This window comes from Hyalella azteca, unplaced genomic scaffold, assembly GCF_000764305.2.
Source record: "Hyalella azteca isolate HAZT.00-mixed unplaced genomic scaffold, Hazt_2.0.2 contig3745, whole genome shotgun sequence".
Taxonomy (NCBI): Eukaryota; Metazoa; Arthropoda; class Malacostraca; order Amphipoda; family Hyalellidae; genus Hyalella; species Hyalella azteca.
Window position 1 is genome coordinate 1 of NW_025933983.1, and position 66492 is coordinate 66492.

The window sequence follows — 66492 nt, forward strand, 5'->3', positions numbered from 1 at the left end:
GAGGCCGTATTATCTTAAATAGTAACTTTATAAAATATTTAAGTTTCTAACAACATCAGCCAATCACTGACGGCTTTTCAAGCGAGACCCACCAGGCACCAATCACAGACGAGAAATCGGCCGCTAAGTGAACTTAAGTAAGTTTCAGCAGACTCAACAGTGCGGAGTCAGTTATAGTCGCAAAGTTGCAATGCCTCCTATCAATGTGAATAATAAAATCAGATAAGTAGAAAAACATTTAAAGAGCATATAGGGATAAGTAGACGATTTAAAAAATAAAATTTACCTTACGCAAAACTTTCTGAGAATGATTAAAGGAGAGATAAAGAGCAACAGTTTACATGGAAAAATAGTAGTAGTAGTAGAATGGTTTACTAGCGCTTCAGCCATCAAGCTATTTCGCGCCGGAGGTCATAATATAACATCGCCAGCGAGGCGGAAGGTCTCAATTGTCCAGCCCTCTGAATCTGGCTAGAAACAAGCAGCGTTGTAACCCCTGAGGGGATACATGGTCAAAAACATCAACAGAAATCGACAGCAAAGAATAAAATGCTTCTAAAAAAGCTGTATTGGGGAACGTGAGAGACATTTTCCTGCAAAAATGCAAATAATGAATAAAATATGATAATACCATGAAGCGCAGCTAGCGCAACCAAACCTGCAGATCTGAGGCCCTGAAGAACTAGGTACTCCTGCACACATATTTAATTTCGTTAGATGTAGTCGTCGCGCGTCTTCTACCTCATACCTACGGTAAAGAATACGAATTTTTTTGACCAATTTCTACTAAATATCAATTTTCAAACAGGCACATATTATAAAAAATTATATTTTATCTTCCTTAGTTTCATCATTCAAAATGAATTCTCATAACAAGTTACTGCCGTAGAACCTTATTAATTTACACAGCCAGGGTCACGAGAAATAGATAAATTGAACGAACGTGAAATTGAGTTTCTTACAAATTTGATCACATCGCTAACCAGTAACAATGAAATGTGATACAAAGCAATGCAGTCCCTATTATTAGTGATTAATTCACTAATAATACGGAGTGTTAAAAAATAATAATTTATTCATATGGTTATTTCCACCGTTTTTATCTAATAATTAACAGCAGAATATCATTCATACACTCAATATTGGCGGGTGTAACAGTACAGACGACATAAATGTTAAAGGAATTAATGAAGATTACAAAAATTGTAGTGGCGCCAGTTCCTTACGCATTAAAATATACGATAATAATACAGTATCAGACAGCGAGGTCTTATTAAGAGTTACTAAAGATTAATTCAAGGAATTTTATCTTCAATAAAACACTGAGTCAAAGTCTATTACACGACCTCTAATTTAATTGAGTTAATCATGCGCAGATCATGTTAACTAATAACATTTAGCAGCAAGTTATAGAACAATTCAATTGAAAGTCAATTAGGATGGGCTGTTCCTGAGGCGAATACAATTTAATTAAAATATTAAAACAGAAAACATAACACAACAAACAAAACATTATCGTAACAAGTACAATTAAGGATTATTTAAATGCATTCATAACAAGTCCACAATATAACAATAAATTGCACATTCATCGAAAAAAGTAGTAGCTCAATTGTGACGTCATCGCAATGTTTAACTGGATTGTACTTATAAATTATCATTCAGCGAGTCAAAAACTATTACTAAGTGGAATGCTACAAAGGATTCCAACAACAGAACAAGTGGTAGTTACCCGTCTAATTTCAAACACTTTCACATTTTTTTCAGAATTTGAAAAGTAAATATCCTTCCCATGAAAAATTTTTTCAATAAATTTCTGGTCAATTTTTAATTAAAGTAAATCGAAGTCATCTTAATTGATAAGTAACTTAATAAACTAAAACAAATAAATCAAAAACTCGTACTAAGTGCAGTGTAAAAAGAGTTAATTCTTTCGTAAAGAACGGAGCTGCCATTGAGAGATTTTCCAGGTTCTTGGAACTTTTTCACTAACATAAGAACATAAATTCTTCTTCGTACCAAGTTGCTCTTTATAAATATTTAGTATAATTTTCTATCATCCGATTTTAGGTGCTTTATCAACTGTTATAATTTTACTATCAGGACATTTGGATAGGAACATTTCACGTAACATGAAGAGTAGTCGTAATATGAATTGTTAAGATGAATACCGGTAGCCGAGAGGGAAAGTTGGAATGTTGTTCCAGAGTTGAAATGAGGCAAGGACAGTCATGAGAACGTTAATGAAAGTGGAAAGTTACGAACCATTGGCCAATATTATGCGAGTTTGGTTAGTGTCGGCTTCAGTAGCCAGACCTTGAAGGCTAATAGTTCTAATGGAATATTAACATCGATATAATGTTTAGGACATTGCTATTTTTAGCGCATTATCTTATTTATGAAAAAAATGCCCTGTTGCGCTCGTCATATCCGTCTGTCTGTACGTCCGTCCGTCTGTCCGTCTGTGACTTCACCTTTATGTCGACGAGAAAATGCGCTCTCTGTCACTTACTGCAGTGAGTACTGAGTTATATTTTTTACAGATTGCAGCGCTTGTTATAATAAGAAAACTTTGCACTGCAACAAAACTAGATTTAAAAATGCCATTATTTTTAAATTTTATGTATCGGAGAGCTAAAAAAATTACGCGATAATTATAACTTTATGAAGCATTGGACGCAAGGACCATGTAGGGGCTTATAAGTAAAAAATATAACTCAGTACTCACTGCAATGGTGACAGAGAGCGCTTTTTCTCGTTGGCGGAAACGTGAAGTCACGGACGGACAGAGGGACAGACGGACGGACGGACATGACGAGCACAATAGCGCCTATTTTCATAAATGATAAAATGCGTTAAAAATATGACTTCGGACGTTCATTAAATAAAGCGAACTCTCGACGTCAAAGTAAATAAATCTGCCTAAATTTATCCTACGGTATCATAGTAACGCACTGATTTTCCAACAATTAATTGCTGAATTGCCAATTATTTGGAACCCTGTATACCGTCGAACAAATATTCTTTATCATCTTTTTAGGGACCTGTCTAATTCACTTATATTGACGGTTAACGGATAATTTTCACTGTGCAATAAATTGTGGAAACCAATATTTTCCACTTGACATTGATTCTCCACTAGGCGGAAAACCATAATTTTCCAAAAAGTGCTAAATTTTCCATTATTGCATTCCAGGTTCGAAACGTTTTTCAAACATTAATATTAATTCCTTATATTTGACTTACAGTGGACCTGTACAACGCTATATATTATACCTACATGCGAACTGAAACGAGTGATGAGAGGCAAGATGGGAGGTTTTCTTCAACTTTTCAAATGTAACAAATTTTCAAAAAATATAAACTTTCAAATTCAAATAATAATTTAAGCTCCTAATATTTATATGAGCTTAAAGCTCATTTTAACTCAATCTAAACGAGAAAATACAAAATGCTTGACTTTAGTGCGCAATCAATATTTTGCTTGCGTTACTTTGGACGTACGGAAAAGAAACAGCTCCACCGAAATTATTCTAGGAATTATACGAGAAAATAATTTCATAGCTACGACTAAATGAAGTATTTACCATTGATTAAGTCTACTCAAATATCACTTCAGACTCAGTAGCGCTCTTATCGAGACTATGGTAAATTGTATATCATGTGCACGGTTTAGGCAGTATTTTTGATCCAATAAATACCGTTGGTCGGAAGATAAATATACGTATAAAGCGAATTTTCAAAAATCAAATCCAGGTGACGGATGCACTCATCAAGAAGCAGACAACTTTCTTTCTGAAAACGAGAAACGAGCATCGCGAAAACTTGATCATTTATTTAAATTATGAAGTAACTCTAATGAAATTCTCTCTAATAAAACTCTAAACTGATGTCATTCGCTAATGTGAAAAAGCTTTACTTATTCAACAAGAGGGGATCATATACGACAGAAAAACATTCTAAAAGATTAAAAAATTTTATTTCAGACTTTTGGTCTTCGTCCTTTAGATAGTTTAAGTTTGAGGTACGTTGTTGCAGGTTAAGGTAGCTTCACAGCTCTTGACATCTCTCACATATTAGTTCAGTATAAACTAGTACGTTTTATTACAAAGCAAGATTATTGGACACTGAGCCCTGGTACTATAAAGGCTACTATCCGTTTAAGAGAATCTCAAATAGCTAAATATAGCAGTGCTATGTTTTCATTTTGATAAATCGCGTGAAAAATGAAATCATAAAGGTCATTGAAATAAGTCAATGTATCAAGAATCTAAGTTCTTCAAGATTTTTATCATGAAGATGGTGAATGAAGGATGCATATGAATGAAAAATGAGTGTTAAGTTGGCTACGAGTGAAGGATAGAACCTATTTAAAATTTGGGAATGATTCATAGAAAATCTGAAGAGTGCAAGTTTTCTAATAGGTACTAATGATCGCATTTAAAAATATATTTAACAACATAAATATATATAAATATATATTTATGTTGGAATGATGCGAACTCTAAATAAGAAAAAAAACTTACTTGATTTTGAAGGCTTAGCTTGTTGATTTTTCTTTATATCACTTTTTGTAGTTATAAAACGGCACGAATGAACTAGCAAATAAATAGACAGTATCCGATTAACAAAACGATATCAGAGCAGCTGAGAGATGCGACCAGTGTTCACGCTGAAGCAGACTAAACTTTATGATTGTTTGCGGGCCTTTTTATACCCAAATTAGGGGAGGGTAAATAGGGAGGGGGGAGGGTTTTTAGGCCTCCAGAATAAGGTGTACGCTAAGTTATATAAAATAAGTAAGTTTCATACGGTGGGTAAATTTTCTCTTATTACGTTTGGTAGAAAGGAAACGTAAATGAAGCGAATAGTTTAAATCTTTGTTTAGTGGCTAGATGCTCTACTGAAAATTTTTAGTTAAAAACCTGTGTATGAGGCAGCTCCATATGAAACCATACATATTTCCGAAGTTTATATATACGGTATTTATTCATATATATTTGCCTGTGATCATACTTTAAACACAACCAATTTAAACACTTATATTCTAAAATTCTACGTTAAATTATGCACAATATGAGGCCACATATACACGCGCTCTGACAGCGGCCGGGCAGCAGCGCGTGCCTCTGTAGGCCTAGGGGCGGCGCATCAATGTTCTCAAAAAGAAAACAATAAAAATAAGATAAAATATATAGGGATGTTGTTTTATCGATATTATCAGGCATATAATAACAACAACGATAATGATAATAATAATTATAGAAGTACAATCTCAAGAAATTTTTGTTTCGCGGGGACAATATTTTAAACAGAAATAATGGGAAGATTTAAGAGCTCACAAAATTAGATTAATAAGATAATAAACGTAATTAATGTTAGATAGGTGATTATATATGGCTACCTCGTGTTCAAACCGTAATATTCTGTCTTTAAATTGTCATCATGAACTTCATAAATTTTTAGCGCTTGTATATTGTGTTACACAACACTACACTACACTAAAGGTTCGAGTGTGACCAGCCGTGGTTTGCTGCCTTCCAACCTTTCTACACAATAACAATAAATTTTACAGCGATACGTGATAACTTTGACTAATGTTATCATCAAGTTTGTACATCACAATATATTGATTAATTTTCAGAAGAAACCCTGAAAACCCATAAACATTGATAAATTATCTTAGTATGGGTTGTTACTGAAATTCTTTATTAATCATTTAGTTTAGTGGTTCCAAAACTTTTGCAGGCTGGCGCCTCCTTGGCTCCCCAGTGAATTCCTAGGCCCACCCTACAGACACATGGAAACAAGCACCTCTGTCTTGACATTTGGTACGCTGCAAAATGAAGAGAGAAAGGTTAAACACAAATGTGGATTTCACAAATAAAACCCAACTTAGTAAAGCAATATATTTTTAGCAGTTTTAACTGTTAAAGTACCAGAAACCCAGGACGTCTCGGACAAATTTACGCCAGTCTCGCGGCCGGTTTCACGGCCAATCTCCGAATTCAATGATCAAAGAATATCTCCCAAACTAATGAACGCAGCTTGATGAAACTTGGTATGCGTGTTCATTAGGACCTAACGGTGATGCATAGCTCGTGAAAAACTGTTTAATTTCACCTTCATTCCTGAGTTATATAGTGATAGGGCCGAAATTCGCAGTGATCAAGGAATTTCTTCCATACTACTGAACAGATTTGAGGCAAATTTTGTATATACATTCCTAACTACCGAATGGTGATTTATAGCTCATAAAAAATTTTGTCGATTTTGCCTTCGCTTGCAATTATTTTCCATTTCACCGTCATTCGTGATTTAACAGCAATACGTGCTTAAATTCGGAGTGATCCAGATATTTCTTTTAAATTACTAACTGAACAGATTTGATCGAAACTTTTTATATAAATACCTAACTTCAGCAACGGTGATGTTTAGCTCGTGACAATTTTTTTTATTTTGCGTTCGTTTGCGAGTTATCCGGCTATACGTATGTCTTGGCCAGTGCAAATATAATAATATACGTTTAAAAATTACTTTTTAAAGACAACACTTCTAGAGAATCCAGTGTCTCCAATGTTAATGATGTACAATGAATTTCTCATTTTATTTTCGATTATTAGGAAAATTAATTTTTCAAATTTTTTAATATATAATTTTCATGAGAGAGACGCTTCGCTTCATTCCAATAACCTATTTTTTGATGAATTTGTAAGACATTTTGACCCTACAATTGTTCCAATTATTGTACAGCCGGTATAGCAAACTACAAAGAACTTAAATGCCTAAATTCAGGTTCATTTATAAAACGAATTATATTTTTTTACAAAAAGGGGCAAATTCAATATATTGTTGCTTGAATATGTTGAAAATGCTGTAAATATGCAGCACTACCTGTGGTTGTTTTTGTGTCGTACGAAAGATGTTGAAAAATTACGTTAATTTATCATAAAGTCTACGGAAGATGGACGCCCTGTTCGTCTTTCCATCGATGTGAAAAAATTCACATGAAATCAGGGTAATTCACGGGCTATGCATGCATTAGTTGTGCTCCAGGCTTTTTTAATAAGTAAGGATTTTTTATACAATATTTTACAGTATTCACAGAAAATTCAAAAGCAAAGAAAAGAAAGTTCTTGACAACATTATAGAAAACGTACATACAACCTAATTATTTTTTTAATATCGACTTGACTTACAAGATTATGCTTCGTCATTGGAAGTGTTACCAACAATACATAGAAAGCATTTTTGCAGAACCGCTGGATTGAGTTATTTAAGGATTCCAAAATTTAACGACTTTTCCAGAATACTCACAATTTGGCTTGCGAACATGTTTTGTTTAACTTTATTAAATATATGATGAAAATTAAAATAAGATACGACAAAATTTAATGAAAATCATACAACTATACACTGACGGTGATTATTTACTGCCCATACAGGTAAATTATTTGACGTTGATATAACACAGACGTTAAATCAGTCTTCATAAATTGTCCTAATTAAGGAATTTGTGATTGCGCCAAGCCAGGTTTTGAGGAGCCTAAACATTTTCAATCAGTTGTTAGTTTGACATGACACTGTTAGGTGCATTTCTGTATTGCGTTCGGCAGCGACAAGTGGTTGCTGAACTTTGTTATGTGATGTAAATTAAAATAAGATAATGACAAAACATCATGAAAATCATACAACTATACACTGACCGGGATTAATTAACGATGTTTGCTTTATGTGACTTGCAAAACACCGTACTACGCGCCAGCAATGATGAAACGTCACAAAATGTTGCCATATTTATTTAAAAGCCTTTAGAATGCAAACCTACCAAATCCCTATATTCCAACACTGTGTGTGGCAATATTCGGCACATGGTGAGGCGTATTCCATCCGCGCTTCAAATTCTACTGATACGTAATGCCGTCATCCACGTGTTTGAATTCCGTTCGCTGTGTGAGCTGTATTGGAATAAAACACGGCTTTGAATTAGAACACTAATGAATATTGAACACTACTTAATTATGCTTTTAATTAACTATTAAGATTTTAATTAAGCAAATTTTAATTTTTGTACATAGCTTGGAACGATCTGTGTGTGTCCAATTCAAGTTGTGATTGTGACGGAATTAGTTTTCATGTGTCTAAATCCATTTCTCAACTTAATCATCTATTAATTTATTTACCACTTGAAATCAGCAAATACAAGTATACTTAAAGGATTCCTAATGTATTCACAGATGTATTTAAAAGTCTCAAACCATAATATTCTTCCTATACAAACAGTTATTCACTATTTGGTAGAGCAAGGTCAACTGTCAAATTTGACACATTATTCGATGATCTCACTGGGTAGCGTGCATTGTCTCTCTTTGGATCTCAATATTGAATATTTTCCCGCTAGATGGCCAAGACCTAGTGTTTTGGCAGTAGTTCAAACGGTTCAACGCGCAAATGTATGACATCACCATGACACCATTTCAACCATCAACGAACGCATGGAACTAAAAGTCTAAGACAAAGCTTAATATGAAGGAAAAACTAGAGAGGTGACGGAATTACCCACAATGTCAGTTGTCGGAATATACCGCGTTTACCCTACCTATGTCCTTAATGTGTCGGAATAGGTATGGTGTGTTTACTCTACATCTAAATTTACAGTCAATTTCACCCATTTTAAAGGGATTATGGCCCTTACCTCATTTGGGGTTGGGGAACAACACATTTTTAGTCCATGATTTTGAAAGATTGCTTATAATATGTTTCTACTTAGGACTATAATATGGAATAATTCTGCCCAATATTTCATATTGGTGAGTTAGGAGATCATGCATACTCTTGATCTTTAGCTCAATGTTAGTAGTTTGAAATTTGAATTACAGATATTTCAATGTCAAAAGTTCTAACTATAGGTATGTGCCCAAAGTACGCACAAATGTAAACAATGCAGGCAAAATGGCGGACAGCCACTTTCCGCATCGGCACGCGTAAGGTATTTAAGTTCCAGCCAAATGTTTGCTTAATTTGATTGACTTGTGTTTGGAAACGAACTAAAAAAAACTTGAACTATGACGACACCATTTTTTTTCGAGAAATGTCTATCAAGTACCTGCTTAGGTGGGGTGTGCAAGGGGTAACATTTGTGATAGACATAAACATTGATATCGTATTTTGAAATTAATGAAAGATAATTTGAAATCAAGATTATAGTTTTTAGAGCATACTCTCAAAATTTCAGAGCTCTGCAGCCATTCTGACAGTTTTTCTACCATGTCCTGTCGCGCAGTTTACGTTCAGTTCAGTCATGAGCCAGTGAGGTACGCTGGTCCTGAACTACTGCCGAGACTGAGACATGAGATGAGACATGAGAGGGGACATGAGATGATGCATGAGACAAGCTACGAGACGAGACACGAGACGAGATGTGAGATGAGACATGAGACGAGACATGAGATTGGACATGAGACGAGGAGATGAGACATGAGACGAGACTTGAGATTGGACATGATACGAGGCATGAGACGAGATGTGAGATGAGATGCGAGAGGAGACATGAGACAACTTAACAAGGCATGAGACGAGGAGATAAGCATGAGATGAGACGTGAGACGAGAAATGAGATTGAACATGAGATGAGACACGAGACGAGGCATGAGACAAAATACGAGACGAGACACAAGATGAGACACGAGACGAGGCACAAGACAAGATGAGACAAGGCACGAGACGAGATGAGACGAGGCATGAGACGAGATGAGACGAGGCACGAGACGAGGTGAGACAAGGCACGAGACAAGATGAGACGAGGCACGAGACGAGGAGATAAGCATGAGATGAGACGTGAGACGAGAAATGAGATTGAACATGAGATGAGACACGAGACGAGGCATGAGACAAAATACGAGATTAATGTTAAGGACCATTGCTATATTTTTACAGATTGCAGCGCTTTGTTATGATAAGACAATTTTGCACTATGTCATTAATAAATTTAAAAATACCGGTATTTCTAAGTTATGTGTATTGGAGAGCTAAAAAAGTTAAGTTTTATCGAAGTCTTCTTCTGACAAAATGAGTAACGAAATCTTCTCCTGACCAAATGAATAACAAAAATAGAATTGAAAATGCAGGTATTTTAAAATTATATTTATCAGAGAGCTAAAAATTACGCGATAATTATAACTTTATGAAGCACTGGTCGAAAGAACATGTAAGGGCTTAGAAGTAAAGAAATAAATCTGACTTCAGAGCGTTAATTAAATAGAGCGACGTCAAATTACATAAATCTGACTAAATTCATCATACAGCATCAGAGTAATGCACTGATTTTCCAATAGTTGCTTGCTGAATTGCCAATTATTCGGAACCCTGTATACGGTCGAACGAATATTCTTTATCATATTTTTAGGGACCTGTCTTATTCACCTATATTAACGGATAATTTTCACTGTGCAATAAATTGTGGAAACCAATATTTTCCACGTGGTTTTGGTTCTCCACTAGGCGGAAAACCAATATTTTCCAAAAAGTACTAAATTTCAAATTATTACAATCCAGGTTCGAAACGTTTTTCAACCATTAATATTAATTCCTTATATTTGGCTTACAGTGGACCTGTACAACGCTATATATTATACCTACATGCGAACTGAAACTACTGATGAGAGGCAAGATGGGAGGTTTTCTTCAACCTTTCAAATGTAACAATTTTTCAAAATAATAAACATTTTCAATTTCAAATTAAATTAATAATAATTTAAGTTCCTAATATTATTATGAGCTTAAAGCTGATTTTAAATCAATCTCAACGAGAAAATACAAAATGCTTGACTTTAGTGCGCAATCAATATTTTGCTTGCGTTACTTTGGACGTACGGAAAAGAAACAGCTTCACCGAAATTATTCTAGGAATTATCCGAGAAAATAATTTCGCAGTTCCGACGATTTGAAGTATTTACTATTGATTTAATATACTTAAATATAATTTCAGACTCAGTAGCGCTCCTATCGAAACTATTGTAAATTGTATATCATGTGCACGGTTTAAGCGACATTTTTGATCCACTTAATACTATAACCATTGGTTATAAGATAAATGTACGTTTAAAGCGAATTTTCAAAAATCAAATCGAGTTGAAAACTTTGTGAGAAATTTCATCGTCGCAGTGTTATTTTCCGTATGTTCCTGAACTTTCGATCATTTATTTAAATTCTGAAGTAACTTTAATACAACTTTTTCTACAAAAATTCTAAACTGATGTCATTCGCTGTTGTGAAAAAGCTTTACTTATTCAACAAGAGGGGATCATAAACGAGAGAAAAATATTACAAAAAATTTTAAAAAGTTTATTTCAGACTTCAGGTCTTCGTTCTTTAGATAGTTTAAGTTTGAGGTACGTTGTTGCAGGTTAAGGTAGCTTCACAGCTCTTGACATCTCTTGATATTTCTTAATTTTTCTTCTCATCCTTCACGTTGCCATTGATGAACTACGTTGTTGCAGGTTAAGGTAGCTTCACAGCTCTTGACATCTCTTGATATTTCTTAATTTTTCTTCTCATCCTTCACGTTGCCATTGATGAACTACGTTGTTGCAGGTTAAGGTAGCTTCACAGCTCTTGACATCTCTTGATATTTCTTAATTTTTCTTCNTTTTCTTATGTTTTTTATCATTGCCACAATGCAGATCACTGCGGTGATGATAACAATAATGTTCTCTTTGCAGACACTAACGTTTAATTCGTACGACTTGTCACCCATACGGCGCAAGATACATTTTAAGTCTTCTATCAAGTCAGAAGCAAGGAACACGGACGGTTGTTTCGTTGCTTTATCTAACGTTTTTTTCAGCCTCAACATGCACACTCTGCTGCCAGCTATCCAAGTGGCGTAAACAGTCTCAGGCCCCTGTAGAATTTAGAAAATAACAATACAGTTAATTAACTTGTACACTGAAATATATCATCAAGTTATTACTTTCGTACGCAAGGTAACTGTACGCAATCAAAGCTCCATGAAATTAATGATATATCAGCTCTGTTAAATCTTCATCTATTAAGACAAAAAAATCTCTGACCAAGACTACTACAAACACAAAAAAACTTGGTGCGCGAAAAGGCTGATGATCTATATACGTACAATTGATCTATACGTTTTTAAAGTGCTAGTTTACTGCAGCGTATTGCGTTGGCCTAATTAACTTAATTCGATATGAATTGTCACTTTCGATTAACATTCCTGATCAATAAAGAAATAATAAATATTTAATTTTATCGAGACTTACAGCATAAAGAAAGATGGAAATAGACATGAAAGTAATTTTTTATTGCGAAATTTCGCGTTTCAGATTATTTTATCAGGCTTAAAAATCATTAAGGGATTCAACCACAAATTTTTTTGGCAAGCATCGTTAGTATCAATTTGGTACCTACACATCATACACTGATATATGTAAAAAGTAACCATAATCTCATGACTTACCACCTTCATAAGGTCGGAATAGCAGGACAAATTTCCGCCCGTGAGGCGTACGATGCTTTCAGTGATGTCCAGTGCAAGAGTGGATGCCATTGTGGTGGTAATGGACTTAAAACCAAGCTTCGGTCCGGGACTTTACAAGATCTGCACAGGAATAAAGTTGTTCGTAGTCGAACAATCACATGTAAATGAGCAATTTTTACACGGAGACAAATAAAGCTATGCAGTGACATCTTCATGCGGTGCTCCAAGCAACACTATCATAGGCAAACCAAAATCTCCATTTGAAACGTTTTAAAACCTTCATTTTGCTTATTATTGAGAAATTCTGATTCAAACGGCGTAAAATTACAATAAAATTATCCATATCAAGATTATAAGGAAAATTTCGAATCATACAAAGAGTCGAATACGCTAAATAGATGAAAATAAATATAATAATGTTGATGTAATTATCCATAGGCTTCCAAGAAAACTCTCTTTTAAGATATATAATCTTACTAGCAGGTTAGCCCGGTGTAGTCTGGGCGCGACGATTACGGCAATTTTTGAATCCTGCAATCCCAAATCCCGTCATTCCCGTAATCCATAGTCCCGTTAATAAAAATTAAGCTTATATATTGCACTTAAGTGTAAACGAAGAAAACAGACAAATCTCCTCTGAACAAATAGGTTCTCTACAACTTCAAGTTGATCAATCAGTGTCAGGTGGGATTCAACCAATTTGCAAAATTTATGAGTTAGCGAAAAGAAGAAAAAATCATTCCAATGTCAAGACAAGACAATCATATTATGTTAATTAAGAGCAGAGATGCACTTTACCTGTCGGACTTTGTGTGTGTTGTTTAGCCTTGCGCCAAGAATGTTATATTACTTGGAAATCAAAATTTATTTATAGTAGGAGATAAGGAAAGAAATTGTAAAAATGGGAGGGAAAGATTGGAGGAAAAATTGGAAGGTAATAATATGCAAGTTGGTACATATTATTTTAATTTAAAAGCCGCTACATAGCGTTATCAATATTTTTAGGCGAGAACTAAATGGGAGTTTTAGGTTCTATGAGAAATTTGTCTTTGATAGCTCTGTCTATTATTAGCGAATTATCATTGTATTATCATGAATGCATTTCGGCATGCTGGAATTATAAAATGGCAAGAATTATCGATCCCAGCGACGCCGGGCTAACCAGCTAGTTTAATATACTTCATAGATATCAATTAAGTCAGACACAGAGAAACGTAATTAAAATATTTAATGGACTGATCGATATTATTATATGTTGTTGAAATCAAAAATAAATAGAGCTAGATTGTTGTGGAGATATCTATATAAAACGAGCACATATTAGTTCAGTATAAACTAGTACGTTTCATTACAAAGCAAGATTATTGGACACTGAGCCCTGGTACTATAAAGGCTACTATCCGTTTAAGAGAATCTCAAATAGCTAAATATAGCGGTGCTTTGTTTTTTATTTTGATGAATCGTGTGACAAATGAAATCATAAAGGTCATTGATATAATTCAATGAATCAAGTTCTTCAATATTTTTATCATGAAGATGGTGAATGAAGGATGCATGTGAATGAAAAATGAGTGTTAATGTTGGCTACGAGTGAAGGTTAGAACCTATTTAAGATTTGGGAATGATTCATAGAAATTCTGAAGAGTGCAAGTTTTCTAATATGTACTAATGATCGCATTTAAAAATATATTTATGTTGGAATGATGGGAACTTTAAATTGAAAAAAAAACTTACTTGATTTTGAAGGCTTAGCTTGTTGATTTTTCTTTATATCATTTTTTGCAATTATGAAACGGCACGAATGAACTAGCAAATAAATAGACAGTATCCGATTAACGAAACGATATCAGAGCAGCTGAGAGATGCGACCAGTGTTCACGCTGAAGCAGACTAAACTTTATGATTGTTTGCGGGCCCTTTTATACCCAAATTGGGGGAGGCAAAATAGGGAGGGGGAGGGTTTTTAGGCCTTCAGAAGAAGGTGTACGCTAAGTTATATAAAATAAGTAAGTTTCATACGGTGGGTAAATTTTCTCTTGTTATGTTTGGTAGAAAGGAAACGTAAATGAAGCGAATAGTTTAAATCTTTAATTAGTAGCTAGATGCTCTACTGAAATTTTTTAGTTAAAAGCCTGTGCATGAGGCAGCTCCAAATGAAACCATACATATTTCCGAAGTTTATATATACGGTATTTATTCATATATATTTGCCTGTGATCATACTTTAAACACAACCAATTTAAACACTTATATTCTAAAATTATACGTTAAATTATGCACAATATGAGGCCACATATACATGAGACCGGCTGCGAGACCGGCCGTAAATTTGTCGGAGAAGTAAACCCAGGAGAGGCTAAAAAAACACAGTTCTGGGTTGAAAAACCCATCGCTGGGAGCCGTGCAGGTGCACGTGTTGTGTACAAATCGTCAAACAAGCGTTAAAACTTCTGACTTCGACTTCGGACTGCCACCCTCCTACCGCCCCCTTCTTCTTCACCGCCCCCCCGGGGGGCGGTATCGCCCACTTTGGGAACCACTGATTTAGTTCATCCGCCCTATACAGCATGCAGAGGTAACCTTAGCGGCGGTCGAAGTTGTGGGTTTCGCTTGCTATTCAGTGAATATTCCATTTGTATATAATTTTGTAATAAGTTTTTATTCAAGTATAATATATTATATACGTTATAAATAATGACATTCATGTATAATCTTTACAACGATTGTACTAGACTTGTACTAGTGTGAGTTACTAATAATTTAAGAGCAACTTAAGCGCCTGATGAATTCAAGATTTTTAAATTAAAAATATTTTCGATAAAGATGTGGTGAATTTATTTGATGCTTGCTTTGTTAAATTCTTTACTATTAACTTAGTTCAGCAAACCTAAAACGAACTACGCAGAAGAAGCATGCGTGCGACCGAGTCTGGATATCTAAAAATATTGTGATTTTTCCTGACATTTTCTTGCAAATGATTTTTCTGCGACATGAACAATCAAATTCATATTTTATTTTTATCATGCTTTTTCCTTATTGTTTATTACCGTATTTTGATGTGCGATCTGTTAATGATTAATTAAGCAGATGCCCGCCTGATTACCACTTACTCAAGCAAGCTGTCGGTCACATCTCCGGGCATGTCAGGTGGCATCCACTTGCTCTTTGAACAAAGAAACGACGAAAATATTCCCTCCAAATGTTGGTAATTGTTCCTGTTAATTTTTTCATGTACTAGACAGATAAGAAGCCAAAAAACTTCGGGATATTGAACAAAAGAGGAAGCATTTTTTTACCCACGGTCAAGTTCAAATGGCAGGAACGCTAATGCGTCGCATGCTCTGGCTAACCTTGTTAAATACCGGCTAACCTCTAGCTAGCTTATGAAGAAAATGATATCACCATATGAATTGCAAATACTGTACAATTATAAAATTTTGCTTAAATAAAAAACTCACCAAATATATTGTACATGGTGCCGAAATTCTACCATGCATGCGAAACAAAATGAAGTGATCCAAAGGCAAACACAATGTATTCACAGTGTTCCGCCTTTGTTACAGTCCACCTTCAGGGACCTGAAATAATCAAAGACGGCTGGTCTAAATTTTTTTAAATGCTTTGTTTGTATTCTGGAATTTCATAGGCTGGAAATTCACGTGACTCGCCCACGCGCGCGTGTGAGGATAAACAAGTGTAGGATTGAGAGGTCAGTTCTGGCGAGGCTTGATCTTCCCACTGTAAAGAAATGTCGATTATGGAAAATAAATTTTAAGCTTAGCACTATAGAATTAAGCTGCAACATTTTTCATGGACTTTAACGCTCCCATGAGGCCATGAGCAAGACGCTTCGCTTGATTCCATTAACCTCTTTTTGATGAATTTTTAAGACATTTTGACACTACAATTGTTCCAATTATTGGACAGCCGGAGAAGCAAACTACAAGGAACTTTTGAACAAAAATGCGTCATTAGGCCTATTTTTGGGGAGCACAAGCCCCCTTAAAATATTCTTAATCCCCCTGATTAAATTTAGGTTCTTTTATAAAACTAATTATATTTTTTTACAAAAAGGGGATAAATTTAATATATTGTGGCTTGAATATGTTGAAAATGTTGTTAATATACAGTACTTCCTGTCCTTGTTTTCGTGTCGTACGAAAGATGTTGAAAATTTACGTCAATAATATTATTGTTGAATATTTCGCTATTTATGAAATTTAATGTTCGCTCACATCCAGATAAAACTCCGTCAATTTATTAACACTAACAAAAATCAATTTATAACCACTAAACAGAAATTATATTCCTTATGATTCATCATTCTTCACTCGGTATATTTGGTTGTAACTTATTAATCATAAAGTCTACGGAAGATGGACGTCCTGTTCGTCTTTCTATTGATGTGAAAAAATTCACATGAAATCAGGGTAATTCAGGGGCTATGCATGCATTAGTTGTGCTTCAGGCTTTCTCAATAAGTAAGAATTTTTTTGATACAACATCCTACTATGTTCATAAAAAATTTAAAAGCTAAGAAAAAAAGTTAGTCAAAATTGTGTAGAAAACGTAATTGTAACCTAATTTATTATTATTTTTTTAATTTTGACTTGACTAACAAGATTATGCTTCGTCTTCGAAAGTGTTATCAACAATTTATGTAAAGAAAGCACTTATGCAAAACCGCTAGATTGAGTTATTTAGGAATTCCAAAATTTAACGACTTTTCCAGAATACTCATAATTTGGTTTGTGAACGTATTTTGCTGAACTTTGTTATATGATGTAAATTAAAATAAGACATTGACAAAACATCATGAAAATCACTCAACTATACACTGACCGTGTTTATTTAACGCCCAGACAGGTGAAAAAGTTAACTTTAAATAACCCAGACGTTAAATCAGTCTTCATAAATTGTCTTAATTAAGGAATTTCTGATTGCACCAAGCAAGATTTTGAGGAGCCTAAACATTTTCAATCAGTTGTTAGTTTGACATGACACTGTTAGGTGCATTTCTGTATTGCGTTCGGCAGCGACAAGTGGTTGCAATACACGCGGACCGTCACCTGCATCATTAACTTCTGCAATAACTTAACCACTGTAAAGAAATGTCGATTATGGAAAATAAATTTTAAGCTTTGCACTATAGGATTAACCCGCGTCATTTTCCATAGATTTTAGTGCTCCCATGAGGCCATGAGCGAGACGCTTCGCTTGATTCCATTAACCTCTTTTTTGATGAACTTTAAAGACATTTTGACCCTACAACTGTTCCAGTTATTGGACAGCCGGAATAGCAAACTACAAAGAACTTTTGAATAAAAATGCGTCATTAGGCCTATTTTTGGGGAGCACAAGCCCCCTTTATATATTCTTAATCCCATCTGGCCAAATTTAGGTTTATTTATAAAACTAATTATATTTTCTTCAAGAAATGGGGATAAATTGAATATATTATTTGAAGCCTATAGATGTTGGAAATGTTGTTAATATACAGTACTTCCTGTGCTTGTTTTTGTGTCGTACGAAAGATGCTGAAAATATACGTTAATATATACGTTAATTGTTAAATATTGTAATTGTTAAATAAATATGATGGACCAGTCTATTTATGAAATTAAATGTTCGCTAACATCCACACAAAACTCCGTCAAATTATTAACACTAACATATATCAATTTAATGACTAAAATGAAATTATATTCTTTATGATTCATCATTCTTCACTCGGTATATTTGAAAATAACTTATTTATCATAAAGTCTACGGAAGATGGACGTCCTGTTCGTCTTTCCATTGATGTGAAAAAATTCATATGAAGGCAGGGTAATTCACGAGCTATGCAAGCATTAGTTGTGCTTCAGGCTTTTTCAATAAGTAAGAATTTTTTTGATACAATATCTTACTATGTTCACAAAAAAATTAAAAGCAAAGAAAAAAAGTCGTCATAATTGTATAGAATACGTAATTGTAACCTCATTTATTATTATTATTATTTCAATTTCGACTGGAGCAACATGATTATGCTTCGTCTTCGGAAGTGTTACCAACAATATATATAAAGAAAGCACTTATGCAAAACCGCTAGATTGAGTTATTTAGGAATTCCAAATTTTAACGACTTTTTCAGAATACTCATAATTTGGTTTGCGATCGTGATTTGTTGAACTTTGTTATATGATGTAAATTAAAATAAGATAATGACAAAACATCATGAAAATCATACAACTATACACTGGCCGTGATTATTTAACGCCATGACAGGTAAAAAAAGTTAACCTTAAAATAACCCAGACGTTAAATCAGCCTTCATAAATTGTCCTAATTAAAGAATTTGTGATTGCACCAAGCAAGGTTTTGCGGTGCCTAAACATTTTCAATCAGTTGTTAGTTTGACATGACACTGTTAGCTGCATTTCTGTATTGCGTTCGGCAGCGACAAGTGGTTGCAATACACGCGGACCGTCACCCGCATCATTAACTTCAGCAATAACTTACCCCTCATGCAAGGCATTTAGTTCGAGCCATGTCCGGGCATCAAGTTCAAGCGATAACTTACCCCTCATGCAAGGCATTTAGTTCGAGCCATGCCCGGGCATCAAGTTCAAGCGATAACTTACCCCGCATGCAAGGCATTTAGTTCAAGTGATGCCTGGGCATCAAGTTCGAGCGATAACTTATCCCTCATGCAAGGCATTTAGTTCAAGTGATGCCTGGGCATCAAGTTCACGCGATGTCTGAGCAACAAGATCGAGTAATGCCTGGGCATCAAGCTCGAATGATGCCTGGGCATCAAGTTCAAGCGATGTTTGAGCATCAAGTTCAAGCGATGTCTAAGCATCAAGATCGAGTGATGCCCGGGCATCAAGCTCGAATGATGCCTAGGCATCAAGTTCAAGCGATGTCTGAGCATCAAGTTCAAGCGATGTCTAAGCATCAAGTTCGAGTGATGCCCGGGCATCAAGCTCGAATGATGCCTGGTCATCAAGTTCAAGCGATGTCTGAGCAACAAGATCGAGTGATGCCTGGGCATCAAACTCGAGTGATGCCTGGGTAAGCTCGAGTAATTCCTGGGTAAGTTCGAGTGATGCCTGTGCATCAAGCTCGAGTGATGCCTGGGCATCAAGCTCGAGTGATGCCTGGGTAAGCTCGAGTGATGCCTGGGTAAGTTCGAGTGATGCCTGGGCATCAAGCTCGAATGATGCCTGGGCATCAAGCTCGAGTGATGCCTGGGTATGCTCGAGTGATGCCTGGGTAAGTTCAAGTGATGCCTGGGCATCAAGCTCGAGTGATGCCTGGGCACCAAGCTCGAGTGATGCCTGGGCATCAAGCTCGAGTGATGCCTCGGTAAGCTCGAGTGATGCCTGGGTATCAAGTTCGAGTGATGCATGGGCACAAAGCTAGAGTGATGCCTGGGCATAAAGCTCGAGTGATGCCTGGCATCAAGCTTGAGTGATGCCTGGCATCAAGCTCGAGTGATGCCTGGCATCAAGCTCGAGTGATGCCTGGCATCAAGCTCGAGTGATGCATGGGTAAGCTCGAGTGATGCCCAGTGTCGGCTTCAGTAGCCAGACCTGGAAGGCTAATAGTTCTAATGGAATATTAACATCGATATAATGTTTAGGACATTGCTATTTTTAGCGCATTTTTTATTTATGGAAAAAATGCCCTATTGCGCTCGTCATGTCCGTCTACCTGTACGTCCGTCTGTCTGTTCGTCCGTCCGTCTGTCCATCCGTCCGTCTTTCTGTACGTCCGTCTGTCTGTCGGTCCGTCTGTCTGTACGTCCGTCCGTCTGTCTGTCCGTAACTTCACGTTTTCGTCGACGAGAAAATGCGCTCTCTGTCACTTATTGCACTGAGTACTGAGTTATATTTTTTACATATTTACGTTGTTTCTATTCGTCATCGCCAGGTGCGCAGTGGAAACTATTGAGCGACGAAGAGAAGCGTCCGTCCGTCTGTCTGTCCCTCCGTCTGTCTGTACGTCCTTCCGTCTGTCCGTACTCAAGTGATGCTTGGGCATCGAGCTCAAGTGATGCCTGGGCATCGAGCTCAAGTGATGCCTGGGCATCGAGCTCAAGTGATGCCTGGGCATCGAGCTCAAGTGATGCTTGGGCATCAAGCTCAAGTGATTCCTTGTGTCGGCTTCAGTAATCAGACATGTAAAGCTAATAGATCTAATGGTATATTAACATCTATTAATATAATGTTTTGGACCATTACTATTTTTTACAGTTGGCAGCCGTTGTGATCATAAGAAAAATTTGCTTTAAAACAAAAATGCACTTTAAAATACCGGTATTTCTAAATTTAATGTATTGTAGTGCTAAAAATATCACTCGAAAATTTTAACTATATGAAGCACTGGACACAATAACCAAATGATGGCTTAAAAGTGAAGAAATAAGTCTGACTTCGGAGCGTTCATTATATAGAGTGAACTCTCGACGATAAAGTACATAAATCTGCCTAAATTAATCCTACAGTATCATAGTAACGAACTGATTTTCCAATAATTATTTGCTGAATTGCCATTATTCGGAACCCTGTATACCGTCGAACGAATATTCTATATCATCTATTCGGGACCTGTCTTACTCACCTATATTAACATTTAATTTTTACTGTGCAATAAATTATGCGGACAACCAATATTTTACAAGAAGTGCAAAATTTTCCATTATTGAATTGCTGGTTCTGAACGATTTTCAAATAATAATATTCATTAGTTCTATTTTTGCTTACAGTGGACCTGTACAAAGCCATATTCATGCGAACTGAAGCGAGTGATGAGAGGCAAGATGGGAGGATTTCTTAAACCTATAAAATGCAAAAAATTTCAAAATATTGTATAGGAGCTTTAATATTTTAACTCAATATCAACGAGAAAATACAAAATGTCAGACTTAAGGCGCAATCAATATTTTGCTTGCGTTACTTTGGACGTACGAAAATGAAACAGCTTCACTGAAATTATTCTAGGAATTATACGTGAAAATAATTTCACAGCTCCGACTATATGAAGTATTCATTATTGATTTAATCTACTTAAATATCACTTCAGACTCAGTAGCGCTCTAATCGAAACTATGGTAAATTGTATATCATGTGCAGGGTTTAGGCGATATTTCTGATCCAATAAATACCGTTGGTCGAAAGATAAATATACGTATAAAGCGAATTTTCAAAAATCAAATCCAGTTGACGGATGCACTCATCAATGAGCTGACAACTTTACGTAAATTTCATCGTCGCAGTGTTATTTCTCGCATTTTCCTGAAATTTCGATCATTTATTTAAATTATGAAGTAACTCTAATAAAACTTTCTCTAATAAAATTCTAAACTGATGTCATTCACTATTGTGGAAAAGGTTAGCCAAGTGATTCAACAAGAGGGGATCATATACGAGAGAAAAACATTATAAAAGATTTAAAAATTTTTACTTCAGACTTTAGGTCTTCGTCCTTTAGATAGTTTAAGTTTGAGGTACGTTGTTGCAGGTTAAGGCAGCTTCACAGCTCTTGACATCTCTTGATATTTCTTAATTTTTCTTCTCATCCTTCACGTTGTCATTGTCTCATTGATGAACTACGTTGTTGCAGGTTAAGGTAGCTTCACAGCTCTTGACATCTCTTGATATTTCTTAATTTTTCTTCTCATCCTTCACGTTGTCATTGATGAACGTCCACACCCTGAGAAGCTGTGAGCGGCGGATCCAAGTGAGAGCGAGTTTGTCGCACACCGGGCACCGATTTCTGAAATGTTCAATTTTAAAACATTACAAAACAAAATTGGAAGTTTCAATATTAAAACAATAGGAATATTGACTCGTTTAAGGATAAAAGGGTAGTTACATAGTATATTAAATGAGTGAAATGTGACATTTTTTTGTGATAGTAAATCTTACGGTTTATCTTGAATTAACAGCTCAAAAAGTATATTTAGATGGTAAACAAAAGTCATTGATATAGAATTCGATGCTTTTTCCCTCAATTCAGAAAACAGTAAGCATGTTGCCCTTACAGAAATCTTATGAATTTTTATATTTAACTAGATTAAAGCAAATAACCGATTTTAAAATATGATTTATCACACACAAGAGAAAAATTACTCGCGTTTGGAAATTATCAGTGGAGATAAATAGAATAAAAGTTGTCTCCTCCAGATCATATGTATCAGTTATACATTCATAATTCTTGATATGTATTTTTTAGAAATTATATACAAGACACAAATAAAGTTTAATTATTTTTGCATGAAACTAATTACAGTGATGGTAGACTTACCCTCTGTTTCTGGTGAAGTTTTTCATAGCACATTCCATGCAGAAAATGTGGGTGCAGCCTGAGAAGTTGGCAACATCGCTCTCATCAACGAGGTTATGTGTGTAACAAGCGTCACATATCAGGTCGGGCGTTTCAGTCTCGGCCAATTCTTTAATCTTTTTATTTCCAATCAATCTTTGGCTGACTTTTTCTTCTAAAGGGGTTAAAATTTCTTCATATTTCGCTTTGATCTGAGCTAAGCTGTCTGGATTCTTGCACGCCGCCCGATACTGATCCGAATCAACTAAAATATTCAATAAAGTACGAAGTTGATCATATTGACCCAGAAGTGCGGGCGTGATTTGTTCACCTTTTCTTATGTTTTTTATCATTGCCACAATGCAGATCACTGCGGTGATGATAACAATAATGTTCTCTTTGCAGACACTAACGTTTAATTCGTACGACTTGTCACCCATACGGCGCAAAATACATTTTAAGTCTTCTATCAAGTCAGAAGCAAGGAACACGGACGGTTGTTTCGTTGCTTTATCTAACGTTTTTTTCAGCCTCAACATGCACACTCTGCTGCCAGCTATCCAAGTGGCGTAAACAGTCTCAGGCCCCTGTAGAATTTAGAAAATAACAATACAGTTAATTAACTTGTACACTGAAATCATGTGATTACTATCGTACGCAAGGTAACTGTACGAAATCAAAGTTACATGGAATAAATAATATATCAGCTCTGTTGATTGACTAAAACACTAATAACATCTAGCAACATGGAGGTATTATTTACATATGCAAAGCAACTTTACGAAATCAGAAAAACACAAAAAACATAATGTTTAAACGAAACCATAGTAACGAAATCTGTAAGCATTTTTAATCTTAATCTAATAAGAAAAGTACATCTCTGACTAAAACTAACATCAAACACAAACAAACACGGTGCGCGAAAAGGCTGATGATTTGAGTGCAATTAATTAATCCAAACGTCATTAAATTTTTAGCTTATATCAGCGTACCGTATTCGCGTTGGCACAATATTAATTTAATTCGGCATGAATTTTTACTTCCGATTTACATTCCTGATCAACTAAGAAATAATAAATATTTAATTTCATCAAGACCCACATAACAATGAAAGATGGAGATAAACATGAATGTCAATTTTGGTTGCAAAATTTTTTGTTTCAGATTATGTTATCGCGCTTAAAAATCATCGGGAACATAGAGGGTTGTAATCAAATTTTTTAGTGAGCATCGTTAGTCATGACTTACCACAGTCATAAGGTCGGAATAGCAGGACAAATTTCCGCCCGTGAGGCGTACGATGCTTTCAGTGATGTCCAGTGCAAGAGTGGATGCCATTGTGGTGGTAATGGACTTAAAACCAAGCTTCGGTCCGGGACTTTACAAGATCTGCACAGGGATAAAGTTGTTTGTAGTCGAACAATCACATGTAAATGAGCAATTTTTACACGGAGACAAATAAAGCTATGCAGTGACATCGTCATGAGGTGCCCCAAGCCTGCACCAGCATCGTCATGCGGTGCCCCAAGCCTGCACCAGCATCGTCATGCGGTGCCCCAAGCCTGCACCAGCATCGTCATGCGGTGCTCCAAGCCTGCACCTGCATCGGCAAGCAAAATCTCCATTTGAAGCATTTTAAAACCTTCATTATACATCATAATGCATAATGCTGATTACAAACGTCGTAAAATTACAATAAAATTTTCCCTATAAGGCATATAAGGAAATTTTCGAATCATACAAAAGTCGAATACGCTAAATAGATGAAAATAACTAAAAAAGTGTTGATATAATTATTCGTTGGCTTCAAAGAAAACTTTTAAGAAAGATATGTAATCAAACTAGCAGGTTTGCCCGGCGTAGTCTGGGCTTGACGATTACGGCAATTTTTGAATCCTGCAATCCCAAATCCCGTCATTCCCGTAATCCATAATCCCGTTTATAAAAATTAAGCTTATATATTGCACTTCAGTTGAAACGAAGAAAACAGACAAATCTCCTCTGAACAAATAGGTTCTCTACAGCTTCAAGTTGATCAATCAGTGTCAGGTGGGATTAAACCAATTTGCAAAATTTATGAGTTAGCGAAAAGAAGAAAAAAACATTCCAATGTCAAGACAAGGCAATCATATTATGTTAATTAAGAGCAGAGATGCACTTTACCTGTCGGACTTTGTGTGTGTTGTTTAGCCTTGCGACAAGAATGTTATATTACTTGGACATCAAAATATATTTATAGAAGGAGATATGGACAGAAATTGTAAAAATTGGAGGGAAAGATTGGAGGAAAAATTGAAAGGTAATAATATGCAAGTTGATACATATTATTTTAATTTAAAAGCCGCTACATAGCTTGTTCAATATTTTTAGACGAGAGCCAAATGGGAGTTTTAGGTTCTGTGAGAAATTTGTCTTTGAAAGATCTGTCTATTAATAGCGAATTTTCATTGTATTATCATGAATGCATTTCGGCATGCTGGAATTATAAAATGGCAAGAATTATCGATCCCAGCGACGCCGGGCTAACCTGCTAGTTTAATATACTTCATAGATATCAATTAAGTCAGATATTAGATATTTAAGATATTAAATCAGACACAGAGAAACGTAAAGCATTTTATGGAACGTTTGATATTATTATATAATGAAATTAAACATAAATAAAGCTAGATTGTTGTGGAGATATCCATATAAAACGAGCACATATTAGTTCATTATAAACTAGTACGTTTTATTACAAAGCAAGATTATTGGACACTGAGCCCTGGTACTATAAAGGCTACTATCCGTTTAAGAGAATCTCAAATAGCTAAATATAGCAGTGCTTTGTTTTCATTTTGATAAATCGCGTGAAAAATGAAATCATAAAGGTCATTGAAATAATTCAATGTATCAAGAGTCTCAGGTCTTCAAGATTTTTATCATGAAGATGGTGAATGAAGGATGCATGTGAATGAAAAATGAGTGTTAATGTTGGCTACGAGTGAAGGCTAGAACCTATTTAAAATTTGGGAATGATTCATAGAAATTCTGAAAAGTGCAATTGTTCTAATATGTACTAATGATCGCATTTAAAAATATATTTATGTTGGAATGATGCGAACTCTAAATTAGAAAAAAAACTTACCTGATTTTGGTGGCTTAGCTTGTTGATTTTTCTTTATATCACTTTTTGTAATTATAAAACGGCACGAATGAACTAGCAAATAAATAGACAGTATCCGATTAACGAAACGATATCAGAGCAGCTGAGAGATGCGACCAGTGTTCACGCTGAAGCAGACTAAACTTTATGATTGTTTGCGGGCCTTTTTATACCCAAATTGGGGGAGGGAAAATAGGGAGGGGGGAGGGTTTTTAGGCCTTCAGAAGAAGGTGTACGAGTTATATAAAATAAGTAAGTTTCATACGGTGGGTAAATTTTCCTCTTATTACGTTTGGTAGAAAGAATACGTAAATGAAGCGAATAGTTTCAATATTCGTTTAGTGGCTAGATGCTCTTCTGAAAATTTTTAGTTAAAAACCTGTGCATGAGGCAGCTCCATATGAAACCATACATATTTCCGAAGTTTATATATGTGGTATTTATTCATATATATTTGCCTGTGATCATACTTTAAACACAACCAATTTAAACACTTATATTCTAAAATTCTACGTTAAATTATGCACAATATGAGGCCACATATAACACTAAAGGTTCGAGTGTGACCAGCCGTGGTTTGCTGCCTTCCAACCTTTCTACACAATAACAATAAATTTAACAGCGATAAGTGATAACTTTGACTAACGTTATCATCAAGTTTGTACGTCACAATATATTGATTATTTAACACAAGAAACCCTGAAAACCCATAAACATTGATAAATTATCTTAGTATGGATTGTTACTGAAATTCTTCATTAATCATTTAGTTTAGTGGTTCCAAAACTTTTGCAGGCTGGCGCCCCCTTGGCTCCCCGAATAATTCCTAGGCCCACACTACAGACACATGGAAACAAGCACCTCTTTTTTGACATTTAGTACGCTGCAAAATGAAAAGAGAAAGGTTAAACACAAATGTGTATTTCACAAATAAAACCCAATTTAGTAAAGCAATATATTTTTAGCAGTTTTAACTGTTAAAGCACCAGAAACCCAGGACGTCTCGGACAAATTTACGGCCAGTCTCGTGGCCGGTCACGCAGCCAGTTTCACGGCCAATCTCCGAATTCAATGATCAAAGAATATCTCCCAAACTAATGAACGCAGCTTGATGAAGTTTGGTACGCGTATTAATTAGGACCTAACGGTGATGTTTAGCTCGTGAAAAACTGTTAAATTTCACTTTTATTTCACCTTCATATGGCGATACGGGCCGAAATTCGCAGTGATCAAAGAATATCTTCCATACTATTGAACAGATTTGAGCGAAATTTTGAATATTCATTCCTAACTACCGAACGGTGATTTTTAGCTAATGAAAATTTTGTTTATTTTCCTACGTTTGCAATTTTTTTCCATTTCACCGTCATTCGTGATTTAAACAACAACACGTACGTGCTTATACTCGCAATGATCAAGATATTTCTCTTAAACTACTGAACAGATTTGATCGAAACGTTGTATATGAATGCCTAACTTCAGCAACGGTGATGTTTAGCTCGTGACAATTTTTTTTATTTTGCTTTCGTTTGCGAGTTATCCGGCTATACGTATCTCTTGGCCAGTGAAAATTTAAAAACCGGCCTCAGAAATGCTGGTCGTATGACTAGGGAACGAAGGCCAAATTGAAAAAATTTTCATGAGCTAAAAGTAATCGTTTGATATTTATAAATGTATATTCAAAAATTCGTTCAAATCTGTTCAGCAGTTTGGAAGAATTTCCTTCATCACTGCAATTTCAGCCCGTATTGCCATATAAGTGATATAACTCATGAATGAAGGCGAAATTCAAAACATTGTCAGAGCTAAACATCATCGTAAGGTCCTAATGAATACGTGTACCAAGTTTCACCAAGCTGCGTTCATTAGTTTGAGAGATATTGCTTGATCATTAAATTTGAAGATTGGCCGTGAGACCGGCCGCGAGACCGGCCGTAAATTTGTCGCAGACGGAAACCCAGGAGAGGATAAAAAAAAACACAGTTCTGGGTTGAAAAACCCATCGCTGGGAGCCGTGCAGGTGCACGTGTTGTGTAGAAATCGGCAAATAAACGTTCAAACTTCTGACTTCGACTTCGGACTGCCACCCTCCTACCGCCCCCTTCTTCTTCACCGCCCCCAGGGGGGCGGTATCGCCCACTCTGGGAACCACTGATTTAGTTCATCCGCCCTACAGCCTGCAGAGGTAACCTCAGCGGCGGTCGAAGTTGTGGGTTTAGCTTGCTAGTCAGTGAATATTTAATTTATATATAATTTTATAGTGAGTTTTTATTGAAGTATAATATATTATATACGTTATAAATAATAATATTCATTTATGATCGTTACAATGATTGTACTAGACTTGTACTAGTATGAGTAACTAATAATTTAAGAGCAACTTAAACGCTTGATGAATTCAAGATTTTTAAATTAAAAATATTTTCGATAAAGATGTGGTGAATTTATTTGATGCCTTCTTTATTGTTAAATTCTTTACTATTTACTTAGTCCAGCAAACCTAAAACGAACTACGCAGAAGAAGCATGCGTGCGACCGAGTCTGGATATCTAAAAATATTGTGATTTTTTTTTGACATTTTCTTGCAAATCATTTTTCTGCGACATGAACAACCAAATTCATATTTTATTTTTATCTGGCTTTTTCCTTATTGTTAATTACCGTATTTTGATGTGCGATCTGTTAATGAATAATTAAGCCGATGCCCGCCTGATTACCACTTACCCAAGCAAGCTGTCGGTCACATCTCCGGGCATGTCAGGTGGCATCCACTTTCTCTTTGAACAAAGAAACGACGAAATGTTTCTTTGTTCATTTTCTCGAAAATGTTTGTCTTTGCTTTAGTGAGCTGTTAATTTGTTCCATGTACTAGTCGGATAAGAAGCCTAAAAACTTCGGGATATTGAACAAAAGAGGAAGCATTTTTTCTACCCACGGTCAAAACCAAAGGCCGGAACACTAATGGATCGCATGCTCTGGCTAACCTTGTAAAAATACTGTCTATATTTCTGGCATACTTTTGAAGAAATGGAATCACCATATAAATTGTACATACTGTACAAAATATGAAATTTTGTTGAAATAAAAAAACTTACCAGATACATTGTACATACTGCCGAAATTCTACCACGCTTACGAAAAAATGAAGTGAGCCAAAGTCAAACCCAATGTATTCACAGTGTTCCGCCTTTGTTACAGCCAACCTTCAGGAACCTGAAATAATCAAAGACGGCTGGTCTAAATTTTTTTAAATGCTTTATTTGTATTCTGGAATTTCAAAGGCTGGAAATTCACGTGACTCGCCCACGCGCGCGTGTGAGGATAAACAATTGTGCAGGATTGAGAGGTCAGTTCTGGTGAGGCTTGATCTTTCCACTGTAAAGAAATGTCGATTCTGGAAAATAAATTTTTAAGCCTAGCACCATGGGATTAACCTGCGTCATTTTTTATAGATTTTAGCGCCCTCATGGGGCCATGAGCGAGACGCTTCGCTTGATTCCATTAACCTCTTTTTTGATGAATTTTTAAGACATTTTGACCCTACAATTGTTCCAGTTATTGGACAGCCGGAATAGCAAACTACAAAGAACTTTTGAGTAAAAACGCGTCATTAGGCCTATTTTTGGGGAGCACAAGCCCCCTTAAAATATTCTTAATCCCCCCTGACTCAATTTAGGTTCATTTATAAAACTAATTATATTTTTTCACAAAAAATGACGACAAATTCAATATATTGTGTCTTGAATATGTTGAAAATGCTGTATATATACAGTACTTCCTTTATAAAACTAATTATATTTTTTCACAAAAAATGACGACAAATTCAATATATTGTGTCTTGAATATGTTGAAAATTCTGTATATATACAGTACTATTTCGACTGGACTAACAAGTAATCATATCTGCATTCCAGAATTTTCGAGCTGACGGTGGAGCTGGAAAACAAAACGTCTTCCATCATAATTTGATGAACTTTTATGGAATTTTCATTGCTTTTAAATCTCTATTGTATTTGCGATGCAATCAAACGAGTGATATTAAAATTTTATTTTGGCAATGCATTACAAATGACGTTTCCCGACGTCGCATTGACGTCGACTATCGCATTTAACTTTATACACTGTCACAATTATTGTGCGTGTATTAATTATTTAATTAATTAATACGCGCACATTGAATATAAATGCGTGTATTAGATTTATTAATTAAATACATAATTTTAAAGTTTGTCTGTTGTAGGACTAAGCAACAGGAATTTAATTATTTTTGTTCAGAAAATAAAACTAAACGATGAATTTTTTATAATTTTATTCGCTTGAAGTATATGATGTGCGCAGAAGTACTTTAAACAAACGCATTCAAACCTGTAACAAGACTAAAATTAAGGAAGAGCAGTAATCTTAAGAGATAAAGATATTCTCATAACAATTGTTATAACGTGCAATGACAATAGATCGTGCCAATTAAAAAAATTAGACAGCACATGACAACAAAGAAATTGTGTGATTAAGACACAATAAATAAAAAATGTAACTCAGTACTCACTGCAGTGAGTGACAGAGAGCGCATTTTCTCGTCGACGAAAACGTGAAGTTACGGACAGACGGACGGACATGACGAGCACATTAGAGCATTTTTTCCATAGATGAGAAAATGCGCTAAAAAGAACGAAATGTGCGGTACAGTTTTATTTATTTGTCAAAACTTACTTGCGCGAAAATCGCCGAACAAAAACAAACCATTGCTGTAGAAACTATCAATGCAGAGCTCATGGTTCAGGAACCATCAATGCACAGCTAGACATGAGCTATGAGTGAAAAAAATAATATGATTATTAATAAGTACTATCATCAGTGATTATAATAAGTACTATCATTATAACATCATTCGGTGATGAGTAAAACAATAATTTATTTATTCTAATGCTATTCAACCTACATATTTAGGTACGCACGCATGGTAGTAGTTCAGAAAACCCGTTTTTTTTCGCCACACTCAACGTACGCGGGAACTTTTGATGGTTTTATCCACCGTATTTTGTGTTCCTCATCCACAATCTTAACTTGTAATCGTGTCAGAAAGGCACTGAGCGAACCACCCAATACTTTAAAGGACTTAAAAATTGAATTATAATCCAAATTTTAATATAGTTATGACAATATAATACGACAAATTTATAATAGGTAGTATGATTGAATAATCATTATTGGTATCGTAATTGCCATGCATTGCCGCAAACCATTCGCACCTTAATGCTTGAGAGTTATGGATTAAAAATAATACCTCGCAATTTTCATATGGTTTTACAGTTGGTTTTCGGGGCCATACATTTCATTCACTTGAGTGCTGGACAGCGGATAGTTTTCCTTACGATGAAGTGCTTATAAGAATAACTTTCCCTAAATTGGGGAAAATTACCTATGCCTCGAGGAAAATTCATTAGATTTTTGGGAGTAAAGTTGGGATGAATGAAAAAAGACGTAAATAATCAACAGGAAGTGCTGGAAGAATTTTCAGAATCTATATTTTGCTAGCTATCTTGATGCTGCAAACTATGGTGGAAGTGGTAATATGGTTACTGTAAAATTTCGAATTGGGTGACAAGTAGAAAAATTTCGAGAGTTATTGTTTTTGAAATTTGCACTCGCTCGACAGGCGTATGATGAAAACGCATTACTATCACCAGTCCGCAATATCAAACGCATACAAATAAACAATAGATAACAATCTTGAGTTTTAGTACACAAAACAATACATTACAAACTTGATTCTTAGTAGACATAGCAAAAAGGTAACATATAGGTAAGTTGAACACACCTACATATATGATTCATACGTATATGAATTATCGAGATATTTATAAGAACCTAATCCTATTATCTCTTCGTGCAGTGGTTCCGAAACTGGAGCAAAAATCAGCCTCTGAGGATAACTGATGTATTTTCCGACGGTAATGACAAGTTTACAGAAAAAGGTTATCGTATAACTATATTAAACACAAAGGAGTAACATGCTTTTTGCAACGTGTTAAATTACTCCACGTTGGAATGGTTTGAAAAGATCTGCACTATGATTTGTAACTGATGGTTATAGAACAATTTTACGCAAAAGGCGTTATTTAGAAGCGCGTAAGAAACATTACACTAAAAAATAATTTTAAGTGTAGAAGATACTACTGCCGATAGAAGCCGATATTTCGAGAAATTTGAACATGGGATGTTTACATAGTTTTATTCTGAACCTTTCGACTGATGATGGAGCTTGTCTCCTAATGGTTCTCAAAGAAAAAGTTATATATTTTTTGGCGTTTTAATTTCTATTGAGTTTAAAGCGGCATTTACATTGCGTAATCTTGATATTGAATATCGTTCTTCTGTACGAGCGCGGAAGAATGCATGCGTCACACAGATGCGTGCCAGTATTGGGATATTGGGATTAAAAAAAAATACTTATAGCGAATATGAACGTTTACGGATGTTATTCAAATCCACAGAAGAATGTTTATGAAAATATCAGAAGCCAGTGTTACAAAAATTGGCTATACGTTGATTTGAAGAATAGAATGCGTAAAAGGAATGTACGACGCAATGGGAAGACGATTGTGATATTAATGTACTAGGGCCGTACTATCGTAAATAGTAACTTAAGAAATAATTAAGAGTTCCTATCAACGTCAGCCAATCACTGACGGCTTTTCAAGCGAGACCCACCAATCACGGACGAGAAATCGGACGCTAAGTGTACTTAAAAAAGTTTCAAGAGACTCAACAGTGCGGAGTCAGTTATAGTCGCAAAGTTGCATTGCCTCCAAAGAATGTGAATAAAAAAATAAAATAAGTAGAAAAACATTCAAACAGCATATAGGGATAAGTAGATGATTTTAAAAATAAAATTTACCTTACATACAAAAATTTCTGTAAATGATTAAAGGAGATAAAGTTCAACAGTTTGGAAAAGAACATCAACAGAAATCAACGGCAGAGAATAAAATGCTTCTAAAAAGCTGCATTTGGGGAATTTGAGGGACATTTATCTGCAAAAATACAAATAATTAATATATAATGAATAAAATATAATATTATGAAACGCAGCTAGCGCAACTAAACCTGCACATCTGAGGCACTGAAAAACTATACTTCTGTACACACATATTTAATTTTGTTGGATGTACTAGTCGTGGCGCGACATCTACCTCATACCTACGGTAAACAATACATTTTTTTTACCAATCCCTACTAAATTTCAATTTTCAAACAAGCTTATATTATAAAAATTTTATTTTGTCCTTAATTTCATTATTCAACATGAATTCCTATAACAAGTTAATGACGTGGAACCTTATTGTTTTACACAGCCAAGGTCACGAGAAATAGATAAATTGAACGAAAGTGAAATTGAGTTTCTTACAAATTTTATCACATCGCTAACCAATAACAATGAAATGTGATACGAAGCAATGCAGCCCGTATTATTAACGATTAATTCACTAATAATACGGACTGTAAAATAAAAAAAATTAATTCACACGGTCATCTCCACCGATATTATCAAATAATTAACAACAGAATATCATTCATACACTCAATATTGACGGGTGTAACAGTACAGACGACATAAATGAGCGCCAGTTCCTTACGCATTAAAATATACGATAATAATACAGTATCAGACAGCGAGGTCTTATTAAGAGTTACTAAAGATTAATTCAAGGAATTTTATCTTCAATAAAACACTGAGTCAAAGTCTATTACACGACCTCTAATTTAATTGAGTTAATCATGCGCAGATCATGTTAACTAATAACATTTAGCAGCAAGTTATAGAACAATTCAATTGAAAGTCAATTAGGATGGGCTGTTCCTGAGGCGAATACAATTTAATTAAAATATTAAAACAGAAAACATAACACAACAAACAAAACATTATCGTAACAAGTACAATTAAGGATTATTTAAATGCATTCATAACAAGTCCACAATATAACAATAAATTGCACATTCATCGAAAAAAGTAGTAGCTCAATTGTGACGTCATCGCAATGTTTAACTGGATTGTACTTATAAATTATCATTCAGCGAGTCAAAAACTATTACTAAGTGGAATGCTACAAAGGATTCCAACAACAGAACAAGTGGTAGTTACCCGTCTAATTTCAAACACTTTCACATTTTTTTCAGAATTTGAAAAGTAAATATCCTTCCCATGAAAAATTTTTTCAATAAATTTCTGGTCAATTTTTAATTAAAGTAAATCGAAGTCATCTTAATTGATAAGTAACTTAATAAACTAAAACAAATAAATCAAAAACTCGTACTAAGTGCAGTGTAAAAAGAGTTAATTCTTTCGTAAAGAACGGAGCTGCCATTGAGAGATTTTCCAGGTTCTTGGAACTTTTTCACTAACATAAGAACATAAATTCTTCTTCGTACCAAGTTGCTCTTTATAAATATTTAGTATAATTTTCTATCATCCGATTTTAGGTGCTTTATCAACTGTTATAATTTTACTATCAGGACATTTGGATAGGAACATTTCACGTAACATGAAGAGTAGTCGTAATATGAATTGTTAAGATGAATACCGGTAGCCGAGAGGGAAAGTTGGAATGTTGTTCCAGAGTTGAAATGAGGCAAGGACAGTCATGAGAACGTTAATGAAAGTGGAAAGTTACGAACCATTGGCCAATATTATGCGAGTTTGGTTTGATGTTTAAAACCATTTGAAGTTGAGATCATTCCAAACAGTCGCCTCGACACAAGAATAACGATATTACTTTAATTCTTAATTGAAGGATTGAGGAACCTTAATCCTTGAAGCTTCCTTAACCTTAATCGAAGGATTGAGTATCCGTCAAGAATAATTTAATCCTCTAAGGATCTTTACGGAAAAACAAACTTCCTTTTCAAACATTGTCATCGCACAAAGAACCGTGGTAGGGATCTTCACGACCGTAGTAGGAATTTCTACGACACTCGTAAGGATCTTTCCGACCGTTGTAATGAACTTTACGACAACCGTAGCGATCTTCATCATGACCGTCGGAGGGATATTTACAGCATGCGTGAGGATCATTACTACAACCGTACGGATCTTTCCGACAGTCGTATTGATCTTCACAACCATAGTAGGAATTTCTACGACATTCGTAAGGATCATTACGACAGTCGTATGGATCTTTACGACAGTCGTATGGCTCTCGCTGCTCGTCATGGCTATGAGCAGCCACTGGGTGCAGGTGAGAGGAAGGGTCCCGGCGCCGCCGTCAATATCCCGCGACCTGCCCCGCCTTCCTGAAGTCTGAGTTAGCGTATAACGCGCGCCCCTCCACCGACACAGCGCACACCACCGACCCTCCCACGCTGAACTCCTGCAGCTCGTGACCCAGAGCTGACAGCTGCTGCATCAGCGTCTGTAGACAACAGCAGCGTTAACAGCGTCAGCTGACAGCTGCTGCATCAGCGTCTGTAGACAACAACANTGCCACACACCTGATTGAAGCCATGCTCATACATGAGTGCCACACACCTGATTGAAGCCATGCTCATACATGAGTGCCACACACCTGATTGAAGCCATGCTCATACATGAGTGCCACACACCTGATTGAAGCCATGCTCATACATGAGTGCCACACACCTGATTGAAGCCATGCTCATACATGAGTGCCACACACCTGATTGAAGCCATGCTCATACATGAGTGCCACACACCTGATTGAAGCCATGCTCATACATGAGTGCCACACACCTGATTGAAGCCATGCTCATACATGAGTGCCACACACCTGATTGAAGCCATGCTCATACATGAGTGCCACACACCTGATTGAAGCCATGCTCATACATGAGTGCCACACACCTGATTGAAGCCATGCTCATACATGAGTGCCACACACCTGATTGAAGCCATGCTCATACATGAGTGCCACACACCTGATTGAAGCCATGCTCATACATGAGTGCCACACACCTGATTGAAGCCATGCTCATACATGAGTGCCACACACCTGATTGAAGCCATGCTCATACATGAGTGCCACACACCTGATTGAAGCCATGCTCATACATGAGTGCCACACACCTGATTGAAGCCATGCTCATACATGAGTGCCACACACCTGATTGAAGCCATGCTCATACATGAGTGCCACACACCTGATTGAAGCCATGCTCATACATGAGTGCCACACACCTGATTGAAGCCATGCTCATACATGAGTGCCACACACCTGATTGAAGCCATGCTCATACATGAGTGCCACACACCTGATTGAAGCCATGCTCATACATGAGTGCCACACACCTGATTGAAGCCATGCTCATACATGAGTGCCACGCACCTGATTGAAGCCATGCTCATACATGAGTGCCACGCACCTGATTGAAGCCATGCTCATACATGAGTGCCATGCTCATACATGAGTGCCACACACCTGATTGAAGCCATGCTCATACATGAGTGCCATGGGGTAGAGCTGGTGATGGAACCTGCGTGCATCAATGGCCTGCTTGATGTTGCTGCCGAACCACAGGTTGTGCATGACGACGTTGGCGATGCCTGATGGGATCTTCGAGCCGCCCGCCGCCCCCAGCACCAGACGCACGTCGCCCCTAGCGTCCACGATCACAGTGGGCGCCATGGACGACAGCGGCCGCTTGCCTGCACCGAGCAAGAATTAAATATTATGAAAGTAAATTCATTATATGAACGATCATATACTATTTTATGATATTATGAAAGTTAATCCAGTTTTAAAATGGTAAAATTAGTATAATGAAGCAAATATTCAAATGGTGAGCACGTGAGACTGAGATGGAATCATGTTCTTTAGCACCAGAAAGACAACAACAATATAAATTTAATTTCGGAAGCTAAGGTTAATAGAGGTGTAATGATAATAGAGGTGTAAGGATAATACTCATCATAGAGGTGTAATGATAATACTCATTATAGAGGTGTAATGATAATAGAGGTGTATGGATAATAGAGGTGTAAGGCAAGGCTAATAGAGGTGTAAGGAAATATACAGACCAGGTCTTATGAAATTAGCCGTGGAGGGGGGAATGCCGAAATAGTTTGTGATATTGGGCGACGAGAAGTCGTCCATCTCGTCGTTGAATATGATGCCGGTGCGTTGACCGCGGAATCCCGCACCAAAACTGTAATTGTTCAAATTATTTAGTAAATTCATTGTGAGCACAACATTATTCATAACACTACAATTGGAAATATTCTACAAATATTCAATGCACTATACTTTGTCATATTCTTTAGTAAATTATCTGAAACTGAACCAATTTAATTTTATTGAAGACCAGCAACAAAATCCATGCTTCGGCTCAATAAAACTACCATGTGAAACGAACAATGCAGTTTCCAGCTCAATTCCAACTGAAGTTTACATATCCTTCACTAATTAACAAAATAGAGTGATTACATTTTGGTTCAAAACATAAGTTATATAGTGGAACTCACTTAGCTGTATTTTAAACCTCATTTTATCATTGATATATTAATAATCATTAGAGTCATTGGTGATGTTAATAGCTAAAATAGTAGGGTACTCTATTGTACGTCCCAGTTAACTTGAAATACCAGACAAGGTGCTATTGTTACCTGTATCCTGCGCCCTCACTAGACATCCTGCGCCCTCACTAGACATCCTGCGCCCTCACTAGACATCCTGGGCCCTCACTAGACATCCTGCGCCCTCACTAGACATCCTGCGCCCTCACTAGACATCCTGGGCCCTCACTAGACATCCTGCGCCCCCACTAGACATCCTGGGCCCTCACTAGACATCCTGGGCCCTCACTAGACATTGATGGTGCTGGTGACAGCCACGGCGTCGCCGTTGGGGGCGAGGAGGGAGAAGTGTGAGGTGCCGTGGTCGCCGGGAGGGGGCGCTGCCACGGCGCCGTAGTCGTGGGGGTCGTGCGACGTGCTGCTCGTGGTCAGCACGGCACGCACTTGTGCTGCGTACGACTCAGACGACAGCTGCTCCAGTAACTGTAAATATTCCATTATGTTATATTATATATGAATCTTTTATATCAGCAGGCATTAGATGTGGACTGCTGATTAAGAAGTTCTTTTACTAGCATTTTATTGTAGTTCCTGCATATGTAATTCTAATTGGCGGCAGCAGCAGCATCAAAAATTTTCATTGTGTATAGCAAGTAGAATTGTATGTTGACTTCGATGAGCAAGGAAAATAAATGTTTACCAACTGAATCCCCAGTAAACAAACTTCCTTCAATGTAATTCAAAATAAAACACAGCACGTAGATTCATATGAGCTACAAGATTATAAGTTCATCAAATAGTGGCAGAGAAGAACATTTTTATTTGCCCTTCATCAAGCTCAGTTCTGATTCTGATAAGAAGACTGGTAAGTATCTTGGATTCCAGCATTATAATACATAAGAAGTTGATTAGAATATTCAGTAGATGAGGAAATAAAAAATGAACTGGTTCTAAAAAAATCTGGTTTGCTTGTAAGGTTCATCCCAGAAACGAACCTTTTTAATATTAGTAAAATCCGAATCTCCGAGCTCTGTCCTCTTGGCATAAGCGTACTTGAAGGCCTCAACGATGCGCTGATGAGTAACTAAAGATTTAGGGCTTTTAATGCTTTCGGAGTTGAGATTAAAATCGTCCAAAATATTCAGGATGAAGGCTAAGATGTGACCGGAGCCTGGAACCGGCATGGAGTAGAGGGTGTAGCCGCCATTGGATAGACCCGCGTTCACGGGGTCGCGCCATTTCGCTCTGTAGGTGCAGGTACGCACATAATACAAAATATTCCCAAAAATACAGAGCACAAACATTCAAAAAGAACTCGGGTAGAAAAAGGTTGCAAATATCAAGCGCCGTTATTGTTACGTGATGAACTCAACATTGATGAAGAATGCAGTGAGAGTTTTTTCGGATGGGAGTTAAATATTTGGAAAGAGACTTTCGGTAGAGTGCACAGACAACAGGTGGTTAGTGAAAAAACCCTTTACATAAAAACAGTTCAAAATATTGTGCAAAACTGAAATCATATATGAAAACTATACATAAATAGAAGATTTTTTGTGTACTCAGCAAGACGGAACAGGAATTAAGCACCAATTATGATGTAGTCGCGACTATGCAAATCAGGGAAAATAAAACGTTCACGTTATAAAAACTAATAAGATGAGTAGGTATACTAGTTCTGAGCTCAGACGACTCACTGGTAGTCGAGCAAATCCTTCTCGTCAATAATGGAGCCGTGGTCATGCAGGTCCTTAAGGACATCGTCCCTAAGGACGCCAGTGTACAGAGCGTCAGGATCTCTTTGTATGACCCGCAGGGTGGCCGCCAGGTCAGGTCGTCTCAGTAGGTCGCCTTCCTTCAGGACGTTTCCAGTTGTGGGGTCCAAGAAAACACTGCAGCATAATTAATTAATTACCTACCATAAGTAATTGATTTACGTATGTAATGAAGCATGTGAACGAAAACATTAAATATATACCTATAACTGATACAAAATTTTTGTGTGGCACTGACATAGAAAAACTTGTGTATAATGTGATATAAAGAACGTATTGTGATTTCTGGTTATCTGCAGCATAATTAAATAATTGATTGATTTAATTAAGCATGTGGACGAAGATATTATACATAATTCATTGGTAAAATAAACGTGTAGGTAGCACAAACGTAAAAATGTTCAATTTGATACAAAAAATGAGATGTGCTCGGAAGAATCATCAGAGTAACAGAGCAAATCCAACACAAGAAAATGGAAATAACTGAAAATTTCTAAAATGATAACATTTTGGTGGATATTCATGTCATATGCCCATCGGAAGAACAATTATTAATAATGCTGACCCAAATTACAATTTGATAGCATGAAGAATTAAATTAATACATACCAGCCTCATTCAGGAAGCCTTAGTTCATGGCAGTCTCCCTCACATCAGCCTCACCTCATGGCAGCCTCTCCACACATCAGCCTCACCTCATGGCAGCCTCTCCACACATCAGCCTCTCCACACATCAGCCTCTCCTCACATAAGCCTCACCTCATGCTAGGCTCCTTCTTGATAGCGTCCTGGTTCTTATGAAGGGCCCTCGCGAGGTGCCAGTTGACGCGGTAGCCCTCCTCACAGATGCGGATGGCGGGGGCCACAAGGTCGGCCCAGGGGAGGCCGCCCCCGAAGCGGTCATACAAAGCCTTGTAGCCGCGCACCTCTCCCGGCACTGCTACGGCCAAGCCACCTGCCACATATGAGTGCTGTATATCACATACAGAGCTGGGCAGCGCTACTTTGAAATGTAGCGGCCGCTACCGCTACCGCTACATGCTCTAAATGTAGCAGGCGCTACCGCTACATTGCTTAAAATGTAGCGCCGCTACCGCTACTGAAAATGTAGCGGTCGCTAGTAGGGGCCGCGACATGTAGCACGCTACTGCCCACCTCTGATCACATATATACCTAAACAGCATATATATTTAAAGTGATGAATCATGGAAGAGAGAGTGAAACTTTTTTGCTGCCAAGAATGTAATTTAAAATTGGAGACTTTTATAGGCAAATTAATATAAAAGATGGTTGATTACAAAAATTCAATCATCGTTTGCTGCTTGAATACAGAATTGTTTCCAGTAAGAATAATAATTAGTATAAGGTTTCAAAAAAATCAACTCAAGGTATAAAACAAAAATCTCTCGGTATCCCATTCACCTCAAGCATAAACATTATTTTTTCTTAAATGAAAGAAATGCACGGAAAAATTTTGTGAAAAATCTCACCTTTTTGGCTAAGTTTACTGCTGCCGTGAAACATGTCTTGGGAAGCTCTGTAGGGTGCAACCTCCCTGGCATCCAGAGTGTATGCCGTGCGTGAAGCTCGGTCATAATATGTGGCTAGGAAGCCGCCACCCAAGCCCATAGACTGCGTGTTGATCACTCCTAAGCAAAACATACCTGCGATAGCTGCATCTGCAGCAGTGCTGTTCTTGAGGAGAATGTCCCTGAAACATTTTTGACAAAGTTACAAATCCATCAAATTCGATACAGAGATAAGTAAAAATAAATAGAAGTAAAAAATATAACTCAGTACTCACTGCAGTGAGTGACAGAGATCATTTTCTCGTTGACGAAAACGTGGTCACGGATGGGCGGAAGGACAGACAGATGGACGGAAATGGCGAGCACAATAGTGCCTTTTTTCCATAAATGAGAAAATGCGCTAAAAAGTAGGATTCTTGGGAAAAAACATGCAAGGCAGAAAATGGTGATTTTTTCTTTTAAGGTTTTTAAATTTAAATGAATTTAATTGACTGGGCAACTGAATGCCTCATTTCATTTTTTAAATGGCAAAAAACACACCTTGCCACTTCAGCACATGGCACTCCATCAGCGCTGACAGCTGCTTTGCTGTACTCGCCAAGCACGCTGTCAGAGGCCCCTATGGTGCCCCAGCCACGGCCCCCGGGACCAAAGTTACTCCCAGCTTCAAACTGGTCGAATGCTGTAGCTTTGTACTGCAGAGACTTCTGAAAAATATTTTACTCAGTTTTATGGTAGGTATTAAAAACAATTATTCTCACACTTTATTTGTGCTCATGGCAAAATGATGTACATTTTATTTTAAATGTTCAAATGATTCTTGTGCCTCAACACTGCACAAATTTGGAAAAAGAAAAAAATAGATCAGTACTCACTGCACTGAGTGATAGAGAGTGCATTTTCTTGTCCGTCCGTCCGTGAAGTCATGGATGGATAGACGGACATGACGAGCACAATAGCGGCTTTTTTCCATGAATGAGAAAATGTGCTAAAACGGTACTTACTTCTGACCATTTAAACACTAAATTAAAGATGATTTAAAAATTTCAAATTAAAATTTCAACTTACTTCTATGGGGGATCCTTTATTACTCTGGTAAAAGATGGGAGCACTTGCATCATCTGCATTTGAACCTGTTTTGGTGAGAACTTCAATCAGCAAAAACCATTTGGTCAGATTACATTTTACTCGAGAAATTTTAAGGAATTTTTAGGGGCTCAAAAGAAATCTGGAAATGAATAGGTATCATATATAAATGTGAATAAATATACCTACACAAAATATACCAAAAGCCAAATAGGTTTTTAACATCACAGCATCCTCATAAGGACACATATACCATATTGTCCTAATGAGGACAATATATGATATAATATAAGAGAAGCCAGTTGATCAAATATACCTTAAATACATATAAGATACCTACATACCAAAACTTGCAAAATATGCCTACAGAAATTTTTTCTTTGAAAAATTACAAGGCTTAAGAAACTGATTATGAATGAACATGTAAAATAAATTTTCTAAAATGACAAACTATTAATTGCAATTAAAAAAAGTTGAATATTTTTTAGCACTAAACAGACTTGACAAATTTCTTGGATCACCAATATAATAAATTTACATCTAAATAAAAACAAATGAAATAAACACATATAAACTCAAAATAAATAAACAAATATAACATTCATACTACTACTCACCATACGTCAGTCCAACAGAAACAGCTACCACACATACAATAACTACCAAGACTCCCAGCATGTACATCTTTTTCTTGCTTGCAGAGGGGCTTTCCCTGCACACAAAAAGATGATCTAACAAGTTATTTTGAAGAGGAATGTTATAAATGCCAATACAGTGCTTGCATTAGTTGAATTACAGTGGCATAAATTAAGTCCAGGATGCTAGAAGAAAACAATAATTAATTAAACTTATTAGTGCAGGAGATGAATTTAAATGGAAAAATGCATTATAATCATTAAATGATAAAAAAGTCAACAGTTAATTAGCACTCAAGAAATGACAAAATATCCAAAATCAAATGTCAAAACATCAATTCACTGTTTTTGAACTCATATTTGACGAAATGCCACTAAACTACACTGTAGTCAAAGACACACACATCATACCTTAAATCATTCCACTTTGATAAAAAGATATGTCTGATTAAAAGTACTAGGTATTACACTTTGTTATTTTTAAGCAATGAAAAAAAAAATTACTAATGATCTATTAATGTTATTGAAAGTTTAATTTAAATTTTTACATGGTAAAATTTTCAATCATAAGGAAGCAAAATACTGATCATAGGTAATGTGACAACTTGTGTGGTCTTGATGACAAAGATAGGTCAAATGCAAGTATTTCAATAGTTTTTAAGACAAAAAAAATTTTAATTTCTTCAGTATTTAAAGTAGAACAAAGGGTAGAATGGAGGCAAGCCTTCAGAACTCGGTGTGGCAGCCCCTTCTTTGGCTAGTATGGCACTCTCTGAGTGTTGAGTAGCCAAGCTCAAGTGGCTCTAGCAGAGCACACAACTGACACAATCCTGAAGAATATGATACCTCCAGTATTGCAAAGAATGCTCTCAAGAGTGCGGCATCTCTTCATTATTAGAATGGTAGTTGACAAGGGACATACGGTATAGGGTATTACCAATATCAATCTGCTTGGGTCACTTGCTTAATTAAAAAGTGTCATTTGAGAGAGCTAGGGAAGGTCCAGTTTGAATTTTTTTTTCTAAATTGCACCATGCACTATGCATTGTGCACCATGCACTATGCATTGTGCACCATGCACTATGCAGTGGCAGCAGTGCTGCCAGACACCAGTGCCTACTGCATAACTTTTCTAAAAGTTTATAACAGAGTACAAAGTGGAAAATTTTGATGGTTAATATAAATATGCATAGGTGCTGTTCAGGGCTGTTGGCCTGTTATAAGTATTTGTAGTTGCTAAAGTGAAGCTTGTAACAACTAACTCTGCAAGTAAACCTTGCACCCAACCTCATGATAACCCAATTGAAAATTTTAGCCAGGCTGTCCTTTGTCATGAAAGTTATGCTGAAAACTATCTTTTGAAGAATCTGAATTATGCCAGTCTGCCAGGATAACCAAGCTCCATTATTTAAGAAATATTAACAATAAACCATTCTTATTTTCTAAAATTTCTTATTAACTCTTACCAGGTTTCATAAATATTTCAAGTAATTTTTGGAAGAAAAGGAATTTGGCCATCTTGATTCCTGACATAACCTCAGATGCCACTTGCCAGTTAGTAAAAAAAATACATAGTAGGCCTATGTAAGACTTGTGAGTCAGACAGCCAGAAGGTGATATGCACCAAATGAAATTGATCAAAATCATTAAATGGGAACATATATTTTTTTGTAAAAAATCAATTTCCAAAAAATATTTTTTTTTCTAAAAAGCTAATGTTTTTATGTTATTTTTTTTATAATAATTGCAATATTCTGTATCAACAAACAACAATCAAAAACTGTTGAAAATGATTTCAGACTATTTAAATATGAAAATACATTTAATCTCCATGATTTTTTAAAGGAGACACTAGACAGTGTGTTCACAGTTCACAACTTCACACTTCACTGTTCAGAGTTCAGGTATGTTGCTAAGTATTTCTAAGATAATTAGCTACAATATGAATACTTACTGAATTTTGATACAGAAATCAAATTCAAACTTTATATATACCATATATAAAGAAATATAGAGAGGTTAGGGGCAATAGATTATGGAAAAGAGTCAAGACTCAAGAGACTGGTGACTCATCACTCAAGTCATGAAACTGAAACACAAGCAGGGCCCAGGCCCCAGAGTGGCAGGCATGGAATATAACTACTTAGCAAGCTGCGACTGAATTTTTTGAGCCGTGGTTTTATGGATTTGCCAGCCGTGATTCCATTTCTTCGAGCCGTGATTATATTTCACCGAGCTGTGAATTTGATATCTTGGCCATGAAAAGCCACTTACAAGGTGCGAATTTATTTACAAAGTCCATGCACCTCTTACCCCAAATCTCTCATTTTACCCTAAAACAGTCAAACGGCAACAATAAAATTTGTTTTTACTCTAAGTTGAATACGTGTTAAACTGTTAATGCAGTCTGACCGCTTTGACATGACTGCAACTATCCGCGATCTTCAACAAAACGTATAGTTGTTTTGTTTACATTACGATGTTTACGTTTTTTCTGCCGGATATTTAGGTGGGAACGGTAAAGCAATGCAGATTGCAGAAGTTGAAAATTTTATGAAATGACATGTTTGTAAAGTGCAAACTGCTATTTTTCAAGCAATCAAAAATTTATGACATTCGAGACGTGAGATTTCATACCTATTGAAATTATATGATATTAGAGCCACAATATTTCAGACAAAAATAGGACTTTTCCAGCCCTGCAGAGCGGCAGAGCCCTGAGCCTGGAGCCCCAGACAGCCACAGCCAGACCTAATCCAACCTCCAATGCCAAGTTGCCAACCCATGGCCTATGCTAAATTGCTAAGTATAATTTATACTGTAAGAAAAAACCCAACTGTACAATATAATAATGCTAGGCGCAACGTGGTAACAGCCAACAGGCAACGGCCCACTAGCCACTACTAGTCTACTACTAGGCTGTAGGCATAGTGGCAAACCAGAGCTTTGTTAGAATCAGTTCATTTTTAATTTCCTCATTTACTCAAGATTTAAACCAATTTCTTATGTATGATAATGCTGGTATCCAGGATACTTTATTGGTCTACTTATAGTTATAGGACTCAAAAATGAACTTGAGAGTTGAGGGAGAGTCTAAAAAACTCTCTGCTTTGCCACTACGACTAGGTAGGCCCCCTAGGCCCTAGGTAAAAGTAGGCATAACAACAGTCAACAGTTGACAGCTGTCAAACAGCTTCAGCTGTCGTTAATTATTCATTTATTGAGACTTATTTAGTTGTCATGTGTAAATGACACTTTTGACTTTGTGACTAAAATAAGTGACTTGTCAGCATCACTGCTGTCTACATCCTGGAATTCTACCATGGCCGCTGTCACAGGCTTACAACGGAGTAACGGACGTACGGAAAGTCAAAAATGTCCTCCTTCTGTCCTTCAGACTTCAGTTTAACTGTTTCAGTCTGTTTGAATAACGGTTTGATACCAATTTACCAGGTTCAGGATCAGGTTGGGCCTGGTTGGCAGACAGGCAGAGGACAATCGCAGTATCGCACTATTGCAGACTGCAGAGTCTGCATTAGTGCATTTAGAACAAGAGAAGGAAATGTTGCATATACGAAGATAAACTAATGAAAATTCTAGAAAGTTAATTGTAATATTCCCTCATATTAATTTAGAAGTTTCAAGCTTTCGAACATGAACTGTCGATGTGTATCAGGGCTCCCACACACGGCAGCGGCTGGTAGCTAACTAAGCTAAATGGCGGAAAATAAAACTGAGCAAGAAAAAACACTCGGAACGTGATGCAACATCTATGGCATGAATAAATAACAGATGACCGTGCCATTGTTTTGACAGGTTTCAGACAAGTTATACGTTCCAGCGTTGCCAGGTTTTTTCTTGCCGAGAATACCAGATTGCCTAGCTCAAAATACCAGAAATATACCAGAAATTCTATTGTTCAAAAACAGACTAATAGCTTCAAATTTAATAAAACTATTCAACAGAAACTTTGGTAAGAAATAGAAAAAAATTATCTTCTGTACTGTGCATTCATCTGGCTTGACGATAATTAGCCAAATTGAACACGTTATATTTTTTCATTCTGTTTGGAACATTTTGACACTTTTCCCGTGTTTGATTACATTGACACTTTTTCCTTTTTTTTATCGCAGTGAGGCACTTCTTCCCCTTCGCTCAACATGAGCAAGCCACGGAAACAGGTCATCTTCATTTTGCTTATTTTCGTGCATGCTTGCATATTGCATTAATCTAACATTTCGGGTTTTATCACTTGTTGCGGCTTAGCAGATAGCTTTTGGTCCGAATAAGGTACTCCAGTACCTTAGTTGAAATTTTATTTCGTAGCTTGTTTTTCACATAGGTGACTAGTGAAAACACTCTCTCCACGAATGCATTGGAGACAGGTCAAAGTAGACAAGTGATGCAGTAGGCAGCCAGTTCCATGAATGGATGATGATTTTCAAGATCAGTGAAATATTGAATGGCACCCCAGAATCCTAGTGACACTCCGATAAGTGGCACTCTAGAATTCAAAACCACCAAACAAAAATGGTGGAGCTTGCGTTGCAGAGTGAGGTTGTCGGTTCGACAACCTCACTCGTCCTAGGCCATATCATCACTGATCTGTAATCAATCAAGGATCATCATTCTCGTGCTTAATTGCACTAAGCACTTTTGTTAAATGTTAAAAATTAGATTGGGGTTATTTCATCAAGCGGTAAACTTGCGGTTCCAAATATGGTGGGAAAGCTCTAGTCGCGCAGCTCTGAAGGTAATCTATATAATCCACGCCTACGCTGGAGGAAGTTCAAACTTCAGAGGTGGAACCTAATGCGGTAAATTTGCCAGAAAGTCAGAAAATACCAGAAAAATACCAGATTTAGGCAAATATACCAGATCTAAAATATTCATACCAGACACCCTCTGAAAATACCAGATTTGTGAAATCTGGTATAGAAATATACCATCTGGCAACGCTGATACGTTCTTCGGGACAAACAACTTCTCAAAGTTATCAGATTACAAAAGCCATTTTTGTAGGAGGATGAAATAAATAGATATCTTTAATCCCTGTTGTTAATTGAACAATAGCAATCGCTTCTGCGTCAATAATGAGCAATAAGAGACGTTAGGCGACCAAATAGTCAATCAATTGGGAAAACACCCAATAACGGTCGGTCATTGAACAAATTGAACTTCATTGAACGCTGGCTGAATATTGACATCCTGTGAGAAATATTATAGGAAAAACACAACATTACTTACTGATTCCCTTCATCAATATGATCAACGAATCTGCCGGTGATCGTGCTTTATGAATATGCCTCATCCAGAGCATATTGCTGAAGTTGAAGTCTGAATCTTTTACTTTTCTTCCTAATTATTCAAGTAGTTACGCTTTTGTGACAGTTATCTATTAATGGACCGTTCAATTGTATTCATTGGAATCATGTAGGCGTTTGATCAATGATTTACCAAAGAAGTAGCAAATGTTCCTTTTCTAGTGTAACACAATCCTTACGCATTCAATTCATATCATACAAACAAGCAGTCATTTCATATTCTTTCGATGTCTTCAAACTTCGAAATTATGACGCCACATAACAATAATTTATATTTTTTGGAGATACTGGGCAAAAAATCCATGCGCCGACTAAGGAGCTACTGTATCGATACATGGTTTCAAGGAAGTCGTAGCGCGCGGTAGGAGCGCATTGTCGCAATGCTGACACCGTAAGACAAATCTATCTACAATGAGGGAATTTAATCATAGAGATTTTAAGTGGAATTAATAATGAACTAAAATAAAGTTTACATTGATGAGGCGAATCTTTGAGTAAAGTTTGAAACTTTCAAGAAACAGCAGCTTTTCAGCCATTACTTGGTGAGGTGAGCGTGACGCGGGAATGAGTCACCCACATTGTTGTTGAGTTGAGCACGCACAATCTTTCATTGTTGCAGTAGCGATTATGTGGTTGAGTTTCCCATAAAAAAACTTGTAACTGTTTTATCTATAAAATGTGAGTTAGCTGAAGTGATTTAACTTTGGTTAACTTCATCCAGTTGTATACGGTCGTTGATAAGCAGTCTAAATCAAATTTACCAAATATTAACAAAAATTTAACTTCATTGATTGGTTTCATACATTTCCATTGGTGAGGATCAAGACAAATATTGTCTTGAACTTCGAGCGGAGGTAAAAAGATAAAGCCAATTCCTTTTAATCATTCTATTTGAGACGTGTTCATGAAATTTATATAGTTTTGTTTGTCATCTGATTTTAAAGGGAGGAGCAGTAAAATTTGTGGTATACTGGTAGTCAAAGAAAACATTTAGAAACAACTTTATCTGCGAGGACCTAGAAAGTTTGGGCAGGGTGGCCCAGTGGTTAAAAGTTCAGAGTACCAGGGTTGGAGGAGAGAGGCGCGGGTTCGATCCCAGCTCTGTTCGCCAGTTTCTGGTCAGAATCGGGCGGTTAAGTACCGCAGAATTGGATCAGTGAGTTGCGAGTTCAAAACCGCAACAAACTGTGAATATTCTGCGATTTAAGAATCGGCGACAGGCCTACGGCCTAATAAAAGGCTTGAACCGCTATTATTATATTATTATTAAAGTTTTTAGGTCAATAGACTTTTTTTTTAATTTCTGAGTTATGTAAAACCATGTTTTGTTAACAAACTCTGTTTATTAAGGTTGCGTCACTTTACTTTTTATCCATGAACGAACTTATTGTTATTAGCTTGAGGGTCACAGAGCTTCAGGTAATTTATTAGTTAGTCCAGTTAATGTGCTTCTGAATTATTAATTTGTTTGAAAATTCTTTGTCGTTACCAACGAATGTGTTCTCTAAGGGAATAACAATTAATTGAATGCCAATCGATATCGATGAATTTTACAACTAATTTGATATTTTAGAACATTCGTGTATTCTTTCAATCCACGGGTTCCATCTCTCCCATGTTTCCCCATCCTTGTGTTCCATTTCGGTACGTGTTAGGGAAGTTTAGATCGTCGAAGTTGTTGGAAAATGTGTTCCCAAGCCTGACCGAAACACGGGGCTGGTGGCGGTTGGTCACTGCCGCGACGCATGCGCGACGCTGCGTGCTGGACGAGAAGCAGCACTTCTCGTACGGCTGGCACTGGCCGTCAACTGAACAAAAGTTGCTCATGGCAGTCGTCACGAAACGTTGAGGACATCGGCCATGATGGTGGGCTGGAAATGAATAATTTAGTTTTAATAGAGTGAAATTTAGTTTCCATAAACTTAAGTTCAGAATTAATATTAGTCACGAGAGGGTTATGATTGAGAAGTCTTGCGTGGAAAAAGATCTTGGAGTTTGTGTCGACAGGGAGCTAAAATTTTATAGGCATATTGAAATGCAAGTTAATACATCCAATAAACTGCTTGGAAAGGCCATGCATGAGCATATGTTCAGTCTTAAAATGCCTCGTACCCTACGGAACAACTGATATCTTCCGTCCGTATGGCCAGTCTAGTCAAGAAACGTACAAGAATCGGCGACAGGCCTATCCAGGCCTATTTATTTAATGCCGAAGATACTATACTATACTATACTATACTAATTAATTAATATAAACTCAAGTTCAATCAATAATATATATCAATATAAATAAAATACTTTTTCAAGCATTCCAGGATTATTTTACACGGCGCAAATAACAACTTAGACGATGATAATATTATGACTGCAAACATCGTCGAAGTCTCTTGTTCTTTACTCGGTACTGATTCTAAAATCTAGGCAATTTTCGCAGAATTTAGGATTTCTGATATAGGTACGGCCAAATTTACTGAACCTTTTGCTACGTTTTCTAATGAAATAACAGAATCTCTTTATTTTGAATTATGTAATAACGATATTAAAGTTTAAATGATTTCCTAAAACAAAGCCCAGTGGTGGCCCACAAAGAGTGGCCAGTGTTGGTCAGAGTACCAGGATTGGCGCAGAGAGGCGCGGGTTCGATCCCAGCTCTGTGCGCCAGTTTCTTGTCAGAATCGGCGAGGAGGCCGGGCGGCGAAGTACAGCAGAGTTGTAGCAGCGAGGTGCGAGTTCGAGACCGCAAAATGCTGTAAATGTTCCGCGATGTTAAGAATCAGCGACAGGCCTACGAGCTTATAGCCGTGGCCCCTGGTGTTGGTTCTTGTTTCAAATTCTAGTAATCCTTCTGGGACCTTGTATAAGCCATGAGTATACTTGTATGCTTCAATGATTTCCCCTCGCAGACGTTACATGTTTTGTCACGTTTATAAATGAAATAATAAAATCTTTCTGCTTGAATTATTTCATTACCACATTAAAGTTTAGATGTTTGCCTAAAAACAAAGCTCACGTGTATTGGGGTCCGCGGCACAGCAAAAGAACTCGGTGGGGTTGTGGATGTGGCGGCACCAGCGCACGCAGCCTGTAGGGGCGGGAGTTTGCGCGGCCGCTGCAGTGAGCGCAAGGCAGATAGTCACGAGAGACAGCAGCATCTGAAAAATGTAGGAATCAATTAACAATGGTAATACATACGTAGAGATACATTGAAATGTATGAATAAATTAATGCTTTACAAAATTGTGTAAGTATTGATCCTGAATTCGATCCAGATATCGACAGTGGGCGCCGAATAAATAAAAATAAAATTTTTTACCCATGCAGAGCTTTCCATTCAAATAATAATAAATAATAATAATAGCGGTTTCAGCGTTTATTAGGCCGTAGGCCTGTCGCCGATTCTTAACATCGCAGAACATCCACAGCTAGTTGCGGGCTCTAACTTGGCAACTCACTGCTTCAATTTTTGATTTGCGTAATAACCCGGCCTCCTCGCCGATTCTGACCAGAAACTGACGCACAGAGCTGGGATCGAACCCGCGCCTCTCTGCTGCAATCCTGGTACTCTGAACTTTAACCACTGGGTTAAACTTGGTACTCTGAACTTTAACCACAACATTTTCAAGAATGTTGGCAGGTTTACGTTCATATATCAGTCATTTTACTGGTTTGGCTTACGGTTTCTATTTGTTTTCCCTTTTAGATCTGTTTTTTTTTTCAACTTCATCTGTATACGACCATCTGTTATCAAAGAGTTATAAAATGCACCGTTACGACTATTATTTGATGTGAAATTGTTAGCCGCTTGGAATTAAATAAGCTAACAGAATCAGCAAATTTTTATTACGAAAATTCCAAGCCAAGCAATAATCAATCACTGTATGCCGTGATTTATTATGATAATCGATACAAGTAATCGATACAAGTAATATAAGGCGTTGTATGTATATACGAGATGTGTTGAATAGCGGTCCGTTTTAAAAGTTGTGTAGTACTCGTATATTGCAATAACTATATTGCGCACTAAGAAATGCTGGTGTGAATTTTCGCCCTCAAGCACCGGTTTTATTAGTTGGAGGTTGAAAGTGAACTCACACTCTGTGGAGATTTTGAAAAATTTTCGTAAATTCTTAAAATTTACTTAAAATTTAAGATTAATACCTACATAACTGAAACACACTGATTGAACCCATCACGCCAGGTTTGATACGCTTTAAAAAAGGATCCACTTATGATCCTCACCAGTGACTCCTATAACTCCTTGATAAACTCATTGTACGATATTGAAATCTTTTTCGTTACCATAAGGATTGTGACATTTCGTCATAAAATCAAACTCCGTAGGAGATGAATTCAACTCGCTGAAAAGTTGAAGGCTTTTTGACTTCAAATATAATTTTTTGAAAGATAAATTCAGCTCTGATGTTGGTTCAGATGCTGTTATGACAAAGATCTCTTACCAGATCAACTAACCGGGATGAATTAATTCAATTTTTATATCTACATGATAGTAATTATACTCACCATATACAGGCTGTAGATCACCCGGGTTTTTGTAGTACCTTTTGTAGACTGAATCTGTATTGGACCGGCAGTATACTGGCTCTGTATAGGACCGGCAGTATACTAAGTCTGTAAAGGACCTGCAGTATAGTGGCTCTGTATAGGACCGGTAGTATACAAGCTACACAAGGTCAAGACAACGAGCACCGGACGATGTCTGATAACACAAGATTGTCGTGCTGAGTTGTATTCTTCTTTTAAAGGTTGTGTCGTGATGTCAGGCTTTGGGATTTTCAGTTCACCAAAAGTTTCCTGTGAATTTAAAAATGTTATTAAGCTTATGACTGTGAGCGGATGCTTCACAGTTATTCTACCCTTCATTACAGTTATTCTACCCTTCACTACAGTTATTCTACCCTTCACTACAGTTATTCTACCCTTCATTACAGTTATTCTACCCTTCCCTACAGTTATTCTACCCTTCACTACAGATTTAAACCCGTCATTACAGTTATTCTACCCTTCAATACACTTATTCTACACCTCATTACAGTTATTTCTATCCTTCACTACAGTTATTCTACCCTTCACTCCAGTTATTCTACCCTTCAATACAGTTATTCTACCTTTCATTACAATTATTCTACCCTTCACGACAGTTTTAAACCCGTCATTACAGTTATTCTACCTTTCAATACAGTTATTCTACACTTCATTGCAGTTATTCTACCCTTCACTACAGTTTTTCTACCCTTCATTACAGTTATTCTACCCTTCCCTACAGTTATTCTACCCTTCACTACAGTTTTAAACCCGTCATTACAGTTATTCTACCCTTCAATACAGTTATTCTACCTTTCATTACAGTTATTCTACCTTTCATTACAATTATTCTACCCTTCATTACAGTTATTCTACCCTTCACTACAGTTATCCTACCCTTCACTACAGTTATTCTACCCTTCACTACAGCTATTCTACCTTTCACAACAGTTATTCTACCCTTCACTACAGTTATTCTACCCTCCACTACAATTATTCTACCCTTCACAACAGTTATTCTACCCTTCACTACAGCTATTCTACCCTTCACTACAGTTATTCTACCCTTCACTACAGTTATTCTACCCTCCACTACAGTTATTATACCCTTCACNTTATTTACAAGATAACTTTTTAACGTGTAAAATAAGCTAAATTTTTTTAATTCTTCTGTGTGAAAACATAAAGTTCACTTCTGCGTAAAATATGACGTCACGCAAAATATCTTTTGAGCTTCAATTAATACATACTAGTAGACAGTGGTGGTCACAGTCTGCTAATCCGCTAACCGCTAATTTTCGAAGCTAATTTTTTCCTTAGCTCGAGTGCCATACTGATGGCCGACTACGTACGTCAACATACGTATGTGCGTCAACCATCATGTCTTGTGTGACCTATCACGTCTATTGTTACACAAGACGTGATGGTTGACGTCCATATGTTGAAATAGTCAGCCATGAGTGTGGCACATTGGCTAAGGAAAACGTCAGCTTCGCTAATTATCGGTTAGCGGATTAGCGGACTGTGCTCAAAACTGTTTGTAAAAATTACTGGTTACGAGTTGGGAAATTTGCCTGAGGAAATTTCCCTAGGAAGTGGTTAGTCAGGGTAAATAATTGACCGTTCGGGAGAACTTGTCACTTTTTTCTGCGTAAAGAAATAGTACGCGTTTTAATTTAGATATATCGAATGATGATATAAATTGAAATTTTAATTGCATTTTTATCACGACGCGTTAAGTAAAAATCACACACAGACACACCGGCGGGTGTGTGGCGGGTAAGTGCTGGCAACACCGGCGGGTGTGTGGCGGGTAAGAGCTGGTGACACACCGGCGGGTGTGTGGCGGGTAAACACGCGCCGTGTTTACAGCGGCTACACGGGATATCCGGTGACTGCGAAGTTAACTTTATAGTTGTCAGTTGGGATGTTAATTCTTTAGTCGTCTTCTATGGTGTTAACTCTTTAATATTGATATAAACACATACTTGACAATTACAAATATTTATTCGTGTACTTATTGGTGAAGAACAGAACCTCGTTTAATTTTATATTAGGAAAAACTAATAATACAATTATTCTCTTTCAACTGAGAAATGGAAATAAATTCTGATTTTTAAATTTCTTTAAATAATTTGTCACAACTCATTTTCTTTTTATAACAAACATGAAACAAAATGAGCCCGTTTATGTACCAGATCGATTTCGTAGCACACGATTTTAGCTTCCTTTCAAATTTGTCAAGAATTTCAAAGCGAAGAAAATGCTAAAAAATTTAGCACATACTTTTTTTAACAATATTCAACAACCATCTGAAACATCAGTTCAAATGTTTGATAATATAAATACAATTGCATGGTGAAGGTCATGCCGTGCAGGGTGAAGGTCATGCCGCGCAGGGTGAAGGTCATGCCGTGCATGGTGAAGGTCATGCCGTGCAAGGTGAAGGTCATGCCGTGCAGGGTGAAGGTCATGCCGTGCATGGTGAAGGTCATGCCGTGCAGGGTGAAGGTCATGCCGTGCAGGGTGAAGGTCATGCCGTGCATGGTGAAGGTCATGCCGTGCAAGGTGAAGGTCATGCTGTGCAGGCTGAAGGTCATGCCGTGCATGGTGAAGGTCATGCCGTGCATGGTGAAGGTCATGCCGTGCATGGTGAAGGTCATGCCGTGCAGGGTGAAGGTCATGCCGTGCATGGTGAAGGTCATGCCGTGCATGGTGAAGGTCATGCCGTGCATGGTGAAGGTCATGCCGTGCATGGTGAAGGTCATTCTGTGGATGACAGATATGTACTTTTTCCTGTTGATCTCATAAGGATTATGTAAAAATTAAATACGTCTCGTCTAACCCGAGGTATCCTATAGATACTATTAAAGCCTTGGCATTCTATAAATCTTATTTAAGCCGTGGTATCCTATAGATTCTATTTAAGCTGTGGTATCCTATAGATCCTATTCAAGTTGTGGTATCCTATAAGGACATTATGCGGGAATTTATGGAACATTCATATGAATTATTCGAATGGCAAACTCTTGATCTACAGAATAAAAATATACACATTTTGCCTCAACTAGAAAAAAAATTGTTCCAGTGGAAAGCGTTAATGTCAATTCCCTTAAATTTTCAATTGAGGGAATTATACCGAAATTTACATTTTGCCTTCATAGATTTCATGTTATGGAATTTCAAATTTTACCTACGAACATTTCATTTCAACGAATTTCACAATTTTATGACGAACATTTCATTTTCTTGAATTTTATATTTCACTTACCTACATTTAATATCACAAATTTTTTTTACTTGAAGCGAGCGACTAATTCGAGATGGATTGAGGTGAAGCTAACAAGTGGGGGAAACTTGCCTTGGCGATTTGAATCCTGCACAGAAATATATTTAGTTAGAAAAGAGATAAGCCATAAGTTCGGAGGTCAATTGAATGCTGATATGAACGAAAGTTATGAAGTTTTTCATTTTTTTTCTTGCAAATTCGACCAATAGATGAAGAGGGCTTCATTGATACGTTAATTTATTGATTACAAATTAAAAAAAAATTAAAGAAATAATTTTAATGAATTAATTAATAATTCAAAGGTATTAATCCAATCTGCACCTACATATTCAACATCAACGTAAAGCCAATTGCACCGCAACGCCATCAGTCACCACCGTTATGCCATCGCAGTCATAAACATATATACCATTCACCACCACCGCCATCCCACCACCTTGGTACCACCCGCCACTTTGCTCAACCACCCGCCACCGATATGCTGAGCCACATTTCACCACTTCTAACGCCTCTTGCTAACGCCACTTCTAACGCCTCGCTACACCACTCACCATTACCGCTGCTCCAGCGCTACACCACCCACCACCACTGCTGTACCAACGCTACCACCTCTACCACTATTGCTACACCAATGCTACCACCACCGCTGCCACTCATCGCTACCACCACTACTGCTACACCTCCCCCCCCCCATATCACTCGCTCTACCAGTTCGCAGCAAGTTCAGAAGTCCTCTAATTGCTCTCGTTGCAATTCCATCTTTGCGAGCTGAGCGGCAATTTGTGGGACTATCAGCCTGGCCTGAGTTCACTTAGGCAACTTCTTATAGAACTGCCGAGCAGCTTTTGGCTCCCATTACTCTAGCTTTGATCTGCATACCCTTAGGGAATTTATTGATCTTTATGTGTGCTTTTTCGTTTCGAAATTTGATCAAGGTTCATTCGGAACGAAAAAAATTTACATGTGACAGTCATTACAGGATTCTATATTTTACATGCTATTGTAATAAATTGTAAAAATCTGCTGTTGAGAAGAAATTCATCATTTGATATACATATTTGAATACTAGATTTTCAACAAGGAAATCGTTCTAGATAGTTTTTGGTTCCAAGATGGCAGCATCGAAAAAACATTCTTTGGGGAACAGCGTATCAAAATTCGTGTTTTTCTTGAATTCAATATATACTCAAGGACTGCAGAATTTATCCCTGCAAATACCTAGTATTCCGGTTTCCTGTTGAGGATTGTCAAGTAATCCTGTTGAAGTGAGTAACCGGAACGCATTCTCGCGTTGCAGACAGCCAATAAAGAACCACTCACTGCAGTGCCAGAGTCTCGGGTATCTGAGATACAATTTATCTTCAAGAAAGATATGTACTAACTCTGGTGTAATTCTATACTAATTCGCATCTGAGGTGTTAGGTTCTCTTTATTATACTGAAAAATATTCCAATTCAGTACACTGAAATGTTTTCATATGTCAAATATCTCGAGGAGTTCTTCTCAGTTTAAGAATAAAGGCTAAAACTAAATAAGTTGCATAAAACATTTTACTGAATAAAAGTCCTAGATAAACAAAACAGAACGTTTCGGGCTATGCCCATCATCAGCTAGTAAAATACATCTGGAAAAACATGGAAATCAATTTTAGTAAATAAATTTAGAAAATGATAAGGAAAGAAGAAAAAAAACAACTATTGACCTAGAATCGAAAAAGGAAAAGAGCTGGATTGGTTATTCAATTTAGGTTTAAGTTTATGGATGTAAAGAGACTCTAAAATTCGTAAATCGGTTTGGCTGNAGTCTCGGGTATCTGAGATACAATTTATCTTCAAGAAAGATATGTACTAACCCTGGTGTAATTGTATACTAATTCGCATCTGAGGTGTTAGGTTTTCTTTATTATACTGAAATATATTCCAATTCAGTACACTAAAATGTTTTCAAATGTCAAATGTAATACTAATTTTGCCAAATTTGGGATGTAAGTGAAATTATAAAAATCCTCTAGAAACACCAAGCTATATGGGCCAAAAGCATATAAATGGCTTAGAAAGCTCATTCACCTTTCACGTTATACCATGCAACTCATCACACCAGCACATAACTTAATTATTAGATTCACTCACTTCCTAGCGACTAAGCATCTGACGTTGAAATAATGTTGATTAAACGTTGTTTTAACGAAATCAACTCGTAGAACTCGTCAACATCTCTTATTGCCTATAGAGTGCACGTTATATACCAGCCCAAAATACAAACAGGAAGATTGAGCGCCTTTCTTCTGGAAGTTTACTCAGATTTGGACGAGTGTTCCATAACAAAACTTTGTGTTAAATCGCCAGAGAAATTAATTGGCGGGCCGGACTCCGCCGGTCCGCTCCGGAGTACAATTTGTTCCGCAACATTGGGCCCGAGAAACACGGCCCGCGCCCCGTGACCTGATCCACGTGATGAATTGCTGGGGGGCGGGGGGCCCACACGCGCCCCGTGACCTGATCTACGCGATTTCAGATGGGTGATGATTAAAGTGGATGGTGAATAGTGATCAAAATATAATATCAGATTGTCGATAATAGCTTAGAAGCTGCACGGAAGGATATCTTGGTCTTAAAATGGACCAAGTCTTAAAAGCAAAATAAGAAATTGTGTGTTACAATAAAAGTTTAACAGCGTACAACTCCGCAACATATCCGCGACTCGTTTATATGTTATCTCAGGCAGCTAAAGAAAAATTTTTTGAACGTTCAAAAGAATTACTTTGCATTGCCTGCGTTAATTTCCAGATTTCGATTGCGAATACTCCGCCATGGTTGAAGTCTCTTGTGCTTTAATTTATAAATAATTGTATTATATTAAGGAAAATATAATAATAAACCAGGCATGGTAAAGTTTATCACGGCGATGGCTGCGAACAAAACCAGCTTTTATTCCTCAAACTCAACGAGGATTTTTAAGGTCGCGGTCCCTCCTGGGACCCTCGGTGACATGGCGCTGATATTAACTTCTGGGTTGCTTGTGTTTTTGCAGTATCGGCTCTGCTTTGAACTAAGAATAATAAATGGATCGTATTGTCCGAATAGTGACTCTCTTCCACACCCACAGCACAAGCCGGAAACAGACGTAGCACTGATACGCCCTTTTGCTGGGAGAAAATGGATCAGATTGACTGAAATAAGGGCAAAAATGGAATCCATATTTGGAAAAAGACTCTCTCATTCCTCTGAGTGCTGATATCTGAGCGGCATGCCTGATGTTGTGCGGCCACGGAGACTTTTCTGCTTTATGGGAATATTTTTTTATGTAAAAAAATTGTTATTTAAATTTCTTTGGGCTTTTCGTTGCTTTAGTCTCATGAAGGGTTGCGCTAAATATGTGAAATAAAAAAAAATATACACGAAGAATTTTTTTAGTTCAGTGATACTCGTGACGAATACAGTGAAAACAACAAATATTTAATTTGGCTTAAGTTTTGTTGCCAAATATTTCTTGGTAAAATTGTTTTGTTTAAAATTTTCCATTATCCATATTTAACATAAAAAATTACTGGTGTTAGGTTACTGCAGGCGCTAGGCTACAGGTGTTAGGTTACTGGTTTTAGGTTACTGGTGTTAGGTTACTGATGTTAGGTTACTGGTGTTAGGTTACTGGTGTTAGGTTACTGGTGTTAGGTTACTGGTGTTAGGTTACTGTTGTTAGGTTACTGGTGTTAGGTTACTGGTGTTAGGTTACTGGTGTTAGGTTACTGGTTGGGTTGTAGACCTATAAAAACCGGTGCAGAACTAAATATAGCGGTGCAGAACTATAGATAGCGGTGCAGAACTTCAGATAGCGGTGCAGAACTATAGATGTCTCTTATACACATCTAGATGTGTATAAGAGACAGATCTATAGATACCGGTGCAGAACTATACATACCGGTGCAGAGCTATAGATAGCTGTGCAGAACTATACATACCGGTGCAGAGCTATAGATAGCTGTGCAGAGCTATAGATAGCGGTGCAGAGCTATAGATAGCGGTGCAGAGCTATAGATAGCGGTGCAGAGCTATAGATAACGGTGCAGAGTTATAGATAGCGGCGAAGTGCTATATATTGCGGTGCAGAAATAGAGATATCGGTGCAGAAATATAGATAGCGGTGCAGAACTATAGATAGCGGTGCAGAGCTATAGATAGCGGTGCAGAACTATACATACCGGTGCAGAAATATAGATATCGGTGCAGAACTATAGATAGCGGTGCAGTACTATAGATAGCGGTGCAGAGCTATAGATAGCTGTGCAGAACTATACATACCGGTGCAGAGCTATAGATAGCGGTGCAGTACTATAGATAGCGGTGCAGAGCTATAGATAGCTGTGCAGAACTATACATACCGGTGCAGAGCTATAGATAGCTGTGCAGAACTATAGATAGCTNATGTTACATACCACCTCATGTTACATACCACCTCATGTTACATACCACCTCATGTTACATACCACCTCATGTTACATACCACCTCATGTTACATACCACCTCATGTTACATACCACCTCATGTTACATACCACCTCATGTTACATACCACCTCATGTTACATACCACCTCATGTTACATACCACCTCATGTTACATACCACCTCGTGTTACATACCACCTCATGTTACATACCACCTCATGTTACATACCACCTCATGTTACATGCCACCAAGTAAATAACGTTCAAATAACGCTTAATCGACTTAATGTCGACAGTGAAATATGCAATCGACGTAGGTTTAACGTTAAAACGTTTGATAGACGCGAAATCTACGTTATTATATTGTGTAATAAGAACGTTCAATCACCATTACAACGTTAATGTAATTAATGCCAGCATTACAACGTTTAATCGTGCTAAAGTCGTAATTTTAACTGTACAAAAAATGTTTATTAGAGATTAATTAATTAGTTATCCTTAATGTTAGACATGAAGTAATAGTTTTTGTAGTCATCTATGTGGACAATACAAAGCGAATTATCATATTAATTTCAATTTTGTAGCGTATCTCTCTGGAAAAAAGTCGCGTATACCCTGGAGTGTTCTATACCAGGATAATACGTCAGCTGTGGAGGATATAGTATACAACCTTGACGTTTATTTTAGATTTAAAAGATTTTTGGGACTTAATGATGTAGGAATATTTTTGCTGTTTAATATTTCGTGAATATTTTTTAATTTCCCACCCGCAAAAAATCCAATTTTAAGGGNCAAGTGAGGGAATATACCTCGCACAGAGCAAGTGAGGGAAGCTGTACAGTTGCACGACGCAATTATGTGAGGGCTTTTCTAAGTACTCGCTCAAAAAAATGATTAAAAAAACGTTCTACTCCGTAATAATTTCTTAACATTTATAGTTAAAGAGGAGGAAAATGCCAGTTTTTCATGCAGTCAAGCCACTATTCGGATCCTGCTTTTCATTTTAAGTAGTGTAAAATATGTTAGTTTTAATAATACTGTAGCGTTTTAATATTTCATTGACAAGAATGATTCGTAATCATGAAATTTGTTGTCATTTAGTCAGTAACATTTTAGGCGAAATGCGGATTAGCCATAGGTTAAAGGAATTGCCTGTCTAGACCTAAATAAATTAAATGGAAAGTTATTTCGCCACTGACTCGATGTGCGCATTTTGCAATTTTTTTTGCAAAGTCGTGTATGTAACATTCACAATTACAGCACATGGAGCCTGGAGGAAATGGAGCCATCAGTTTCACAGATGTTAAAAAACAATCATAAAACTAAAACACCACACTTTATTTTCAGAGCGCGCAGGTTACTTTCACAGTTACATCTTATGGACGAAATGGAGTCAAGATTTTCACAGACGCGGGATTAAAGAACGTTCATCGCACTCAACACCACACTCTAATTTGAGAGGGCTGCAGGTGACTTTCATAGTTACAGTTGATGAAATGTAGTGAAAGTTTCACAGACGCAGGATTAAAGAACGTTCATCCCACTAAAACACCACACTCTAATTTGAAAGAGCAGCAGGTGACTTTCACAGTTACTGCTGATGAAATGTACTGAAAGTTTCACAGACGCGAGATTAAAGAACGTTCATCACACTCAAACACCACACTCTAATTTGAGAGGACTGCATGTGATTTTCACAGTTACAGTTGATGAAATGTAGTCAAAGTTTGAGAGGCGTGAAGCTAAGGAAGCACTCACAGCCTCTCTGCTTTCGTTTGTCGTCAAAAGCTCGAGTTCGTGATCGAGTGAACCGAGGCCCCTGGCGTCGACTGAAGAACCGACGACTTTGATCTTGGACGTCTTTGAAAAAATACGCTTTTTGAAAGGGAGATCTTACTGAAGCATTGACTTGAGAAATTTCCAAACACTCTCACGCTTCATAGACACGAAATGCATATGTATGTATTGAAGTTCAATACAGGCTTCTTTTGCTTCGATTCATCATTACTATACATGATACGTAGACTTTATTGCTCTGAGGTATTATGCACGAATTTTATGAGAACATCGAACTTGAAAACACTTTTTTTAAACACATTGATATTTATTAGCAATCAATATTTAATAGATGTAAATATTCTTGTTAAGTTTTTTATTATTACTCTGACCTATGTTGTTATCCTAAATTTCTAATTGAATTTACGCCATATATGATTCCAATCAAAGAGAAGAAATATTATTTTTAGAAATTATCTTACATCATTTTCATGATTTTTTAATGACATTTTCCGCCATCTTACAATTTTTATTGCAGTTCAATGACACTAATTCCCAGTTATCTTCAAAGCAACAACCATCAATAAATGAAATAATTTGAAAAACGTTATACATTTTATTGTAGCATTTAGCGACCTCATATCCTGATCAGGATATGAAATTCCCTTTGTTCGTGTTAATTCAGTTATCGCAAATTTCCGAATCTCAAATAACATCTGTACTGACAGCTATTAGTAAATGAAATAATTTGTGAATTTTAACAAATTTTCTTTTATAACTTCGGGACCGCATATTATGATCAGGTATAACTCACCCAAGTAAATTTTAGCGCATTTTCTTTTATAACTTAGTGACCTCATATTATGGTCAGGTATCACTCACCCAATTTGTTCATGTTTGATTCTCGTGAAGGAAGTTTATAGCTCATACAAGACGGGAAGACTCGGCCGGTGTTTGCAGCGAGTCTTTTGATAGTTCTTATCTCTGAGGACCAGCCTCGGCGCAGGCAAAAATGCTCCCCAAATTTAAATTGGGACTCTTTTCTAATTGCGATGGTGATATTCCTGCGGGAGCCCGCTCTCTCATTGCATGGATCGCAAAAGGTTGTAATTCAAACTGTAGGTTTTCTAGGTGACTTATGTTCAGACTATGGGGTTTAGATTTATCCTTTGTATTTTAAAATGTCGTGCAAGGTAAATTATGCTCGGTATGTGTGGGTTAAGATTTAATCTCTGTATTTCAAGATGACGTACTGGCTGGGTGAATTAAACTCGGTATAAGTAGGTTAGGATTTAACCGCTGTATATAAAAACGACGTACAAGGTGAATAATACTCGGTATATGTGGGTTAAGATTTAAACTCTATATTTAAAATTAAGTGTAATGGGCACAATAGCGACGTGTAATGGGCGCAATAGCGACGTGTAATGGGCACAATAGCGACGTGTAATGGGCACAATAGCTGCTTCTAATGGGCACAATAGCGACGTGTAATGGACACAATAGCGACGTGTAATGGACACAATAGCGACGTGTAATGGGCGCAATAGCGACGTGTAATGGGCGCAATAGCGACGTGTAATGGGCGCAATAGCGACGTGTAATGGGCACAATAGCTGCTTCTAATGGGCACAATAGCGATTTGTAATGAACACAATAGCGAGGTGTAATGGGCACAATAACGACGTATAATGGGCACAATAGCGTCGTGTTATGGGCACGATGGCTGCGTCTAATGGGCACAATAGCGACGTGTAATGGGTACAATGGCTGCACCTGATGGGTACAATAGGAGCGTCTAGAAGGAGTGCTCAGTTAGGACCATTAGCATTAAAGAAAGCGCCATCCAATTAACAGTTAGCGGCTCCAAGTGCAGCCATGCTCTCTGATTAGCTGGCGTATGGCTGGCCTTCTCATGGCTAGCCTTCGTATGGCTAGCATTCCGATGGCTAGCTTTCGTATGGCAAGCCTTCGTATGACTAGCCTTCTTATGGCTGGCCTTCCTTTGGCTAGCATCCCTATGGCTAGCTTTCTTGTGGCTAGCCTTCAAATGGCTAGCTTTCGTATGGCTAGCTTTCGTATGGTTAGCCTTCGTATGGCTACCATCCTATGGCTAGCTTTCGTATGGTTAGCTTTCGTTTGGCTAGCCTTCCTATGGCTAGCCTTCCTAAGACAAGCATTAATTTGTCTTACCTTCGTACGCTTAGCCTTCCCATGTCTTACCTACGCATGTCTACCTCTTTATGTCTAGCTTTCTTATGGCTTGACGTTTCCCGCCACGGATGCCACGGTTTTACTGAACACTTCTCTTGTAATTTGGCGAGCTTTCGCCTTCGTATTTCGTAATTTCTGCGTTGCGACTTTGCTCTCTCGAGGCCCCTTCATTGTAACCGAACCAGGGCCTATACTTTCAGAAAAAGTTAAGAGATCGTAAGTTCATCAGCCAATCATTGACGGCCTTTCAAGCAAAATCCACCAATCACAGACAAGAGAATAGAGCGTAAATACGTTAACTTGGCGAATTTTGAAAGTATGGCCCCAGGTGAACGGCTTCAAGATAAAAACTGTGGCGGTGTTATTTCCACGTGACTTTGCTATTTTCAACTTCACTTTCTTTAACTTAATTTTAATTCAATATACTCAACTTTAAATTAACGAAAATTTGGTATCGTCGAGGCTTCTGCCCAAACTCGCTTTAGTCGCGTTATTCAGCATATAAAGTATATGAGCATATACTCATTCAACCTTTGGCCGATTTGTATAAAAGTAATAGCCGTAACCTGAAATTAATTTAAATATTTTACATTAGTATGTTATAGTGTACAATATACTGTAATATATTATTTGTTTCAGGATACTAGTAAGAAACAGGAAATGTATATTATTCTCAAAATTAGAATCAGTAAAGCTTCATATCGACATTAACAAATTGTATTTTTAATATTGTTGTACTCGTAATCGCCGAAAATGGTAATCCGGATTAAATATTTCCTTCATATTTATTGGACATGTTAGATATTTCATCATATTTATTGGACATGTTAGATATTTCATCATATTCGTTAGGCCAATCAGATATTCGCTTTATATATGTCAGTCATATTAAACATTTGCATCATATTTATTTGTCATATTAAATATTTCATCATATCCGTTGGGCCTATTAGTTATTTGCTTCATATTTGTTGGCCATATTAAATATTTCATCATGAAGAACGTAACAAGCGTTTGAGACACTCCGCAATCACCCGTAATCATCGGACGCACGGCGCTGTAAACCTAACCCGTAAACACGCATTCAAGGCCGGCGATGCTAACGAGCGTATCTCTCACAAAATAAATGCGTCATATTGTCCAAATCGTGACACACATTCTTACCTGAAGCACGAGTAGACTGCGGACGTAGCACTGATATGCCGGTTTGTGAGCTAAAATGGGTCGGGATGACTCAAACAGAGGAAAAAGTTCATCGCTTTTTGGACACAAATTCATCTCATTTATTTGAGTGTATATAATTTGAGGGCGACAAAGGCTTGATGAAGCATTGACGTGCCCTCGTGTAGTTCACACAGCGGCATACAGAGAAATGAACGAGACTTTGTCCAAAAAGCGATGCACTTTTGTACCCATTTTGTAGGTCATCCTGGCCTATAGGTCCTGACCCCCGACGTCCGCGCTCTGCACGCACCGTGGGTAAGTGGGTCACCATTTGGACAATATGGCCCGGCTATTTCTCTCAGTGTATAACACAACAACTTATATTCCAGGGACCATCGANGGTGGACGAATATAAGATGAAGGCGGAGAAGGCCGCGGTGATGGACGAATATAAGATGAAGGCGGAGAAGGCCGCGGTGATGGACTAATATAAGATGAAGGTGGAGAAGGCCGCGGTAATGGACTAATATATGATGAAGGCGGAGAAGGCCGCGGTGGTGGACGAATATAAGATGAAGGCAATTTTTTCATCAGTAATGGAGGTCGAGGCGAGGATTCCATCATCGTCACGGATTTTTGCGACCATCAGGCCCAAATTTTCTAACCTATGATGGCCTGTTCTCCCCCGCGCATCTTGTCCGCTTTACTCGTTGAAAAATATTGAAAAAAAGTCTTTTTGAAATTTACATCAGAAAAATCAATGTGTCGTAATGTCCAAATATTGATACACTTCCTAACCCTCAGCACTAGCAAAGAGATAAGACGTAGCACTGATACGCCGGTTTGTGAGCTTAACTGGGTCGGGATGACTCAAACAGAGGGAAAAGTGCATCGCTATTTGGACACAAATTCATCTCATTTCTCTGAGTGTATACAATCTGAGGGCGACAAAGGCTTGATGAAGCATTGACGTGTTCTCGTGTAGTTCACACAGCGGTATACCGAGAAATAAGTGAGACTTTGTCAAAAAAAACGATGCACTTTTTTACCCATTTTGTGGGTCATCCTAGCCCAGGTCCTTGCCCCCGACGTCCGCTCTCTGCACGCACCGGGAGTAAGTGGGTCACCATTTGGGCTGTATGGCCCGGTTATTTCTCTCAGTGTATAAAACAGCAACTTACATTCGAGGGACCATCGAAGGGGCGATGGGGGAGGGGGAGGGGAGAGGGGGAGGGCTGTCT

At 37.2% G+C, this 66492-nt stretch overlaps 3 protein-coding genes across 5 annotated transcripts; all 3 read right to left on the minus strand.

Moving 5' to 3' along the window:
* Positions 1-21969: 21969 nt before the first annotated feature.
* LOC108677860 lies at positions 21970-23242 on the minus strand. Its single transcript, XM_018166160.2, has 2 exons — positions 22790-23242; positions 21970-22258 (listed from the first exon to the last, which is right to left on the minus strand). The coding sequence occupies exons 1-2, from the start codon at positions 23158-23160 to the stop codon at positions 22147-22149; spliced, it is 483 nt and encodes a 160-aa protein (XP_018021649.2). The 5' UTR covers positions 23161-23242; the 3' UTR covers positions 21970-22146.
* Positions 23243-33579: 10337 nt separating this feature from the next.
* LOC108677861 (scoloptoxin SSD14) lies at positions 33580-42572 on the minus strand. Of its 3 annotated transcripts, none has more exons than XM_018166161.1 (11): positions 42484-42572; positions 41849-41913; positions 41321-41487; positions 40742-40962; positions 40011-40206; positions 39174-39368; positions 38475-38724; positions 37769-37962; positions 36985-37112; positions 36386-36612; positions 33580-35362 (listed from the first exon to the last, which is right to left on the minus strand). In XM_018166161.1, the coding sequence occupies exons 1-11, from the start codon at positions 42548-42550 to the stop codon at positions 35216-35218; spliced, it is 1857 nt and encodes a 618-aa protein (XP_018021650.1). In that variant the 5' UTR covers positions 42551-42572; the 3' UTR covers positions 33580-35215. The 3 variants fall into 3 exon arrangements, with proteins under 3 accessions (XP_018021650.1, XP_018021651.1, XP_018021652.1); XM_018166162.2 differs by having other exon boundaries at positions 35304-35415; XM_018166163.2 differs by lacking the exon at positions 33580-35362 and adding an exon at positions 35748-36255.
* Positions 42573-49077: 6505 nt separating this feature from the next.
* LOC108677862 lies at positions 49078-52556 on the minus strand. The gene is made up of 3 exons (XM_018166165.2): positions 52347-52556; positions 50836-50977; positions 49078-49696 (listed from the first exon to the last, which is right to left on the minus strand). Exons 1-3 carry the CDS (start codon positions 52347-52349, stop codon positions 49416-49418), a joined length of 426 nt encoding a protein of 141 aa, XP_018021654.1. The 5' UTR covers positions 52350-52556; the 3' UTR covers positions 49078-49415.
* Positions 52557-66492: the final 13936 nt, after the last annotated feature.

Coding starts and splice junctions, on each gene's coding strand:
- LOC108677861 (XM_018166161.1), bottom strand. CDS start 42,550: ATGTACATGCTGGGAGTCTTGGTAGTTATTGTATGTGTGGTAGCTGTT. Junction 40,207..40,741: donor CAGTAAACTTAGCCAAAAAG/GTGAGATTTTTC, acceptor CATATGTGGCAG/GTGGCTTGGCCGTAGCAGTG. Junction 35,363..36,385: donor ATGAGCATGGCTTCAATCAG/GTGTGTGGCACT, acceptor TGTTGTCTACAG/ACGCTGATGCAGCAGCTGTC.
- LOC108677862 (XM_018166165.2), bottom strand. Junction 49,697..50,835: donor TGCCGCGGACCCCAATACAC/GTGAGCTTTGTT, acceptor ATTCATTTCCAG/CCCACCATCATGGCCGATGT.
- LOC108677860 (XM_018166160.2), bottom strand. CDS start 23,160: ATGATAAAAAACATAAGAAAAGGTGAACAAATCACGCCCGCACTTCTG. Junction 22,259..22,789: donor AACTTCACCAGAAACAGAGG/GTAAGTCTACCA, acceptor TGAACATTTCAG/AAATCGGTGCCCGGTGTGCG.